This window comes from Caretta caretta, chromosome 24 (assembly GCF_965140235.1).
Source record: "Caretta caretta isolate rCarCar2 chromosome 24, rCarCar1.hap1, whole genome shotgun sequence".
Taxonomy (NCBI): Eukaryota; Metazoa; Chordata; order Testudines; family Cheloniidae; genus Caretta; species Caretta caretta.
This window is the reverse complement of record NC_134229.1, coordinates 7,345,166-7,414,283: the sequence shown is the minus strand read 5'-3', so window position 1 is coordinate 7,414,283 and position 69,118 is coordinate 7,345,166. Positions and strand designations below refer to the sequence as shown.

The 69,118-nt window shown below is 51.2% G+C and overlaps 3 protein-coding genes across 6 annotated transcripts; 2 read left to right on the top strand and 1 right to left on the bottom strand.

Annotated features, from left to right (window-relative positions):
- The first annotated feature begins 7,961 nt into the window (after positions 1-7,961).
- CA14 (carbonic anhydrase 14) lies at positions 7,962-28,893 on the top strand. Of its 3 annotated transcripts, none has more exons than XM_048828717.2 (11): positions 7,962-8,205; positions 13,099-13,119; positions 16,332-16,511; positions 17,468-17,610; positions 18,920-19,015; positions 22,308-22,374; positions 24,385-24,542; positions 24,935-25,061; positions 25,711-25,731; positions 26,253-26,337; positions 28,776-28,893. In XM_048828717.2, exons 1-11 carry the CDS (start codon positions 8,148-8,150, stop codon positions 28,837-28,839), a joined length of 1,020 nt encoding a protein of 339 aa, XP_048684674.2. In that variant the 5' UTR covers positions 7,962-8,147; the 3' UTR covers positions 28,840-28,893. The 3 variants fall into 3 exon arrangements, with proteins under 3 accessions (XP_048684674.2, XP_048684675.2, XP_048684673.2); XM_048828716.2 differs by having other exon boundaries at positions 7,964-8,205; positions 27,026-28,893; XM_048828718.2 differs by lacking the exon at positions 25,711-25,731 and having other exon boundaries at positions 27,026-28,893.
- Positions 28,894-35,804: 6,911 nt separating this feature from the next.
- On the bottom strand, positions 35,805-43,380 carry APH1A (aph-1A gamma-secretase subunit). 2 transcript variants are annotated; one of them, XM_048828719.2, is made up of 7 exons: positions 42,889-43,380; positions 40,912-41,082; positions 40,524-40,597; positions 39,895-40,017; positions 38,873-39,000; positions 38,231-38,354; positions 35,805-37,375 (listed from the first exon to the last, which is right to left on the bottom strand). In XM_048828719.2, exons 1-7 carry the CDS (start codon positions 42,999-43,001, stop codon positions 37,311-37,313), a joined length of 798 nt encoding a protein of 265 aa, XP_048684676.1. In that variant the 5' UTR covers positions 43,002-43,380; the 3' UTR covers positions 35,805-37,310. The 2 variants fall into 2 exon arrangements, with proteins under 2 accessions (XP_048684676.1, XP_048684677.1); XM_048828720.2 differs by lacking the exon at positions 42,889-43,380 and adding an exon at positions 42,023-42,781.
- A 7,274-nt stretch (positions 43,381-50,654) lies between these two features.
- LOC125625985 (immunoglobulin kappa light chain-like) lies at positions 50,655-56,240 on the top strand. The gene is made up of 5 exons (XM_075122868.1): positions 50,655-50,852; positions 51,483-51,794; positions 53,027-53,137; positions 55,027-55,073; positions 55,912-56,240. The coding sequence occupies exons 1-5, from the start codon at positions 50,741-50,743 to the stop codon at positions 56,005-56,007; spliced, it is 678 nt and encodes a 225-aa protein (XP_074978969.1). The 5' UTR covers positions 50,655-50,740; the 3' UTR covers positions 56,008-56,240.
- The last annotated feature ends 12,878 nt before the right edge of the window (positions 56,241-69,118 follow it).

The following is a 69,118-nucleotide window of genomic DNA, read 5'->3' as shown; positions in this document are numbered from 1 at the left end:
GGCAAATCACTTCTCCTCTGCCTCTCCTCCTTTGTCTATTTCAATTGTGAGCTCTCTGGAGGCAGGGGCAGTGTGGGGGCTGTGATCAGCGCACTGGGGCCCCAGCCCCAGGTGGAGCCTCTGGTAGCTTTCGTGAATAGGAACAAGTCGGAGAGGAGGCTTTTGCCTCCCGGATGTCCAGCTCACACCCAAAGTCCTGTCGATAGCAGCGGGTTGGTGATATGTCTGGAATGAGTTTAGTAGGTCTCGACCCAGTTCTTAATGACACCACCACAATTAGCTCTAATTGGCAGCCTCAGAAAAGAGGCCAATGAGACAGAGCTCTCCTCCTCACCCCTGGAGGGCATCTCTCCAGAGGCGGGTTGAGTCCCATTGGGAAGGGACAGCAGATAGGGGAGTCTTGCCTAGCTGCAGCTTCACCAGTACCCGCTGGCTGGCTAAGCTGTCAGGCACTGGGGATCTTAACCAGCGGCTTTCTCCAGCGCTAACTTCACAGGGGCGGAAACCAAATTACAAATCAGCATCTCTGAACCGGCAGGAGACTGCGGCTGGGGCTAGTGAAAGTGCTACCTCTGCAGCAGGGAGGAGGGAACGCTCAGAGCATGAGCCAGGCTGCGGGGAATCTAGGTTTACAGTCGGGCATGTTATGACGTCGATTCAGGGCGGACAGGTGAGTGAATCCCAGACGCTGAGGGAGGTGATGGCCCACTTTGTGCACGTGTGTTGTAACACCTCCTCTTTGCGTCAGCGGATCTCAAAGTGCTTTACAAAGGAGGTCAGCATCATCATCCCCATTTTACAGATGGGGAAACTGAGGCAGAGGAAGCGACTTGCCCAAGATCACCCAGCAGGCTAGTGTCAGAGCTGGGAATAGAACCCAAGTGCTCTGAGGCCCAGTCCAGTGCTCTAAACACTAGGTCCCATTACTACCTGAAGTAGCGCTAACAGGTTAGACCCATCCAGTGGGGGCTGGTAGGAAGTGGGAAGGAGGGCCCCTCCCCCAATAGGGAACATACAGCTTTCCATTATTTCCAGAGAAGGGATTTGTCACGACTCAAAACGCAAAGCAGGGTTGAGCCTGGCCAGTGCTAGCGGGAGATGGCCTATTCATGCTCTTATAATTATTGTGCTGGCCCTTCAAAGCCCTGACTGAGACTGTTTCTGCCAGGCGCCGCACAGACATGGAGTGAGAGACAGGCCCTGCCCCAAAGTGCTTCCAGCCTGAACAGACAGGACAGGCAAAGAGTGGGAGGAGGAAACTGGAACATGGAGCGGAAGTGACATGCCCAAGTCACTCAGCAGGTCAGTGGCAAAGCTGGAGTTGATTCAGAGATTCCAAGGCCAGAAGGGACCATTGGGATTATCTAGTCTAACCCCCGCATCATCCCCTCATCCCCCTGTAGAACACAGGCCAGAGAATTGCTCCAAAAGAATCCCTAGAGCAGATCTTGTAGAAAAAAATCCAGCCTTGATTTAAAATTGGCCCGTGATGGAGAATCCACCAGGACCCTTGGGAAACTGTTCCAGTGGTCAAATATCCTGATTGTTAAAAATGTATATCGCATTTCCCATCTGAATTTGTCTGGCTTCAGCTTCCGGCCATTGGCTCATGTTAGACCTTTCTCTGTTAGATTGAAAAGCCCATCATTAAATATCTGTTCCCCATGTAGATTCTTCTAGACTGTGATCAACTCGCCCCTTAACTGTCTCTTTGTTAAGCTCAATAGATCGAGCTCTTTGAATCTCTCACGTAAGGCAGGATTTCTAATGCTTTAATCATTCTCATGGCTCTTCTCTGACCCCACTCCAACTGATCAACATCCTCCTTGAACTGTGGGCACCAGAACTGGACACAGGATCCCAGCAGCGGTCGCACCAGCGCTGGATACGGAGGTAAACTAACCTCTCTGCTCCTACTCCCGATTCCCCTGTTTACACAGCCCAGGATCGCATTCGCTCTTTTCGCCACAGCGTCTCACCAGGAGCTCATGTTCAGCTGATTATCCTCCACAACCCCTAAATCCTTTTCAGAGTCCCTACTTCCCAGGACAGAGTCCCCCAGCCTCTAAGCGTGGTCTGCATTCTTTGTTCCTGGATGCACACGTTTACATGTAGCTGAATTAAAATGCACAGTGTTTCCTTACACCCAGTTTACCAAGCAATCCCGATCGCTCCGAATCAATGACCTGTCGTATTCTCTTTGTTATTCACCGCTCCCCCAATTTTGGTGTCATTTGCAAACTTTATAAGGGAGGATTTTATGTTTTCTTCTATGTCAATAATGAAAAGGTGAAGTAGCAGAGGGCCAAGAACCGGTCCCTGGGGGACCCCACTAGACACACACCCATTCAATGTCAATTTTGCATTTACAGGCAGTACCCAGGTGGCCTGTTGTATGACTAATCATGCTTTATGGCACCTCTAGCCCCTTCCAAATGGAGATCTCAGTGCACTTTGCAAGCAACTGAGCAGGGCAGTGGGTATTATCCCCCCTTCTGCAGTAGAGGCAACTGGGGATCAGCGCCTGCCCTGCAGGGAAGCTGAGCAGATCACAGTTCTGTTGATCTTGGAAGTGCAGGCCAGCACTGCCTCATCCACACGGTGCCCATGCCCGAACTTCCAGGCCCACTCTTCTACCTCCTTCACCTGTAGTTTGACCACAAGACCATACTTCCCCCCTTTATAAACCATGGAAAGGAATTTGGTCCCTGTTGTGTTTAGACTCCAAATCCCATTTCTCCCCCTACACCCCAGGACATCTATTATTGTTACTATGTCCAGTCTGCTGACCAACAGGGGGCAGTACAACCCAATTTAAATCAAATCGCGGCTGTGGCAATCAACATGGGATTAGGAAAGTTCCTTCCCGAAGACACAGTTGTGAGGAGAGCCGGGGTAACTAATTGGCTATTTTACATATCATTTAAAAATGGCTCCCCGTGATTTTGTAGCCATCGTGCCGATTATCCACCACGGCTACCCACGTGTTCTTTTCTACTCTATTATTTTTATTTTATTTTATAAAACCCTGAAGGGCAGCTGCTCCTTAGCACTGATTGAAACGTCTGATCTTCTTTTCTAGATGGAGGGTGTCTCCTATGTGTTGGAATGAAACTTGTGGAGGTGGGTCCATGTAGAGGTGAATGGAAGGGGAGACAGGTTCTTGGAAAGGAAGCATGGTCCAGTGGTTAGAGCACTAGGCTTGGCTGTGGGAGTTGGAGATGGACCTTGGGCAAGTCTCTGAGGATCCATCTACACAGCAATTGGGCGGTGTAATTCCCAGCTTGGGTAGACGGATGTGCGTCTGCTCTGCTGGACCTACCAAGACAGCAGTGTGGCTCGGGCAGCTGCTTGGGCTAGCTGCTGGAATACATCCCCAGGGAGCTGGCCAGGGTTGTACGCGGCCCATGCTGCCGTGGCAACCCTGCTATTTTTAGGCACGTATCCATCTACCTGTGCTGGGAATTATACCTCCCATGCAGGGTCTCTCTGGGGCTTTGTTGCCCGTCTGTACACTGGGGATAACAGCCCTGCCCTGCCTCCCAGCGGGGCTGTGAGGATAAATGCATTATGAGGAGCTCAGCTGGGGCCCAAATAAGTGTCTAAAAAAAGACCAATGGGGCGGGAAGTGGAGTCATGTGACGGCCAGTGGGAGGGGAAGTGGGGGTCCTGTGATGGCCAGTGGGAAGGCTCACCCCATCAGGGTGCCTTCCTGTGACTGATCACAGCAGTCCATTCAAGTTATGCCTCAGTTTCCCCTACATCCCCTCTAGGCCGAGTTGCCCACCTTCTCCACCACGGATCAGACCAACGGTCATCCCCATCCCTGGCCCTCGCAGAGTCTAATTCAAGCCCTTCCAGGCATAATTACTGCCGTTTCGACCTTCAGGAAGCCAATTCTCCAACCCTGCAGAAATAAGGCAGATTAGGATGGAGCAGTCCTCCAGGGCTCATCTCCAGGCTTCCCGACCCGAGAGTCCATAATCCCTCTTCTCTCACTCCGGTGCCCCAATTCCAAGGTCTCCATGCCTCTGGCAATTCTCCGGGATTCTTGCTGCTCTTCTCCTGCCGTTTGCAAATTAATTCTAATTCAGCAGTCTCTCGTTGGAGTCTGTTTTTGAAGTTTTTTTGTTGAAGAATTGCCACTTTTTGGTCTGTAATCGAGTGACCAGAGAGATTGAAGTGTTCTCCGACTGGTTTTTGAATGTTATAATTCTTGACATCTGATTTGTGTCCATTTATTCTTTTACATAGAGACTGTCCAGTTTGACCAATGTACATGGCAGAGGGGCATTGCTGGCACATGATGGCATGTATCACATTGGTGGATGTGCAGGTGAACGAGCCTCTGATAGTGTGGCTGATGTGATTAGGCCCTGTGATGGTGTCCCCTGAATAGATATGTGGGCACAGTTGGCAACGGGCTTTGTTGCAAGGATAGGTTCCTGGGTTAGTGGCTCTGTTGTGTGGTGTGTGGTTGCTGGTGAGTATTTGCTTCAGGTCAGGGGGCTGTCTGTAAGCAAGGACTGGCCTGTCTCCCAAGATCTGTGAGAGTGACGGGTCATCCTTCAGGATAGGTTGTAGATCCTTGATGATGCGCTGGAGAGGTTTTAGTTGAGGGCTGAAGGTGACGGCTAGTGGCGTTCTGTTATTTTCTTTGTTGGGCCTGTCCTGTAGTAGGTGACTTCTGGGTACTCTTCTGGCTCTGTCAATCTGTTTCTTCACTTCTGCAGGTGGATATTGTAGTTGTAAGAATGCTTGATAGAGATCTTGTAGGTGTTTGTCTCTGTCTGAGGAGTTGGAGCAAATGCGGTTGTATCGTAGAGCTTGGCTGTAGACAATGGATCGTGTGGTGTGGTCTGGATGAAATATGGTCCATGTTATGGAAAGGTCTGAGAGCCCTACGTCTATTGTATCCACCTGTCCACCCTCCTGAGCACCAGTCACCGCGGCGCTAAGGGGCTGGATTGCTGTGTCCTCACAGTCCTGCGCTAAATCCTCCGGAGGCCTGAATGCACCCAGCCCAGTTTTACCTGGTGAACTCTTTACTGGTCTGCTTAGCAAGGCAGCACTCCCCCTGCTGCCCCGCGAGTGTGGCCCCATGGCTCCACAGGGAGCCGCACAGGACGTCTTAAACCAAACTGGCTCCAAGAGCAATGTGCTCCAATGCACCAGCGTTACGCAGGAGCATGACGCCCTCGCTTCTGTCCTCTTGAAACAGCCTGAGAAAATATCAGCTACCCCGCTGATTCTGCAGGCTGGAGTTTCTGTGAGCTGCAGCCATGCCGAGAGCTCAGGAGGAAGGGAACAGGAGCATAAAGCCTGGCAGTAATACTATCACGAGCTGTGTCCTTTGCTTTGAGTCCAGGGACATCGTCTTGATTCCCCGGAGCGTGGGTTTTAGTTACTAAAATAGCCTCACCTTATCTGGAAGCTACAGTTACCCCTTGCTGTAATAGCAATTGGCAAAGGGGAATTCACTGAGACTCCCTGCAGTCCTAGTATTGTGAGTGGACCCATTCAGCAGATTAGTCCGCTGAGGCACAGAAAAGTGAAGCTATCATGGGGTTACCCTGGGAAGAGAACCCAGGAGTCCTGGCTCCCAGTTTCCTTCTTTGACCCCTGACAGCAGCTAGTGAGAGGTGGGTCCTGATCCAGCAGGAAACGGGAGTGAGCCCAATAAACCATTGTCGGTGAGCCACGGAACAGACACCAGACAATTTTGACTTTCTGTCACTCACGGGCTGAATTGATTTCAGTGAACAAGCTCCATCTCCCATTCCCAATCCCTCAAGCCAGCCCGCTCCTTCCTTTATCCTGACTTGCAGCGCCCCCTGCTGGTCTGTCTGGGCAGAGGCTGGGGCTAGAACCCACACTTCTGTGTGCGTGCCGTTTATTTTTTTTAGCGTTAATCCACTGGGGGGGGGGGGGGGGGGGAGAGGACCAGAGTCAGAAGTGAAAGGCTGGGCCCCTGCCTTGGCCCCCTGACCTACTGCTCAGTAACAGGCCATGTTCCAGGGCATCGGTGGCTGGGCTCCCTTCTGGTTTCCTCTCCTGTCCCCTCTTCCTCACTGCAGAGCTGAGTCTGGAAGGAGAACTCAAAATTCGCTGCCCAAAGGATTAATTAGTGCAGAGTTAAGGCAGCCCCTTGCTGCTCTGTATCCTTCTAGCATGCCGAGTTCACCTATACTCAAACCTCTGAAAACCAAGAAATTCAGAAGTAAGGTTCACCCCACCCCACATCCTTAACTCTGCCCCTCTTTGAGCAATGTCACAATCCACCCTTCCCCACCGCTATCACAGCACCCTACCCTTCCAGATGATATTGAGCCCCACAGGAGTGTGCAGTTTCCCACACAGACACTCCAAACTGCTCAGGCTGAGCACAGCATCTGAAGTGCCTCGATTAAAACAACTAGAATTTTGTCCTAGTCTAACTTTGGTCATTCCACCTGCCCACTTGAAACTCCCCTCAGGCAGCTTCTTATAGATAATCTTTGCCTCCTGAGCTGTTGCATCCTGTTGCTGTGTATAGTTAAACTATAACACTCCACCCCAGAGGAGGCTGCATCTCCATGATGGCTAAACAATCTGTCTGTTTGGTGCTTTATGTGGCCGTGCATTGAGTGGACTCACCGCTGGTGTGCCCTCTTGTGGCTGGGCATCGCATGGCAGGCTCTCCTCACCGAGCACCCCACCACCACCAGCCAGACCAGGCCGGTGGTGTTCTGCCTCTTCTTGTGACTCTGCCCTCCAGCCCGGTCTCTCTAAAGTCTCACCCCTTGCAGGGTACAAACAGTGTCCCACACAACTCCAGTTATCAACCCTGCACCTTCTGCCCCGCCTTGGCTCCTCTGAAGTCCCACCCTTCTCTCAGAGCAGTGGGTTCCCCACGTAAAACGCCAAACAAAACAAACCAACCTCCGTCCATCCAGGCTTAAGCACTGGGTCCTGCTGGGTTCTCCCCAGCTCTCTGCCCCAGTCACAGGATAACAGCTCTGGAGCCTGGGCCCTTTCCCAGGGCCTGTCTTCTCTCATCCAGCTACCCTATTGTCCCTTTCCCAGAGTGAGGGAACCCTAATGCTCCCGGAGTCCTGGCTCCTTCCTCTGTAGCTTTCACTCCCTTCCATCCTGAAGAAGGCCCAGCTGCCTGCGATAACAAATCCAGCCTTACCACACACCCTCCCGGGACAGCCAGGTGGGCTAACTGAGCTTGAAGACTCTTGTTAACCCTTTGTTTACATAGGTGGGGCTTATGCCCCATCACTGTAAGATATGAGCACATCACTGTCTTTATAAAGCCATTAGCCACCTGGGAGGCAGGGCAGGGCTGCTATTCCCATTGCACAGATGGGGAAACTGAGGCACAACACGACTCTGTGACTTGCTCCAGGTCATCCAGGGAGAATGCAGCAGACCAAGGCTTTGGACCTGGGTTTTCCAAGTCCCTAAACTAGCATCCTAATCACTGCCCTAGCTTTACTTTCTAGAGAGGAGCACATTTTTGTCTCTATGTGACCACTGATACTAGTACATTGGGTGCTGTAGAATGGACAACTGGGCCTGTTGGCTGTGTTGGCTGCAGGATGCCCTGTAAAGATCCTTGCTATCTGGGATCTTTTACACGGGAGCCACGTGTATCCCAACCCTGCCTGTGCCCTTCCTGCCTTGATAAATCTGCTGCTGAATTCTTGGGGTGTGTTGTTTTGTTTTGTTTTTAATCCAGCTGAAAGAAAATGAATTTGCAAAGTGATTTGGCTGGCCTGGGCTCTGAGCCTGGCCAGATTCCTCGTGTGAAGTCCCACAACACAAACATTGTTGGGACAAAGTATTTAAGGAGCTAAGAACATCATCCAGGGCTGGACTGGAGCTGCAGCCGGGAGCCACCTTAAAAATTGCTCGCCCCTGTCGCGCTGCCTGAATGGCAATCGTGAGTGGCATGAGGTCTGTGTTCTGAAGTCAAGTGGAAAGTGGAGAATATCCCATTGGTCACCAGACTTCAGAGCTGCCGGGGCAGCAGTCTGTGCCTTTCCCCTCCAGCTGAGGAACAGGAGGGTGGGATCCTCTCTGGGGCATATATATCCCCCCAAAAATCAACTTTTTTCCTTCCCCGCCAAATCACCTGCCACAACTCTGTGCTTTAGAAGATGCTTCTCACTTTAATCCTCCTGCAGGGTTTTTCCCACACCCTGGCTGCAAATCATGGTAAGTTGCATTGCTTATAAAGACATGGATTTCGGGCTCAACTCAGCCTTCCCACAGTTCTGGGTGCTACTGGCTGGCTCTGGGTGCTACTGCGGACGGTGTGTGTGTCGGGGTGGGGGGGGGGAGGTTGGCTGGATTTTTTTTTTTGGAACCCCCAAAGAGTGCAGCACTCTGTTCCTTTCTTGTGTCCACAATGGAGCTACTGTTCCAACTCCCATGGGCCACTCAGCCGTTTCTTTTGTCTGCTTTAGAAACCAATTCCCTACACAAATGGCACACCAAATGCTTTGTGATGCTTTCCAGCTGGTCTCAGCCTTGAGCAAACTCCGCTTACGAGTACCCCGCAGAATTTCTGCACAGAGCCTGGATTACTAGTTATTCCCTCCAGGCCTGATCCTGCATCGTCAACATCAGGGGGTGGCAAGATCGAGCCCTCAGGTGCCTGCTCCAAAGACATTACACTGGGATCAGGGGTGCTGGAGCAATTTTTATAGTGGGGGTTCTGAGAGCCATTGAACCCAACTGTAAACTCTGGATATAATGGAAACCCCTGCAAGCCAGGGGGTGCGACAATACCCCTAGTTCCAGCACCTGTGCTGGGATCTGACTGAGTTGTGTGCTAAATTGAAGTGAGTATACTTCAGAGCAGAGGTTAAAGCCTAGAAGGTGTTGAGAGAAAGTGTTCAACAAGCAGGCTAATCGTTGGCATGCCAAAGCTCTCTTTAAAGGCAGAATGTGAGGCCTCCCCCTTAATCCTAATGCATTTCACAGGGGCATTTCTTCCGAGGTTATTTACTGTGGATTTCTTCGCTTACTGTCTACTGCTCTGAATCGCCTTCAATATTTGTGCCTGACTCCCACTGATTTACATCAATCTCCACTGATTGTGCTTTAAAAATATAATCCAGACTCGGTGAGCTGTAAAATGCCACCAAAAATGTAAATATCGGCAACGTGTTTATTTATACACCCCAGGGCCTTTTAGGGAATTGCAGTCCCTTATTCCAGAAGACATAACCCCATCACGATAAGAGCATCCTGGACTCAGCACTTTCCAGGATTGGGGCCGGGGGTCGCTACCAGGTCCTAAATGTCATGGGGGATGCTGCGTGGGCTTGGGTGACTGAAGTTCTGCATGATCAATAGGATATTCATTGTAATTAATATGCATCCCAGGCTGTGACCCTTTTTGGTATCAGTGAGATTGAGTGTGTACTGTATGTGTAATTCACCTGGATTTATGGGCTTTTGGGGGCTGCTCTTTGACGCTTGAAATGGTGGAGTTGTGTGAATCCAAAATCGCTGTGATATGGTCATTTCCTGGGCTCCGCAATTCACCTTTCAATCTGCAATGTGGATTATTCATTTATTTAGCAAAGCGGGACGTAAAGAACAGTCACATCGGACCCTGTGCAGCTGTCCTGACTCAGGGAAAGCTCAGTGGGCTGCATAAAGATTTTAAGATATTATTTTAAAAAATAAGGCCGTTGGGGGTATCAATGCTGAAATCTCTTTGTATCTCAATGGATTTGGATCTTGAGGATTTTTTGCTGCTGGGTGGAGCTAACCCTGTGGTTATATCATGGAGAGTAGACGTGATATGTCAGGTAGATGAATTCTATTCTTTGATTAACAGTGATCAGTAGCTAAAACGGTGCCAGGACAGATGCAGCAAGTGGGTAGAATAGTAGACTTTATGAAAACAGGTAATAAGGACAGCTGGACAGAATAAGTTTGGGATTTTTCCATGGAAAATTTTGACTTCTCGTTGAAAAATTTCACCTGAAAATTGGCCCAAAAGGGGAGGGGGGTGGGGAGAAAAAAAAACCCAATGGGTTTTGGCCAAATATTTTCAGTTTTACAAAGAAAAATAAAATAATGTCAAGGGCAAGCAGACACAATCTGCAATCATTTTCATTTTCTCAAACTCCAATTTTCAGCCAGACCTTTAAATAAACCTGATTTTAGCATGAAAAGTAACTCGCCAAGTCCCAGAGGACGGGACTGTTCCCAGAGACTGTGTCCTGTGACTCTCTGTTTTTCATTTGCACAGTTCCTACTGGAATCTTTTCATCAAGAGCTTGATCCAAAACTTGTGGCAAGCCAACGGAAAGATTTCCATTGATTTCCATGGGCTTTGGATCAGGCCCCAAATCAGTCTCGTTAGCCCAAGCCTGGGATCAGACTAGGAATCCCTTTCCCTCATGGCCTGACTTTTCAGTCTCAAACAAGTGTTGGGAGCGTTGGGTTTGTGCAATGAAACGCTCCTGAGAGGTCTGTAGCAAAACAGTAATAAGGCAAATAAATGTCACATATCCAGCCACATAGGGCCCGATCCTGCTCTCACTAACATTACAGGCAAAACCCCTAACAGAGCAGAGATGTATCATTTGACTGCTTTAAAACTTAGGCCAGATTCTGCTCTAAATTACCCCCGTTTAAATCTGGAGTTGCTCCACCATCTTCAATAGCATTACTCTGGATTTACACCCATGTAAACAGGAGCAGAATTTAACCCATCATGAACAAAAGGAGACGCAACAAGCAAAAGTAATAGCCTTGCGAAGCATTCCCACCTCTCGTCCCAGAGCCAGGCTCTGCAAACAAGCTGTTCTAATATCTGAGCACTTCTTGAGACACACATGAACGTCAACACTGTACCGTCACGTCTGGACCTGAACGGGCTGCAACACGCTAAGTTCTGCAAACAAATGTCATCTCATCAGCTCACAAGCTAGTACCAGGCCAGCCGGCAGCCCTCTGATTTGAACCAAATGCTCCCTTACCCCTCAAGCGAGCCCACTGAAATCAGCCAGGCTGCTTGGGGAGTAAGGCAGTAGGCAACATTTGGCAAGGTGGGAGAAGAAGAGGTGATTGTACTGCTTTACGCTGCATTGGTGAGACCGATGCTGGAACGCTACGTCCAGTTCTGGGGTCCGCATTTTAGAAAGGATGTTGAGACACTGGAGCAGGGGCAGAGAAGAGCCAAACAAACAAAAATTCGAGGGCTGGAAAGAAATGGCTGACAGCGAGAGACTTCAGCAGCTCAATCTGTTGAGTGTATCAGAAAGAAAAGCAAGAGGTGACTTGATTATGGTGTATAAGTACTTTCACGGGGAGAAAACCTTAATGTAGCAGAGAAACGCAGCCCAAGAACCTATGGCTGGAAGCTGAAGTCAGACCAATTCAAATTCAAAGCAGGGAAGACTTATTTTTTACCAGAGAGGGGGATTAACCAGTAGGACAAACCGCCCGGGGAAGTGGTGGATTCTCCAGGTCTTGAGGTATTCATAGCACAACTGGGGGCCTCTCTGAAAGACGCTTGAGTCAAACACAAGCTATTGGGCTCAATACAGGGGAACTGGGAGGAGTTCTCGGGCCTGGCTTACACAGGAGGTCAGACCAGGTGATCTAACGTGCCCTTCTGCCTTCACAGTCTCTGACTCTGATCCTTATAAATTACGTGGGTACTGCTGGGTGAGGCCTCTGTCTGGGAGGTGAAGATTCACCCCAATGAGAAGACACGCGTGTGGTTTGACTGGGCGGCAAACTGGCCCAGCCATCCCTAGTTAGCATTAAGAGAGGATTAGGAATAGTATCGGCCCCATAAAGTCCACTCTTCTGTTTCCAACAGCGGCCAGTACAAGCAGCTTCCTGGAAAGGTACAGAGCCCCCAAAGGGGTCAATTACACACTACCAGGCACTGGGGGAAGTTTCTTCCGAGTCCTGGGCAGAGAGCATAGGCTACAGACGCTGAGCCTGGTTCTCCACTGCCCTGCCCCTCGTGCTGGCCTTTGCACCAGTGCAAAGTGCTCCTGAATTAGAATTAGCAGCTGGGTGCTGCTGGCACAGACAGCCCCAAGGTGCAGGGCAGGCAGAGAATGGGTCCCTTTGAATCTTTGGCCCTGGGACGGAAAAGCACAAAGGAGCCCATGCTTCTCTCTGTTCCCAAATGTCTCTTTAAAATGTGTTTGCAAAACTGGGGGGTTAATTTTAGCTCGGGTCAGGGAGGCCTCGGTGGAGCTCAAGTCTCTGCCACGGGGACCAGCTGCCGTTTTAACAGAGAGCCACTAATCTCGCCCAGCCCCTGGCTCAGCCTCGTCTTCAGTTTCTCCTTTTCTGCCCATGTCCTTTTCATTTGGGCGCAAGAGTTTTAGGGGTAGTGGTAGAAAGCAGCTCAGAGATAGGACTGAAGGCAAGTGCAAGCCCCAGGTGAGTGCATCTTACGAGAGTCCGCTCTGTGACCACGCCCCAGAGGACAGGACTCAATTATAGCCCTGGCTAGGAAAGGTTGGGGTTTTTTGCTCATGCTTTTAGCTCCAGAGGTGCCCCGTTCAATCCCCAGCGAGTTGGCCAAAAAGAGCAGCTGTCACAGCAGCAGGGCTGAACATGCTAGCCAGGATTTGACTGTTTGCTCTTCCTGCACCGGGAGCAGGGTGACCTCTTCCCTGCCTGCTGTTAGAGAAGCAGTTAAGCAAGGCTGGGAACTTCAAAGAGAAAAGGAGAACAAAACCTGGGCAACAATAGGGTCTGGTCCATCGCCCCATTGAAAGCCACTCTCTTTTGACTTCAGTGGACGTTGGCGTAACATGTTTGCTCCCAAAGCTCTTTGGGGGAATCATTTCCCCACACGGAAAGACAGCCATTTCTGGGGTGGAACTTGGCAGCTCTTTAACAGCCGCAAGAAATCTCTTTCAGAAGAGGGAGTGAAGGAGGATACCGCCTCTGATTGAGACTGCAAGAGTGGCAGGATGTAAGGGCAAGGGGTTGGATTTGTCCTGGACCCTGGGGGAAATACTCGGAGGTCTTTAAGGCTTACAGGTGGGAGGGGATATTGAGGCAAACTAAGTGTTAGTTATGCTGACTAAGTGCTTTTGTTTGCTTGCTTTGCAGGTTCCCACTGGACATATAAAGGTAAGGCTGGAAGAGGATTTTATTCTGGGCTTTCTCCCATTCAGTTCCTCTTCTCCCAGGTCCCGGTTCCCTTCTGCTAGCTCAGCGGGGCAGGATGCAATGCCTTCCTGCCAACACCGTGCCCACGCTGGCTAGCAGGTGGCAATGGACAGTGATCGAAGTTGCCCCTCCTCCTATTGGGGGTTGAGTGCACTATTTGTGCAGCATCTGGCACAGAGCTGTGGGTCTCCCCACAGACGCTGCCTGCTCGTGAGATGCCCAGACCAAGGAGGCATGGCCATTTAGGGGGCGCTGCAGAGCGGCTCTTGGCCTGTCCCTGGTCCTTTCCAGCCAAGGAGCTTCGAGTGCTTTGCAAAGCCTCAGTGATTAAACCCAGCACCCCATGCAGGGGGGACACATTACTCCCCTTTACACAGGGGGAAAGGGAATGACTTTGTGGTAGATCCAGGAGTAGAACCCAGAGCTCCCTGCTCCCATCCTCCTTCTCTAATCACTATACACCACTCTCTTCCAGAGCTCAGACTAGAACTCAGGAGTCCTGGCTCACTGTCTTGTTTTCTAACCAATAGACCCCACTCCCCTTCCACAGCTGAGAAAAGAACTCAGGAGTCCTGGCTCCTAGACTGTGCTCTAAACAAGAGGCCTCATCATTTCGCAGACCCAGGAACAGAACTCAGCAGACTGATTCCTACTGGCCTCTGTGGGTGTTACTCGTATCCTGCGGAGGGAGAACTGACCTCCTGGGTTCTGTGCCCAGTTCTGAGAGGACAACGTAGTCTAGTGGTTAGAGCAGGTGGCTGGGAGTTAGGATTCCTTGGTTTTCTTCTCACCTATGGGCAGGAGAGGGTTGGGGCAGGGAGGCCTGGGGCTTCAGGACTCCGGGGTTTTGTTCCCAGCTCTGGGAGAACAATGTTGTCTAGTGGTTAGAGACGGTGCACAGTGACTCAGAACTCCTGGGCTCTATCCCAGGCTTTAGAAGGGCGCATGGCCTGGTAGTTACAGCAGGGGAGTGATTCATTTCCTCCACAGCAGAGCAGGTCTCTAGGCGGCCTGACTGCCAGTCCCCTGCTCTAACCACTAGACAACATTGTCCAAACCCCAGTCCTTACCCAGTGCTTTAGCCCTTGCCCCCTGGCTTTGCGGGAGTGTTGGGCCTCCTGGATTCTCCCCCAGCTAGTTCCCATGCTAGAATGGCCCCATTGTGTTTCCGGGACCCTTATGTAACAATGCTAGACCCACCATCCAGATTGCCAGCTAACCGCCTGCAAGCCTAGCAAATCCAATTAGCACAGAGCCAGCACCAACTAAAAGCGCAGCCCAGCGCCAGCCAAGCATGGCTGATCCCATTGCACAGGGTCAGACGTAATCCTCACCTAAGCTCGGCCCCTGAAAGCACAGCATTGTGCCGGGACCTGGAAAGGGGAGCAGCAGGAATTCGTTTGAACCCGCGCTCGGGGGCTTGCCTGTTACCGGGGTGGCGGGTGGGCAGGGAGTGGACTTCGGCTGAGCAGGCAAGCCCATTTGCCCCAGCAGACCCAAGCCACATATGAGACGCCTGTGTGCTTTTTACGTGGCAGGCATGGATGTCGGGCGCCCTAGGCCCAGAGGCTTCTGGGAGCAACTAGCAGCAGCCAGACAGGGCACCAGGAAGGCCTGTATTTTGTGGGTATATCTGATTTGGAGGTTCTTTGTTTTCTGGGTAACTTCAGGTCCAGGGTCAGTGGAAGAACAATTGCGCAGTGGCAGGAAAAGCAAACAGCTTTATCTGTGCTTCCCCGGTTGGAAAATGTTTCCAGCAAACCAATTACCATAGCATAGATTGCATTCAGATGCAAATAACTGCGGGGCTCTGGCCTCCCTTCCCAAGCTGGGTCCCTCATACAAAAGCCTCCTCATTCGGACAGCGCTGGAGAAAACCTGATTTGCCTTGTAGTGGCCTTGGCGAGGCAGAGTCGCCTTTAAAAGCGGCATAATTAGGCTGGTTCCAGTCCTGCCAGATAGGGACACTCACAGGAAAAGTGAAACAGGCAGAGCCTAGAAAGTGACGTGCGTTATTATAACCACCTATTCACAGTTATTTTGATTTTCGGCATTTTCCTGAACAGAAAGAGAACCTCTAACCAGGGCTCTCGCGTCCAGCTCCTCAAAGGTCTTTAGGCACCTAATTCCCCTTGTAGATAGCTGAGTCCAGGTGACTTTGCCACACAGACCAGAATCTGTAAGTGCTCAGCATCCGTAAGGAGCCCAGATTTTCCTAAGCCACCAGGGTGCTTATCAGCTGTTGAGGTCTTTGAAAACCCAGCTGTGCATGTCACGGGGGAAGCTGAAAGCTCCTGGAGATCCGTCTCCAATGGAGGGTGCTGAGCGGTTCTGAAATTCTGATCCTGAGCTCCTAGGAAAATCTGGCCCATCCGGAAAAATGCAGCCATACACAGCAGATTATTGTGACTGATGCAGCCACTAGAAATGGTCTTGGTGCCAAAGCAAAGAGCTTCACGTCTAAATCCAAACTGCCTATAGAAACCCTGGCTAGAGCTTTTCTCCACTGCGGGTTTTATCTGTTTCCTGTCTGAGTGCCTGCCAAGCATTTATAGATTGATCCTCATTGCCACCCCCCTTCGGAAAGCATCATTCTCCCCAGTTTATGCTCTGTAGCAGCCAGGACTGAATCCACGTTGCCTGCGTCCCAGCGTCTAGCCACAAGGCCAGCCTCTCTCTTGACTTAGGAATGGTCCTTGCACGAGCGAAGTGAGGCATCGCTGTAAAAAGCTTGGGAGACTGCGCGATCCAGTGGTTACGGCAGGAAAATGGGAGCCAGGACTCCTGGCTTCAATTCCCAGCTTGGGGGTGGGGGCGGAGGGATCTGGTGATTAGAGTAGGGGACTGGGAGTCAGGACTGCTGGGGTGTACAACTTACTGCTGCTGCGTGACCCAAGGGGCAAGTCACGTCCCCTCGTTCTTCCCCCAGGGAACAGGGATTGTCCCTTCCAGCTGCAGCTCCTGGAGGGCTTTGAGATCCCCAGCAGGGAAGTGCTGCTGAAACACTGAGTGTTGTCACGGCCACAGCTGTGTATGGCACGTCATACCGAGGGTGGGGGGCGTAAAATTGCTCTGCTGGGGCCAGAACTGGCCCACGAACAAATCCAGCTGGTAGAGACACCTGCCCGCCCCCTCCCCAAGGGGCTTGACCCCCCTGCACTCTCTGTTTTCAGGCCCCCATGGCCAGGTGCACTGGTCAGATGACCACCTGGACTGCGGGGGGCAGGCGCAGTCCCCCATTGATATCCAGACCAAGTCCGTGAGGCACAACCCAGCCCTGCCACCTATTGAGCCCCAGGGATACCGGAGCCCTGGGGACGGGGCCTTCACCCTCCTCAACAATGGGCACACAGGTGAGGCTGCAGTCGGGGTGGGTTACCCCAGGAATGGAGGGGCATCCCTAAGTGGGCTGGGACCCTCCTATTTCTCCCTAGGAGCCTCGAGAGCACTGTCCGTGCCTTCTCTGTGCTCTTCCGCACAATCTCACCCCTCAGAGCAACAGTCTCCTCCTCTGTACCCCCGGGCCTGCCCCGCACCCTCCCCTCGCTGGCCTTTTCCACCCCCCTCCCCACTGCTGGCATGAGAGCCCCCTCCTCTGCCGCTCCCCTGCTGCAGGAGCCTCTCCGTATCCCCCTCTCGGCAGCTACTCATCCAGTTAAACCTCACTAGGAAATGCAGGCAACACCTGGTTCTGGAGAACAGCTTGAAAACCTGACCCGAGTGCTCCCAGGGACCAGAAGGCAGGAAAAGACCCTGCCCCTGATTCTTCGGGTCACATCCCCTGCTGTTGTGGGGCCGGCTTCGGGATTCTGAGGCAAGGACTTGCCCTGTTTGAACGCTGGGGGTTGGTGATGCGGGATGCCGGGGGGGCTTCTCCTTACCAAGGATATCATAGAATATCAGGGTTGGAAGGGACCTCAGGAGGTCATCTAGTCCAACCCCCTGCTCAAAGCAGGACCAATCCCCAATTTTTGGCCCAGATCCCTAAATGGCCCCCTTGAGGATTGAACTCACAGCCCTGGGTTTAGCAGGCCAATGCTCAAACCACTGAGCTATCCCTCCCCCCCTCCTGCACCTTCTGGCTCCTTGCCCAGATCCCAAAGGTCTGCACGGGTGATAGGGACGCCTTTCCCTGCACCACACCCTCTAGCGTTCCCAGTGGGAGGGAGACGGCCCAACACGGCCTCCTCTCTGCTCCCCACCTGGCTGGAGCCTCCCAGTGGGCATAGGCAGCAAGGCCCCTGGGATGCACGGGGGTTGGGAGACTCCGTGCCGTGCACTAACACCCCCTCGGCGTCTGTCCCCGCAGTGGAGGTGTCCCTGCCCCCGTCCATGTTCCTCCGGGGGCTTCCGCAGACCTATGTGGCCGTCCAGCTGCACTTCCACTGGGGCAGCCGGGGGCAGGCCGGCGGGTCGGAGCATCAGGTGAATGGGGAGACTTTCCCTGCCGAGGTGAGTGTGCTCCTGCCCCAGGGTTGGGGGGCAGAGGGCAGTTATCTCACTGCCCTGGGAACCGCCAGCACCTTATCCTCTCCCGTCTTAGGCAGACCAGCCGGGCAATTGGGGCCAAAGCTACCCTGGGTGCAGCTCCACTGAAATCTATGGAGTTTCCAGGGTGCATCCTCCCCCCTCTCCCCAGGCCACGAGACCTCCCCTAAAGCCAAAGGGTTTTAATTGGGGAGGGAGGAGGAACCAGTTACTCCCCCCATGCTGGCACCATCTGGTGGATAATCCCCGCCCCACCGGGCCTCCAGCTGGAGCTGCAGCATGTGAGACCGTACTTGGAAATGCCGCACTGGGGCTGGGGGATTAGAGGGGCCGGTAGGGGTGGGGGGATTAGGAGGAGAAGAAAGGTCCTGTTCTGCCCCCTGGGAGCCACCAGCGCTCAGCACTAAACTGCGTAACGCTTGTGGGAGAGAGTCTGACGCAACATGAGTCTGAACCCAGCCTCCAGCCTCCGATACGATTAGCCCTGGTGGGGCTGGTACAGTGCATTTGCCCCCTTTCCCCCTACGCTCCTCTCCCTGGGAGGGTTTGCATCTCAGGTGGAGTCCATGCTTGTGTGGGGACCAGGCCAGCAGGAGTCTCAGCAGTCAATGCAGCCGCCCGGGCGGGGGGCGGGGTCAGTCCTGGGCTGGGGCCCCAAGGTCACCGATTCAGATCCAGCCCCATCACCGAGAACAGTGCTGCTAGGGCCCCAATCCTGCAGCTGATCCTCACCCAAATGGGTTCTGAGTCCCAGGAAGAGAAAGGGTGAGCAATGCCTTTCGGGCTCAGGGGCTGGTTGATCGATGATGGATCCTGCTGCGGAAGGTGTGGATGCTTGGCCCCTCTCGGGATCAGGCCCGTTGGGGCTGGCAGGTTTGCAGAGAGCTGTGTGGGCTGGAGAGAAGTGGGATTGGGAGTGAAAGGGCGGCTGTGGGAAAAGGGAAGGGGGAGGCTGCCCAGCAGGCTAGGCCTGAAAAGGTGGGTTGTGAAACCAAGTAGCTATTCCCTGCTGGCCCTGACTTGCCAAAGGGCAGCCTTCCCGTGGGCAGAACATTGAGGAGCCCTGGTTGTATTCCCAGATCTGCCACTGATACCCCCCCCGCCCCGTCCCCCAGCACGACCTTAGGCAAGTCACTTCCCTTCCCTGCGCCTCTGTCCCCCGCCCTCCCCACATGAGCGGATGGTGTGTGGGTACATTCACTAATGGCTGCGAGAGGGAAGGGGGGTCCAGAGAGACTGCGCCTTTAAGAGATTGCCCGCGCTCTCCCCGCAGCTACACATTGTGCATTACAACTCGGAGAGCTACGCCAACGTCAGCGAGGCCAAGCAGCGGGTGGATGGCCTGGCCGTGCTGGGCATCCTCATCGAGGTGAGCTCCCTGCCGCTGGGGTTAACCCAGGCTCCCTGCCCTTGACCCGCCGAGGCGGGGCAGCCCTGATGAATCCTACAATGCAGCCAGCCTCGGGGGCGGGGGAGCCTCTGAGCAGACCCCTCTGCTTGCCAGGGATTGCAGTTCCCTCCTGGGTCAAGAGAAAGTGCTAAGTGGAACAAAGGAATCACCAGGCTGATTCAGACCCAAGGTCCAGCTAGCCCAGTATCCTGGCTCCCACGGCGGCCAGCACCTGCTGCTTCAGAGGAAGGTGCAAGAAATCCCCTAGTGGCCACTTATGGGATAACCCACCCCCATAAAGATCTCATCCTCTCTCTAATCGTTAGCCACTGGCTCAAGCCCTGAAGCCTGAGGTTCTCTCTCCCTTCTGAACTTGCATTAGCTATTCTAACTCTGGGTATTCTTGTTCTCCAGATAAACGTCCAATTCCTTTCTGAATCCTGCCCTCAATGCCTTCATGTGGCAATGAGTTCCACAGGCTAATCGCCTGTTGTGTGAGAGTATTTCATTGGCTCAGTTTTGGGACTGATGGTGATACCTGACGAAGGTTCAGCCTCGGCCTCATGCTGGCTCTCTGCATGCGGGTGAATTTCACCCCAGGAGAAAGCCCAGCTACCCACTTCCCAGCACGCCCCAAGGAAGCGCAGGGACTGGGAGCTCAGATATCATCAAGAGGGCCGTACAAGTACCTGGATGGATGGCCAGACAGCTAGGAGATGCGCTGATCCCCTCTATGGCATCCATAAGTCTATTGGAACCCCAGGATTTCCAAGGCCAAAGCCCCCTGATTCAGGGGGAAAGACCTTACCTTGAGAACTGCCAGCCCATCCCTAGCATATCCTTGGTCCATGTCTTCTCATTGACTCATAGACTTTAAGGTCAGAAGGGACCACTATGATCTTCTAGTCTGACCTCCTGCACAACACAGGCCACAAAATCTCACCCACCCACTCCTGTAACAAACCCCTGACCTATGTCTGAGCTACTGAGTCCTCAACTCATGGTTTAAAGACTTCAAGGTGCAGAGAATCCTCCAGCAAGTGACCCCTGCCCCACGCTGCAGAGGAAGGCGAAAAACCCCCAGGGCCTCTGCCAATCTGCCCTGGAGGAAAATTCCTTCCCGACCCCAAATATGGTGATCAGCTAAACCCTGTGCATGTAGGCAAGACTCAGCAGCCAGACACCCAGGAAAGAATTCTCTGTAGTAACTCAGATCCCACCCTATCTAGTGTCCCATCACAGGCCATTGGGCATATTTACCGCTAATAGTCAAAGATCAATTAATTGCCAAAATTAGGCTATCCCATCATACCATCTCCTCCATAAACTTATCAAGCTTAGTCTTGAAGCCAGATATGTCTTTTGCCTCCACTGCTCCCCTTGGGATGCTGTTCCAGAACTTCACTTCTCTTTATGGTTAGAAACCTTCATCTAATTTCAAGTCTAAACTTCCTGATGGTCAGTTTATCTCCGTTTGTTCTTGTGTCCACATTGGTACTGAGCTTAAATAATTCCTCTCCCTCTCTGGTATTTATCCCTCTGATATATTTATAGAGAGCAATCACATCTCCCCTCAACCTTCTTTTGGTTAGGCTAAACAAGCGAAACTCCTTGAGTCTCCTTTCATAAGACAGGTTTTCCATTCCCTGGGTCATCCTAGTAGCCCTTCTCTGTACCTGTTCCAATTTGAATTCATCCTTCTTAAACATGGGAGACCAGAACTGGACACAATATTCCAGATGAGGTCTCACCTGTGACTTGTATAATGGTACTAACACCTCCTTATCTCTACTGGAAATACCTCGCCTGATGCATCCCAAGACCACATGAGCTTTTTTCACAGCCTGCTGCTTCCTTTCTCACTTTATCCCTACATGTTCTGACCTCAATAAGGTAGCTTTCCTTGCTGATCCCTCTCATCTTTCACTCCTTGTAGGCTTTCTGCTTTTTCTTAATCACCTCTCTGAGATGCTTGCTCATCCAGCTTGGTCTACGACTCCTGCCTATGAGTCTTCCCCCCTTTCTTGGGATGCAGGCTTCTGATAGTTTCTGCAACCTTGACTTGAAGTAATTCCAGGCCTCCTCTGCCTTTTGATCCACAAGTTCTTCAGTCCAATCCACTTCCCTAACTAATTTCCTTAATTTTTTAAAGTTAGCCCTTTTGAAATCAAAAACCCTAGTCACAGATCTATTTTTGTTTATCCTTCCATTTAGTTTGAACTGAATTAGCTCATGATTGCTCGAACCAAGGTTGTCCCCTTCAACCATTTCTTCTATGAGGTCCTCACTACTCACCAAAACCAAATCTAAAATGTCATCCCCTCTTGTCGGTTCAGCAACTCCTTGGTGAAGGAATCCATCAGCTATCACATCCAGGAAAATCTGAGCCCTATTATTATTACTAGCACATGTCCTCCAGTCTGTATCTCGGAAGTTAAAGTCGCCGATGATCACACAGTTCCCATTAGTATTTACTTCATTAAAAACATTAAAGAGGGCTCTGTCCATATCCACATCGGATCCCAGCGGCCTATAGCTCACCCCAAGCACTATCCCAGGGGAAGCTCTAGTAGCTTTCTTCCCCAATATGATTTTTGCCCAAACAGACTCTGTCTTATCCATTCCATCACTTCTTCTTTCTTTACTGTCTACCTGATCATTGATATACAGTGCTAGTCCACCACCTTCGCCTTTATTTCTGTCTTTCCAAAACAGCACATACCCTTCAATACCCATACTCCAGTCACGACTACTATTCCACCATGTTTCTGTTATCCCAGCCAGCTCCATCTCTGACGGGCCAGTTGTTGCCTGAATGAGGGTAAAGCTTGGGCAGGGGACAGCTGAGCTTTCTCAGGGGCCGGTCCCCTGGAGACTATGGACCATCACCAACTTCCCCAGCCCCTGCTCCAAGTGCAAGGTGCGCTCCTCCAACTTGACGTAATGTAGGCACCCAGCAGCCAGCGTTGGTCATTTTAAAAAGCAGCCTTACCAAAACAAACCATTCCACCGCACATACACTTCTTCCCCTGGACCGAGCGTGCGAGAGAAAGAACCCCATGGGACAGATGTGAGTCTTGCAGCTCAGTGCAGGACTGGAAGGTGCTCGGTGACTGCCGTGACGAGGGGGTTCTAAGACCCCAAATAGAACAGAACGGGGCAGGCCCTCACTCAACCAGCCATATAACTGGGCCATCCAGCCTTGGTGTCTAGTGTGAGCTTCCCTCCAAGGGCTCAGCATTAACCTCTTGTTCTCCATATTCTCCTTTAGGTCGGCAACGTGGCCAACCCTGCCTATGACAACATCCTCGATCGGCTGAAGAACATCCAGCATGCAGGTGAGGCCATCTGTTCCCACGCGGGGTGTGGGGCCTGACTGTGGTAAGTGGAGAGGAATTGTTTGGAGCAGGGGGTGATGTCAGGGTAGATGTCAGGACACATTTCCTAGCAGTGAGAGTCATTAGATCCTGGCACAGACTCCTAGATTTTATGACCAGAAGAGCCCATTAGGCAATCCAGGCTGATTTCCTGTATCACACAGGCCAGAGAATCTCCCGTTATCCCGGATATTGGGCTAAACACACTTCTGGTCTGCTCCAAAGGGGCATTTAGGCTTGAGCTGCAGACATCAAGAGATGGAGAATTCCCGCTTCCCTGGGCAATTTGTTCCAATGGTTAACCACCTGCACTAATAAAGACTTGTGCCTTATTTCGGCTTTGAATTTGTCCGGTGTCAGTTTCCAGCCAAGGAAGCCTTTTTCTGCTAGATTAAAGAGACCTCTGGTGCCCGGTATTTTCTCCCCACGAAGATACCTGTAAGTCATAATAATTCACCTCTCCAGCTTGTTTTTGACAAGTGGATAGCCTCCCCTGGGACAGGGCATGAGATCCGTGGCTAGGTTCAGATGAGAGCTGGGTGCCCAACTCTTCTAGGTACCTTTGATAACGCCAGCCCAAGTCTTTCAGCTAGACCGGACAGAGCCACAGAGCCTAGACTGTGTCGAAGGGTAACTAACTTCCAGCATGCCCCCTCGCAGGTGGGAAGGGCATAGCAGAGTCGTTTCCTCTGGTGTCCCCGGCTGACAGCACCCCAGCCCTGCAGTGGCCACCATCTCCTGACTCGGCCCTCTGGCCAGGTCATACATGGTCCCAGCCTTTCCAGGGTGAACTGAGTCCCATTCAGATAGTCCAGCTGCTGTGTGTTGGGTCTTCAGACTTAACAGTCCTTTGCCTACACAGTCCTTTGCACCCCTTCCTGCCAGGGCCTCCATGCCTCCTCCCTTGGAAACCCACGCCCTCCCTCTCCACCCGGTTCCAGCCCAGGGACCCTGTAATAAACAGCTATGGTGCGCCTGCTCAGACTCTTGGCTTCTTCCCTGGCCTACATCCTAGCCCAGCCTGCCTCTTGGCCTTTCCGCCAGCCCCTCTCTGGGCACGCCCCTCCGCAGACCCCAAAAGGAAAATGCATCAGTCACGGGAAACAAAGCGCACTGGCAGTCCCATGCCAGGCCTACCTGCCCATGGTGCAAGTAGCTCCAGGTCTTCTTTCAAGGGGCTAAAGCAAGAGGCGCTGCTCCAGTCCGCCATTCCTGGGCTGGGCTTTTCCTCTTCCACCCCCCTCCCTCCAGGCTTGACACCTCGCCCAGGTGTAACAGGTGAGGCTGACTGAGCTCACAGCCACTCATTAACCCTTTCCCAGCCAGCATGGAGGTCTGTATATCCCCGCCGCCATCGGGAACAATCCAGCAAGCCTACGCAGAATGTTCTCCGCACTGAAACGTGGCTGCTGCTTTAACCAGCCGCCTGGCTCTAAGGGTAATACCCTGAGCCTAGGAGTGGGTCTAGACCCAGCGCTGGGCTACTGCTGCCGAGAAGGAGCTGCGGCTGAAAGCAGCACCTGCAATTGGGTGGGATTTAACGCCCTTCCTTATTTGCTCTTCACACTGGGTGGGCTTCTGATCACGGGAGGCAGGGTGAGCAGCGGGATCAGCATCAAAAACCACACGATGTTCTAGGCACCCACTCAGGCAGCAGACCTAACCCTTTGGGACGTCGGTGTCCAGGAGAAGAGATCCCACCCTCCCTGTGCCTCGTGTGGCCATTGGCACCTGTGCCAAGTGCAGGCAGGGGGTGGGAAGGGCAGAGAATGAAACTTCAAATTTTGGCCTCCCCCAACCGGCTGAAACGTGCGTGAGAGCAACTGGAAACAGGTGCCAATCACCCAGGGCCCATTTGTGTCCAGACCCAAGGGGCTCCCTGCCTCACCTCGGCTCCTCTGCAAAAGGTCGGACTGGCTTGGCAGAAGCAAATTTGTGTCCCTAACACTGTCCCCTCCGGCCCCCCTGCAGGGCAGAAAATCTCCATCCCGCCCTTCGACATTCATGAGCTGCTTCCCGGGCAGCTGGGCCACTATTTCCGCTATAACGGCTCCTTGACCACGCCGCCCTGTTCCCAGAATGTGCTCTGGACCGTCTTCCACCAGCGGGCGCGGATTTCTGCCTCCCAGGTACTCGCTGTTGTTTGGGCAGGATGCCCAGGAGGCTAAGCATTCAGATTGCCCCAGTGCCATGAGTCACATACAACTGGGGGGGGGGGGCGGCAGGGGGCAGGAGGGACACTCCAGGGTCTAGGGCTAAAGGGGTTGGGATTTTCTCTTCATTGAGCTGTGGAGAGTGTGAAAGGTGGTCCCAGGGCTCTTCATCTCCTCACCATGCTGTGTATAAGGGGCAATCCAGGACTTGGGGGGACATCTCACCATGCTATGTGGGGGAATACCCCAGGCCTTGGGGTCATCTCCTTCCCATGCGTGTGGGGAGCCAACCCAGGACTTGGGGGTCTCTTCCTCATGCTGTGTTTGTGTGGGGGCAGGCATCTCCTCACCGCTCCATTCTCTTCCAGCTGGAGAGGCTGCAGGGGGGGCTATACTCCACCGAAGTTGCAAACTCTTTGCCTGTGCCTCTGGTGGACAATTACCGAGCCCCTCAGCTGCTGAACCAGAGGGTGGTGTTCTCCTCCTTCCCCGTGGGTGAGTGCATCGGGCCCCGACTGCACGGGTGGGGTGGCTGCAGGGCCTGGTGAGGGGAGAACGAGGCCCCCCTTAGATTCCAGCTGGTCTGGGGGATCTGACTCCTGTTTCTCTCCACAGGATGTCACCCTCTCATTAACACTTCGGCTGCCACCCACCCCCACAGACCCCAGCCCAATTGCAGCAATCAGTTTATGGAGCGATGCCCCAAGCTATATCCAGGTAGAATCCAGCCCCAAACACCCGGGGCTCTAACCCCACAACCCAATAGCTGGTGGTAGCATCAGGGCTTCTATCTTCCTGGCTGGAGTCGTTCAACTAGACTATGCCACACTGGAGAACACGCTAATGAACTGGCCGTGTGGCACTGCTGCCCTCTGCTGGAGGGAATTAGAACTGCTCACCTGTGTGTCATGAGCCCTGTACTGCTCACAGTGAATGGGGACTCTCCCATATAGTGGGGCTAGGCTTTTGGATCATGAGGGTCTGAGTTCTAGCCCCATTGTCACCATGCTCCGGCAGCAAAACAACAACTGGAAGGTGCCAGGAGGCCACCTGTTTGGCACAATCTATCACAGGGCCTGAGCCTGGCCTGGGCCCACATGGGGCGTTAGAGATCATCAACATTTACCTGTCTCTTCTCTTGCAGGTCCCTCAGCCTACTCTGCAGGTATGGCCCTCTCTGTTATGCCTAGTGTGGCTGGGAGGGGCCCATGGGGTCATGTTCATGGCAGACGCACAGAGACTTTGAATAACATGCAAGAACCCCAAAACAGGGAGAGAGAAAACAGGCTGCTCCTTAGGCACGATGCCCCCCCTCGCCCCGCCCCACCCACACTTTAAGCTGGCTCTGTCCAGACTGACTCTGATTGCTACTGCCAGCAGGAGCAGGAATGCCCCCCTCCCCATACACACCCCCAAACTCCTCTTTCTTAAAGGGATAGCATGCAATTCCAACACAGTCCTCAGCAGAGCACATCTGGCACTCATCTGCAACGGGGAACAGTGACTCTCAGGTTGGCAAAAGCCTGGGGACCTAGGAAAGAGCAGCGAGGAGCCACTGGAGTATGCTGTCACCAGGAATGACTGGGCCCACCCTCCCGGGTCACCCCATCCCACAATCGCACTCTCACCTTAGAGCTCCCCCTCCTTGAGCTCAGCCCTTACCTTCCATTTTCCTTCCTTGGGCAGGTGAAATCGTTGCCATCGTCTTTGGGACCCTCTTCGGCTGCCTCAGCATCTTTCTCACCATCCACTTTGTGGTGAAGAGAATACGGTGAGTGGAGGGGGGGTGGACGCCAGGGGCCTGAGCCCAGTTATAGCCCTGTACCTGACTGTGCTGTCTCAGCCCCCCTGCCCCACATGGTGGGGTGGGGGTCAGGCTGTGGGGAGAGGAGGGGGCTGGAGCTGCCAAAGGGCAGAGACCCTTAAAACACCTGTAGCTTCCAGATCCCAGCCAGGCTCCAGCAGCCTCTGTCAGCAGAGCAGGGCAGTGCCGGGCAAAGACCCCAGACCAGAGCCCCAGCTGGTGTAAATGGGTGTCACTCCATCGAAGCCAACAGGGACAGGTCCCCAGCTGGTGCAAATCAGCTGTAGCTCCCCTGGAGCCAATGAAATGATGCTGATTTACACCAGTGGGATGTATGGCACCCCATGTTCCCAGGCTGTGCAGACACCCCACAACTCAGATCCCCTGAATTGGGGTCGTTCCCCCGGCCCAGCGCCCCAGTTGTTAACCAGAGCTGATCGCAGCGAGGGCGCGGCCTAGGTGACCAGCTGCAAGAACAGGGTAGCTGCGGGAGGAGCAGGCAAACAGTCCCCGGGAAATTGGGGGCACTATGGGGGGAGTAGGTGCACAGCCCCTGTAAGATTTGGGGTTGCTGTAGGGGTGGAACGGGCACACAGCCCCTGTAGGATTTGGGGGTTACCTTACCATTTCTGCTGGTGTCTCCATCCTGAGCCAGAATGAAGAGGATCCGGGAGCAAAAGGACGTCGTGTTCAAATCCTCTTCCAGACGTGCAGTGTCAGGCAACAGCCACCGCCCCTGAATCCCGTGCCTTGCCCCTACTCCCCTGCCTCAGCCCCCGTGGGGCAGTGACTCGGACAGCTCAGGGGCCGGCGAGCCTGGAGACGTGCCAGGCAGTCTAGCTGTAGGAGTAATGCCCATGCAGCCCCAGTAGGTTCCCCTTAGGGGGTTACCTCCCCCTAGCCTGGGGAGGGCACACGGAGCCACCTCCCCCCAGGCCCTGGGGCCAATCCCGCCTGAGGCTGGGAGTGACTCACAGCTGTTCCCATCGGCTAGCTGCTGGGTGGCATCTGTGAGACAAGTCAGTGGGTCTCAGCCCAGTCCCCAGTCAAACACATGCCCCCGTCACAGAAACCCACCAGCAGGGCCGGTACTAACCGGACCCCTTGCCAGTAGCCCAGGGGTCTTGCATACTAACCCTCCCCGTAGTGTACCTCTGCGTCAAGGCCAAGGCCCATGAGCAGGGCAGTGGGGGCCAGGGGAGGGGAAGTTTGCTGTGCTGCTTGCCTGGGCTGTTCCTGCTCTGAGGTTAAACTGGGTGTCAACTGTACACCTCTTGCCTGCAGTGAAACCCCCAGCGTAGTTTGGCAAATCAGCAGAAGAGTGTGAGGACATGGTGCATGACACACTGCCACTCTCCCTGAGGCTGCCGTGTTGCCATGCAGAGCGGGTGTGGTGCATGGCACAAGGACACTGTCTTCCCTGACACTGCAGCTCACGGATCTAAGCTCCCCAGGCCGAGGGGACCCTCCCCTCTGGTCGCTGTCTTCCACGAAGGCCTGGTTGCCTTTCCGCAGTGTTGAGGCAAGCTAGACAGCTTCACGCTGCAAGAGCGAATCCAGCAGCCCTGGCCCTGAGCCACTCCCATCCACGTCCCTGCCTTCGGGCTGTCAATGCACAGGGGAGAGGTAGCATCTCTGGGGCTTTGCAGGCTGCTAGGGAACGCAGCAGTTCGGGGAAGGCAGGGTTGTTCTCCAGATGCTGGTCTGGACACAATGGTTCTAACTGGAAATAAAATGCCTTCTCAGGCCTACCACTGAAGAGCCCCAATTCGCTTTGCTCTGCTGGGATTCAGAGCCAGCTCTTCAGTGAGACGAGCATAGCTCCGCTGCGCCCAGTTCTCCACCGCTGCACACCGCAGTGTGAACTCAGGCCCCGATCCTCAAATTGAGGGTCCTAAATTCTACTGAGTTCAAAGGCCGTTAGGAGCCTAACTCCCTTTAAGGACCTCGGCCAGGAAAACAAGGTCACACAGGGCCAGTGGGAGAACCAGGAATTAAACCCAGGTCTCCTAGGCTATCTCCCTAACCACTGGACCATCCTTCCTGGAGGCAGCTGTCCCTAAACAGCCATTTGGAAGGTGCCCGCATTCCTAGGAGTTGGATGCAAGCATCTCTGAGCATCAGGGCTTGTCTACCCATGAAAGTTAATCTGGAACGAGGGTGGGTGTGAATTGAAAGCAGATTAACTATTCCCGGTTAACTCCATGTGGGGATGCCTTTAAACCAGAATAAGAGTGCCTTATTCTGAATTGGCTTAATCCAAAATGGATTCTGTTCTGGAATTACTCCCCCCATAGACAAGCCCTGGCAGAGACCTGAACTGGAATATTTTGCCAGATTTTATTTTATCTTTTTACAAAGAAATTTGGCAGCAATGTTTGCAGCCCCTGTTGTTCTTCATGCAGGCCCAGAATTAACCTGTTTCCCCTCCGGCAGGGAAGAGATTCATCAAAGGCAAATGGATCCTGAACAAAATGCTCCGGTATGAAAACGCTTGTTAAAAAATAAAAGCAAGTGACCGTGTTCCTTGAAATTCCAGCACCATCTTCTCCGAGAAAAGGATCTGGAACAGTGTGCGCAGTTCTGGTCTCCCACGTTTAAGAAAGATGAATTCAAACTGGAATGGGTGGTGAGAAGGGCGAATAGGATGATCCGAGGAATGGAAAACTTACCTTAGGAGAGGAGTAGCTGCAGCTGGTTAGAACAGAATTCAGGGAAATAGAGCCAGGACTCCTGGGTTCTAGCTATCAGATTGCTGGTTAGACGAGAGTGTCAGGACTCCTGGGTTCTATTCATGGCTCCTCCATGGTCTTGCTTTGTGAACCTAGCCAAGTCGCTCCAGCTGTTGCTATCAGAGCTTCCCCCTCTCTAAGAAAAGGGTTAAAACTAACCCACATCCCAGTTTTCATCCTTTAAAGCTGCAAGGTGCTTAGAGATCCTCGGGGAGGGAGGAGGAATTACTCCCTTTTCAGCATACGGAGAAGTCTCTCCTCTCCCTGCCCCGGCCTCCCAGCCGCTCCACAGCCAGGCCTGCCTATTTACCTATTGTCCCTGCCTATTTACCCAGGGCCTTTGGCCAGGGGGTCCCTGCAGCCCCCCCTCCCCACTCCCCAGCCCCCTCTGAGCCATTCTTTGCTGTGCAGCTGGGATTAGCATCCAGAGCCGGGTTGGGGCGGTTGGAGCCTCAAGCCAGCCTGAACCAGGGGCTGATCTAATCCCCTGAAGAGAAAAGCTCCCGGGGAACCAGGATTTGGTATCCAAACATGAGGCTGAGGGGAGGGGGTGGAGGGATAAAGCAGTGAACCCTGCACGAGCCCCTCTGGCAGCTCCAGAAACAACCCCCCCCATCCCAGGGTGGGCACCACAGAACTCCTGGGCTGCTTCATAACCAAGGCCCCCAGCCTCTGGCCTCTCCAAAGTGCTGTGCCAACCGTAGCCTGGGGTACCAGCTGCTAGCACCGGGGCTGGTACCAAGCGCACGTGGGGCAGAGCAAACAGGGTCCCTGGGAGAAACTTACCAGCCCGTGCTAGGCAGGGGGGCGGCCTAGAGGATCTAACGGCCCCTTAAGCTGTAAGGCACGCGATGCCAAATAGGAAAGGGATGATTCCCTCTCGGGGTACAGCCAGGCTGCTCCAGCTGCATGGGGGCTCCTGCTGGCCCCACTCTTCCCTTTGGCAATCAAGAGAGGATTTTTTTAGCTGCCCCAACAGGTCAAGACGCTCACACAGAGGAGACTTGGGGGACCTAGTCACAGCACCGCCTACCCCATCAGCTTCTGGCTAGCTGCTGCCTCAGTTTCCCTCCCCACCCAGGAGCTTTCATGAATTGAGGAACAGCTCTTAGGGCCTGGGGTCATTAACGAGCACACTCCCCTCAAGCCTTCTTAGCTGGCCCAAACCTAGGGCTCTGTCCTGCCTCCTGCTGCTCTCCACACTCCAGCCTTCCCAGCTGTCTTCCACCCCACCTTGCCTGGGAGCTAGGGAGAGGTGTTCTGTGTCCAGCAGCTCACGTGCTTTTCCACCTGCTCTCGAGCAATTCCCAGGGCTTCCTACCTGCAATTTCCCTTCTTTCCCCCTTGACGCCTCCCCATGGCCTGAGCTAACCCCATGACCCAACTGGCAGGGTGCTCATTTTGTGCACATAGGGAGAAGGGGGGCTGCAGGAGGGTGGATCCCTTAAAGGGCCAGTCCCACAGTGGCAGAACCCCCTCCCCCCCATCCCACACACGCGTCCTGGGGAACATCACTCAGCAGCCTTTCGTCCCAGCCTGGCATCACTAGATCAAACTGCAACAGCTTGGCGCCTGCCACTGACCAGAGCGACAGAGCGGGGCTTGCTTGGCCCAGCGGGGGCAGAGGGGGAGTTGGAAGATTGCTGCGTGGTCGCACAGCCTACACGGGAATTACAAAAAAAAAGGCACGTTGCAATCAACAAAGCAACGGAAACACCAGCCAGGTGGCAACCCTAGGTGATGGGCTCTCACCAGGCCCCCACAGGCCCAATTTGCCAACCTCCTCCACTTCCTGGCGAATCCATTTCAGAGGCCAGCGCACCTCCTGGTGGCCGGCAAGATTGAAATCAAAAGCCCATCCCTGCACCAGCCTGGAGCTTAACACTGGCCTGGGTTTTGGGTTGTGCATTGTCCTAGCACAGACATAGTTCAACTTCGCCATGCCAGCCTCTCTGCTGCTGCTCTGTGGATAACTGGGGATGGCAGAGGTGGGCACCAGCGCCCCAGCTGATTTTGAACCAAATAGGTTGCCAGGATTGAGAGAGATGGTGGGAGAAACAGGAGCCTGGACTCTTCTCAAGGTAGGAGCAACCCGGAAACCAGGACTCCTGGGTTCTCTTCCCTCCTCTGTCACTGACTCACCGTGGGGCTTTAAGGCAAGCCTCTTTGCTTCTCTGTTCCTCAGTTTCCCCATCTCATAGAATATCAGGGTTGGAAGGGACCTCAGGAGGTCATCTAGTCCAACCCCCTGCTCAAAGCAGGACCGATCCCCGACTAAATCATCCCAGCCAGGGCTTTGTCAAGCCAGGCCTTAACTTCTAGGGAAGGAGATTCCACCACCTCCCTAGGTAACACATTCCAGTGTTTCACCACCCTCCTAGTGAAAAAGTTTTTCCTAATATCCAACCTAAATCTCCCCCACTGCAACTTGAGACCATTACTCCTTGTCCTGTCCTCTTCTACCACTGAGAACAGTCTAGAGCCATCCTCTTTGGAACCCCCTTTCAGGTAGTTGAAAGCACCTATCAAATCCCCCCTCATTCTTCTCTTCTGAAGACTAAACATCCCCAGTTCCCTCAGCCTCTCCTTATAAGTCATGTGTTCCAGTCCCCTAATCATTTTTGTTGCCCTCCGCTGGACTCTTTCCAATTTTTCCACATCCTTCTTGTAGTGTGGGGCCCAAAACTGGACACAGTACTCCAGGTGAGGCCTCACCAATGTCGAATAGAGGGGAACGATCACATCCCTCGATCTGCTGGCAATGCCCCTACTTATACATCCCAAAATGCCATTGGCCTTCTTGGCAACAAGGGCACACTGTTGACTCATATCCAGCTTCTCGTCCACTGTAACCCCTAGGTCCTTCTCTGCAGAACTGCTGCCTAGCCATTCGGTCCCTAGTCTGTAGCAGTGCATGGGATTCTTCTGTCCTAAGTACAGGACTCTGCACTTGTCCTTGTTGAACGTCATCAGATTTCTTTTGGCCCAATCCTCCAATTTGTCTAGGTCCCTCTGTATCCTATCCCTACCCTCCAGCTCTTCCCAGTTTAGTGTCATCTGCAAACTTGCTGAGGGTGCAATCCATGCCATCCTCCAGATCATTTATGAAGATATTGAAAAAAAACGGCCCCAGGACCGACCCCTGGGGCACTCCACTTGATACCAGCTGCCAACTAGACATGGAGCCATTGATCACTACCCGTTGAGCCCGACAATCTAGCCAGCTTTCTATCCACCTTATAGTCCATTCATCCAGCCCATACTTCTTTAACTTGCTGGCAAGAATACTGTGGGAGACCATGTCAAAAGCTTTGCTAAAGTCAAGGAACAACATGTCCACTGCTTTCCCTTCATCCACAGAGCCAGTTATCTTGTCATAGAAGGCAATTAGATTAGTCAGGCATGACTTGCCCTTGGTGAATCCATGCTGACTGTTCCTGATCACTTTCCTCTCCTCTAAGTGCTCCAGAATTGATTCCTTGAGGACCTGCTCCATGATTTTTCCAGGGACTGAGGTGAGGCTGACTGGCCTGTAATTCCCAGGATCCTCCTCCTTCCCTTTTTAAAAGATGGGCACTACATTAGCCTTTTTCCAGTCATCTGGGACCTCCCCCGATCGCCATGAGTTTTCAAAGATAATGGCCAATGGCTCTGCAATCACATCTGCCAACTCCTTTAGCACTCTCGGATGCAATGCATCCGGCCCCATGGACTTGTGCTCGTCCAGCTTTTCTAAATAGTCCCAAACCACTTCTTTCTCCACAGAGGGCTGGTCACCTCCTCCCCCATGCTGTGCTGCCCAGTGCAGTAGTCTGGGAGCTGACCTTGTTCGTGAAAACAGAGGCAAAAAAAGCATTGAGTACATTAGCTTTTTCCACATCCTCTGTCACTAGGTTGCCTCCCTCATTCAATAAGGGGCCCACACTTTCCTTGACTTTCTTCTTGTTGCTAACATACCTGAAGAAACCCTTCTTGTTACTCTTAACATCTCTTGCTAGCTGCAACTCCAGGTGTGATTTGGCCTTCCTGATTTCACTCCTGCATGCCCGAGCAATATTTTTATACTCATCCCTGGTCATTTGTCCAATCTTCCACTTCTTGTAAGCTTCTTTTTTGTATTTAAGAGCAGCAAGGATTTCACTGTTAAGCCAAGCTGGCCGTCTGCCATATTTACTATTCTTTCTACACATCAGGATGGTTTGTCCCTGTAACCTCAATAAGGATTCTTTAAAATACAGCCAGCTCTCCTGGACTCCTTTCCCCCTCATGTTATTCTCCCAGGGGATCTTGCCCATCAGTTCCCTGAAGGAGTCAAAGTCTGCTTTTCTGAAGTCCAGGGTCTGTATTCTGCTGCTCTCCTTTCTTCCTGTTAAAGAGAAGGATTGCTCTTCCCACACAGGCTGGGGAGATAGAGATTCACATGAAAGGTGCCTTAGAAATCCAGAGTATTATGAAGGAGGCTGGGGAGACAGCAGCCCTAAAGCTAAAACAAAATAGAGCTGTGGCTTTTGTTCACACTGGGACCTTCAGGTGCAGCCTGGACTCACCCCACAGCCCTGGGGAGGGAGGTTTTTGGGTACAGCTGAGCTGTCAGGGTGCCGACCTACAGAGCTCACCCTAGAACCCACAGTTCCTATTTCTCAGAGGGGTCGCTCGCTGAGCTGCTAGGACCCAGCTAAGCCAGTGAAACAGGGTTAGACATAGAGCAGGCTGGAGACGTGTTAACAAAGCATATTGCAGGGGGACATGCCAGGATGGGCAGGGATGGTGTCCCTAGCCTCTGTTTGCCAGAAGCTAGGAATGAGCGACAGGGGATGGATCACTTGATGATCCCCTGTTCTGTTCATTCCCTCTGGGGCACCTGGCATTGGCCACTGTCGGAAGACGGGACACTGGGCTAGATGGCTCCTTGGTCTGACCCAGTTAGGGCTATTCTTATGAGACAATTCTATCAAAACCGGAACCCTTTGCAAAATCCGGCCATTCTGCCAGAATTTAGTTTCAGAAAAAGCAAGTAGGACCAATGGTGGTGACGTGGCCCAGGGTGACATTTTGGGAACAAAACGTTTAATTTTGTTTTGAGAAACAACTTGTCATTTTTTTTAAATGTTGCTTTATATTCTCTAACCCAACACAAAATAAAGTTGTCGAAATCAAGAGGTTTTGATCACCGAAGTTTGCAAAGTTTCCCTGCCTGGAGAATTCTGAATTTTTCCATTTTTGCTCCGTGGCAAAAAGCCAGATTTAGAAATCTCAAAATCCTTTGTGAAACAGAACTTGCACCTGCCCCGCAGCTCCAGCTGGAGCTGACTGCTTTGCATCTCTCTGGGCTTGTCTACATGATGCATTAACCCACCCCAGCTGGGGTGTCAATTCTAAGGTACACCAGCATTTTGCACCCTAAACCGGGCCGTTTGGGCCGGGCTGCCCCGCACTAAAAGTTCCCTAGTGCACGTTAAGGTAGGAAAAGTTTGAAAAGGGACTATGTGAACGTGTTCTAGGGAATGTTTGGTGCATGCCAGCAGGGTCCATGCGGGCCAATGAGCGTGGGACAAGCTGGTGTGCACCAAATTTACACCACAGCTGGTTCATGGACACCATGCAGACAAGCCCTCTCATTCATTGCCTTACTGTTTCTTTAGCACCCTCAGTCCCCGCATCTGAACACACTGTTGCATTAACCCCCACCTGACCCTGCCAGCGTGAGGAGTCTCTATTTTGGAGACGGGGAAACCGAGGCACGGAAACGTCACCCATTAATTCTTCGTGCTAACAGCTGCCGCCAACACACACTTATGCCAAAACCCAGGCACCATGGCAGAAACATTGCCGCCTAGACAAACCACAGCCTGTTACTAAGGAGAGGCAGCTGCCTCCTGCACCGTAGGACTGGCATGGACTTGCCAGAGCCCTGTGCTCCCCCTGCTGGTGGCTGGGCACTACCAACCGGTGCTTCTAGGCTATTTGATGGGTAAGTTCTGCACCACAGGAAGCTGGGAAAGCACGAACAGAGAATAAAGAGCAAGTATGTGCCACAGAAAGCCAGTTAAAGAGAGTTCTTCTACTGCCCCTATTGCCAACTGGGCTGCTAACTTAGCAGCACCTAAATTTGGCATAATATTTTCTGCCCAGGGGTGGTACAAGGGTTAATGAGTTTAGCACTTAAGACTTGGCTGGAAGATGGGAGAGAAGGAACTTGGTAAGAATCACAAGTAGCCTGGTTCGGAGACACTGCACTGAGGAAGTGGCCAGGCTGATGGAAGAGATTTCCCAATCTGAGCTGAAAGTGCGTTTTTGCAATGCTCCTAGGCTTGGCCTGTGCTCTCAGCGTGTGCAGCGTGGCCCGGGGGGTAGGGCACTCGTCAGGGATGCAGGAGAGTTGGGTTCTATTCCCAACTCCGCCACCGACCTGCTGCATGATCTTGGGCAAGTCACTTCAACTCTGTGCCTGTTTCCCCTCCTCCCCCAGTCTATTTAGATTGGCAGCTCTTCAGGGCAGGGCTTATCTCACTGAGTAGCTGTGCAGGGCCCTGATCCCAACTGCTATGATAGTGGGTAGCCCTTAGTGGAGATTCCCTAGGCATGGATACAATTCGCCCCCTCCCCAAAAGTAAGTGGATTTACCGCAGACATGGCCAGAAGAAAACACCAGGTCTCACTCCTGCCCCATTACAAAAGAAGGCTTTATCAGTCATCACACCATCTCTATTAAAAGGATTTTACTCTGAATCAAAAAAATATTTTAAAAATCCCAATTTTACAGACTTTTAGTGAATCTTCTCCCAAACTCAGGGGGAAAAAAACCTAACTCAACTTCTTGTAGCAGCTGCTCTCCACCCTCAAGGAGTCTCCGGGGTGGGGTTAGCGGGGCAATCATTTTAGCCCCTGAACAAAGCAGCACCATTCGGCCCTCTTCCACAGCACTGGAAGCATCTGGTTCTCTGGAGACGAGCTGCCGCGTGGCATTGCCAAGAGCTGGGCAGTGCCTGCTACAGCAGATTAGCCCTTGCAGACCCAGTGATACTGCAACCCCTTCTGCAGCAGATCCTTCCCCTCCATTCTGCATGACTTGCACGCTGCATGACCTCCCAGTAGGGGGTGCCTGGGAGCGACACGGATGCATGCCTACCTTTGCCCCAGATGCTTCCCACATGCGTAGCTAGGACAGCAGCTCTCTCGTGGAGGCAGCCCCATTAACGCTCAGCCCCCTTGCCAGGCTATGTTGCAATGGGGCAGGTCCTTCAGGCTGAGACACACGCGTGCCTTGCTGGGGAAGAGCCCCGGATGGAATGCTGTAGAGTTTCTAGACCATCACCCAGGGAAATTGGGCTCACTAACCCTACAGGAGGCGCCCTCACCCAGCTGCCACTGGATGGAAGTTAGCAGGGTTGGTTGCACCTCGGGGGGGTGTGATGGGGGGAGCACCCCATCCTTTTAGAGTTCCATTCCAACTGAGCCCTCCCCAAAGCAGGCCAACCTTTGCCAGCGGGCGAGTTCCCAGCTGAGCCGGTCACACTGGCGTCGTGGCAAGCGCAGAAACGCCACAGCTGTTCTCACTACCACAAACCCTGGGGCAGGGCTGAGAGTTCAGAGGGCCCTTCGTGGCCCCAGGGCAGGAGGCGGGCAGCCAGATGGGCTCGCTGCTCTGCCAACCGAGGCGCTAACCCAGACCCTACAGTATCAGAGATACAGATAAACAGATGCCAATAAAGGACCATTTCAAAAGCGAGTCGTCAGTGCTTCCAGACAGGACTTTCCAGCACCCTCTGCTGCAGCCCAGTCAGACAGAGGAGCCGCGGGACAATTCGCCTCCGAAGCGGGCGACGTTTGTACAGGGAAGGGGGGGAGCAGAGTTTGCAAGACCTGCCATGAGCCCGATTCTGGGCAGGTTCGAGTCCAAGAGGCCCGGTCAGAGCTTCAGTCCTTTGCAGCTGACAGGAGGGAAAGAAACTCCGGCAGTGCCCCAGGCCCCTGAATCCACAGCACAGAGACCGCCAGGGCCCCCCGGGCTTCGCAATCCCAGCCACACCTCCACCAGCGCAGCTGCCCAGCCCCACGAACAGGGTGATCTGCTCTGAGTCCCATGCCCCAGCTCCTGCCATGGGGAGGGCGAGTCCCAGGCTGCTCCCAGCCGCAGAGAACAGGGCACTTGGGGTATTGGTCTTCCCTGGATGTCTCTGGCAGGCAGGTGCTGGCCTGAGGAGGGGCTCAGTCCTCGACGGGGACCTGCAGTGCAGAGTACACCATCACTCGGTTCTCTTCCTCCTGTTTACCTGCAAGGGAAGGGCAAAAGTCAGTAACTCAGGCAGTCCCCAGCAGCGGGGGGCCTGGCTGAGCCAGACAGCAATGGAGAACACATGAAGCCGCTTGGGTGGCTTAAAGGTTTCATACCCTTCTACTTCTGGCTCACAGGTTCGAATCCAGCTTCTGCAGGAGGCTGGAGATCAGCCACAGTCTGTGCCCTAGCAGGGGAGGCTGCATGCCACCGGCACTACGTGGCCCACACCAGTCTCCTCGCTGGGGGTCTCAGCAGCGAGAGCAAGGACTGAGCTGGCCAATGGAGAGGGAATGTCTCTCAGGGCCAGGGCCGAGGCTGCATGTTCTCTACCAGCTCGTGGGACTGGAGGATGACTTGGACCTACCAGGGTTGTTTCCCCACCACCGTGTTTAGACGGTTAGCGATAGAGCGGCGTCTGGGCAACCCCAGCCTCAGCACCTGGCTGGGAGTCTCTGTTGCCATACACCACCCAGCTACCACAAGAGAGAGCCAGCCCTCCCCCACCAGAAGTCAAGGGTGGAGCAGTCTGGGATCTGGTGGAAATTCCCGACTAATCCCATTCCACTCGCTTCCCCCTCCCGCTGCAGGCCAGGCAGGATCAGGGTCTCCGAGGCCTTATCATCTCACATCATTTCGAGCCAATTGTCTTGGAGCGGGTCATTAGGTGGGCGTTGTGTGTACCCGGCCAACTGGGAGCTGCTGCTGTCCATATGCCACTGCCCCCCAAAGCACCTTAGGCCAAGGGAGTCTCCTGAGCAGGTTAGTGTCACTATCCAGCACTTTCAGCGACTGCGGTACTGCCAAACGCCCCCCACCCTCCCATGAGGGGGCCGGCTGGCTAGATCCTTACAGGAGAGGCAGGCGAGGACGTTGTGCAAGGAGCCTCCGGCCGTGAAGAAGGCCCAGACGCCCATGGAGATGGTGATGATGTAAATGGGGACGAGGCTGGCCTGGTACCAGGGATTCAGGAACGTCTAGGAGCGAAGGAGGGAGAGTGAGGTCAGAAGGGCCGCTGCCTTCCGTCTGCATGCAGAGCCCTGGCACCCAGTCCCAGCGACTGCCCCCGGTCCAGGCTCTCTAAGTCTTTGGGGCAGACAGGCAGCATTCCCTCCTCTGTCTGAGCAGAGCAATGCTGATCCCTCCTGCAACTTCTGCCCAGCGGTTTCACCATGAGGAGCTTAGTGGATAATACAGAGCCCCTTGCAAGGGGCCTTTGGGATCCTTAAGTCCTTTATTAACACTGCTTACGCTCCCACCCCTCACAAGCTGTCAGGATCAGCCACCGCAGGGGAAGGGCAGAACAGGGAGTGACTAGCCCTGAATGAGCTTGTGTGACATTTCAGCAGACTGAAGCCTGGACTATCCCATTTCCCACGACCCCAGGCTCCCATCCTCTCCCCTGCAAAGGCCAGGGTAGGGCCAGCCAGCCCCACACTGCTGGCTGTCGGATCCGATCGCCTCTCTATCGAGCAACAACTTCAGCCCCACTCACCAACCCAGATGTGATGAGGTGACTGGCCACCACCAGCGCCAGGGACCAATACCGCCGCCTCTCGCAGGCGTCAAAGAAGATCACCCCCCAGAACGTGTGTAGGAAGACGACGGCCATGGTCAGGAATGCTGGCAGGAGAGGGGGGGGGCGGGGGGTCAGACCAGTGAGGTGTCAGCACCCCAAACCTTCACAACAGCAACATGTTACCACCCTCTCCCCACTTCTATAGCATCTTTCTGCCTGGAGGATCCCGAAGGGTTTTGCAGACAGGTATGTGCATAGCTACTGAAATGCAGCCACCTCTGGAGTGGAGCCCAGGAGTCACCCCACACAAAAAGCTTTTATAGGAGGAGGTGGGAATAGTTTCGCCAGTGGAATCTGAAGTTGGGAAAGGGGATAAATTTCAGACTAACATCCCAGTCTTTATGAGGATCATTAGCGACCCTAAACAAAGAGGACCTAGGTGTCATATCTCATTTGGAAGACGGATTCACAGCTGTAGCCACAAGCGGTTCCTCCAGGCTATGTAACGATAACCCTTTTCTAGCCCCTTTCATCCAGGGCTCTCAAGACACATGCTAGTCATCAAGATTCAGAGCCCCACCAGCAGGTAGTCACATTTTTAGTGAGGGCCCAAGGTCACACAAAGATCAGTAGCAGAGCCGGGACTAAAACCCCAATGAAGTTAAAAGGAGGTTTACTGTTTACTTCAATGGGGCCAGGATTAACAATAGCTCTCTACACTCCCAGTTTCCTGCTCTAACCAGTAGACGGCACTGCCTCCCAAGATGGATGCTGCTGTGGTGATATATTTAGCTCTTGGCTGACAGGGAGGGATGGGGCAGCCTTGCATCATGCCCCAACAGTCTCCTCTGGTTCTGGTTGTATCTGATCATCTACAGCTGGAGGGAAAGCTGGTTCCTCCGGCTGTGTTTGACCTGGGCTCTGAGCCCAACCCAATGAATGGCATCAGGGCAGGAGCGATCCCTTCATTCCCAAGCACACAGGGGCTCCTGCCTTACCTGACGTGATGAAGTAATAAGGCGAATCCCCATGGATCCCTACGATGCCTGGCCCTATGGAGTCCGCCAGGATGTTAATGACCGAGAAGACCCCACTGATGATCCCGAAGGACAGCCCCGACACTAGGAGGAGGAAGAGTATATCGTTCAACAGCGCTGAAGTTACCAACGGCTATGCAAAGCACCAGAACTAGCTTTGGACTCATTTGACAAGCGCCGGGGAGTTCCCCAGCATCTTCCAGGTTACCCCTGCTTTCCCAGGAGGTGAGGAGACAGACTTACCATCCGGAGATGCCTGGAGAATTCAGTGCATCGCAGGGCTGTGTCCAATACGTTCTGGGGCAGGGAGGGGATGGGACCGGCAAGGGGAGGAAGATGTATCTTAAGTACGCGCCAGGCTACTGGTAAGTGGCAGAAGTTAACAGATGGAAGCATGACTGCCAGCCAGCGATTGCAGCACAGAGTCAGCAGCTCCTGGCTGCTCTGTTCCAATTCTTGTATCACCCCAACACAATGATATCTGGGCACCCTAGGCCTGCTGCAGGGCACGCCTGAAACGGTGCGTGGAGGGGTCAGTCATTTACGTGGGGGGAGGGGAAGCACAGGCCCTTGCCCAGCAGCTGACTCACCATAGGCCATCTGCTTGAGGGAGATGGGAGACTGCCCATCCTCACTGAGCGTCGCCAAGCCTTCGTCGGCTTTCCTGGGGGTCAGAGAAAGAAGAGAATGGCTGATGGGTTTGAAGCAGGAGATGAACTGGAAGGGGGGCTGGCGGCATACAGGGGGAGGTGGTATTTATCAAGCAAGTGGCAGAGAAAAAGAGCAGCTAATGGATCATATCTACAAGGAAGACACCGGGGCAACACTTGGGAGAGGGTTCGACAATCAGGTGCCACCCACGGTTTCTAATAATACTGCCTAACTCTTTTCATCAGCAGATCTCACAGCACCTTACCCAGGAGGGCAGCCCCATTTCACACAGGGGGAAACAGTCTGCTCCTAGAGGGGTTCGCTTACTTGAGTAGCTTGAAGTAGGCAAATCGAAACGCCTCCTGCAGCAGCACCGAAACCGCGGCCCCAAAAACGAGGAGGCCATACTGCAGCCTGGAGTCCTCTCGATCGCTGAGCTGCACTGAAATGAACCAGATCAAAGAGGCCAGCAGCAGGGAAACTAGCCAGAAAAACGCCCTGTCAAAGAGAGAGAAATGGGAAACAAGCTAAGATGTGTGTTGTCAAGGCAGCAGTTTCCCTGTGGGTCATGCGCTCAGTAAGGGAAGTTTTATCATCTCATACCACACTTGATCATGCTTGTGTGAGACATGCTTCTCCTAGGCAGGGGGCAAAAAGGAGGTGTGGGGCCTAGGTTCTACTCTTAGAGTTGACACTGACTCACTCAGCAACTCCGGGCAAAGCACTTCCTCTCTGTAAAATGGGGAAGATTCAAGAACATGGGTCTCCTTCCAAGACCCATCCCTGCGGTGAGAAACGGACCACTACAACCATCGGTCTGGGCTGGCCAACTCCCTTCCATAAGCAGCAAACACCTCACACTGCTGCTGACTCATGGGCATCACCAGGTCTTGTTACTGATTGACTGGTAGCTGCAATCCTGCAACAGTCAACACAGAAGAGCAAATACTGGGGGGGTCTTAAGAGTTTTTTGCAAATAATAAATGTCCATTTGTCACATGGAGCCTGTAACCCCCGCCCACTTGGTGGGGTGCTCTATCACCCCCTAGTGGTGGCAGGGCCATTTATGAGCCTGCTCCAATGTGGGGCTTTTAGTGCAGGCAGTAGAGCCTCATGCTTTTCTACCCAGAGGTCCAGCGTTCAATCCCGGCTGCCAGAGACTCACCGAGGGACATTGTATTACAGGGTCAGCCCGCAGCCAGGAGACACATGTAACCGGCTCTTTAAGAGCACAACATACAACACTGCACAGCAGTTAAAGCAGCCAAGCGATCCGAACCCCCACCCCAAAGAGGTCCTGCACAATAATACAGTGCAAACACTGAGCCCTGAGTGGACTTTAGAGTCGCAAAAGTTTGAGCAAAGGTGGTTTAAATCCTGACTACACTTGCTCGGTAGCTCAGGAGCTGCTGTTTGGCACCAGTTGGAGATGTCTCACCCAGCCTGTACGGTTGGTACACAGATTACATGGCTAAGGTGCAGATAAGGTTGCAGCCATGTGGCCATTACGTCCCTTCTGGAACACGAGAGCTGAAGTCCAGGAACTCAATTGCTGGGAAACCAGGAGACGTGGGGGGCAACTTAATCCTCCCAAGAATGTTCAGAGTTAAGTCCAAAAGACAGAAAACAAAAGGTGAAAAGCCAGGAAACGCAGGGTTAGTTTTCCACTTTCCAAATGGTGCTAGAAAGTTAAAGCCTCACTCTGCCTGGAATGGGGGAGACTCAGCCTAGACCAGGTCTGTCACCCAGAGACAATACAAAGACGACCCCCCCCAAGTGCCTGCAGGCTAACCCAGAGATGGGGGCAACCTTCATCTCCCCCCCAGACCTCCCCCATGTGATCACCCCTACAAGTTCTCCAAGTTCTCCTGTTCCCCAGGACAATCAACCTGATGGGGCCCCTAGCAACCCCCTATCCCAATGGGTCACCACCCCCAGCTGCCAATAGAATCACCCAAGGGGTCCCCCCCCAGCTCATGGGGATGCAGCTCCCCCACAGGGGTATCTAGCACCTCCACACACACTCCCTGAGTGGGACCTCAGACAAGTCCAGTCCCTGAGAGAATGCCTAGTATGGACCCACCCCACCACCAGGTGGATCATGTTGGGGGGAGAGGGGGGGTGTCCCTGCACCTCCTCACCAAGGGTCCCCCACAAGTCACCCAGCCCTAGCATGACTTCCACGAGGGAGCCCCCTCAGCCCCCAGCTCCACCCCCAGACGCTACACGAGAAGTCCCCATTACCAACCCCCCGACCCGGACGATCCCCGCCCGGGGGTAGCCTGTCCCCAGCCCCAGACTCACCCTGCCACCAGGATGATGATCCGGAGCGGGTCCCCGGCCACAGTGAGCAGGAAGAGGGAGAAGGCTGGGCCGAAGGCCACGAACGTGCAGCCGAAGAACACGGTGGCCCCCATGGCGGTGGCGGGGTGGGGGGGTCAGGCTCTGGGGCCCAGGACTGGGGGGGATCAAGATCTGGGGCCAAGGGCTGGGTAGGCTCAGAGCGAGGCGGAGGGGTCAGGCTTTGGGGCTGGGGGGGGTCAGGCCTGGGGGGGCACAGGCCTGAGAGGGGGTCAGGCGCTGGGACCCAGGAGTTGGGGGATGGGCTGGAGGCGGGGGTCAGGACTGGGGGGCACGGGCCAGAGGGGGGGCAGGCACTGGGGTCCAGGACAGGGGCTGGAGGGGGGGGTCAGAACTGGGGGGCACGGGCCGGAGGGGGGGGCTGGGGCCCAGGACTGGGGGTCAGGGCTGGGGGGCACGGGCCGGAGAGGGGGTCAGGCGCTGGGACCCAGGAGTTGGGGGATGGGCTGGAGGGGGGGGGGTCAGGACTGGGGGGCACGGGCCGGAGAGGGGGGCTGGGGCCCAGGAGTCGGGGGATGGGCTGGAGGGGGGGCGTCAGGACTGGGGGGCACGGGCCGGAGGGGGGGGCTGGGGCCCAGGACTGGGGGGCACGGGCCGGAGAGGGGGGGCAGGCGCTGGGGCCCGGGAGAGTTGTGGAGGCCGCCCCACAACTACCCCTGCCGAGGAGCCGCCAGCGTCCGCACCTGCGACCCCTCCCGCTACGGAAGCCGAGCAGGGGGACGACAAAGCCCGGCAGTGGGCCCCGCCTCCAGCGGATTGACGTGGCCTGGCTGGCCAATGGGCAGGGCGCATGCCCCCGGCTAGGTTGTCGCCGGCACCGCTCAACCGCCCCGCCCCACGGCATGGCGGGAGTTGTAGTTTCTGGGCGTGGCCACGGCCCGGAGCAAGGGGCCGCGTGGGCGGGCGGATGCTCAGCGTGGAGGTGGGAGGAGGAGCACGGCCGGAATGCTGCCTGCTCCGGGCCGGTCTGGGGTTTGCTGATGTCTTAGTGACAAATGCACAGAAAACTGAAGTTGCAAAGTTTGGCTCTGGGGCTGAACTCCCCCCAAGTCCAGGGTTTTGAGGGGGAGTCACCCCCCCTCCCCCAAATCCACACACCCTTAAACAGCATCCACCGGATCGAGGCACAGCGTGGAGACAAGTGGCCGCGAGACAAAATCCTTCTAATGAGCTTGTCGGGGCTTTTGTTGTTGTTGTTGGTCTGTTTGTACAGCGCCTAGCACAATGGAATCCTGACCCCAGATTGGGGCCCCTAGATGCTGCCACCTCGCAAATAATAACTAATAATGTGTGATTATTTATTTAATTTCTTACAGAGGGTAGTGGGTGCTTTTCTTAAAGCCCCAGCTCCTAGAGTCAAGTTACTATGTGAGAATTTCAGCTTTCATTTTTTTACGGAAATAAATTTCTCACCCTCATGTCGGAAATGTGAAAATATGAACCCTAAAGGCTAAGATACCAAAAAGCAAATGAGAAGAACCCCACAGTGGTTCTTTTTAAAAATCTCATGATTTTTAAGCCAATGCATGATTTTGAGAGGCCTGACATGATTTTTGAATGCTTGGGGTTGGCAATCGTATTTTTAATGGGGTCTGAATGGCTCCCCGGATTTTTTGTTAGCAGTCGTCTGGGGTTAAATTTCCATTCAGCCACAGGTTTCAGAGTAAAAAGAAAAGGAGTACTTGTGGCACCTTAAAGACTAACCAATTTATTTGAGCATGAGCTTTCGTGAGCTACAGCTCACTTCATCGGATGCATGCATTCATTCATTCATTCATTCAGCCACAAGGTGTCACTGTGGTAGAACCACATTTCATTGCAGCGCCCAGAATTGGCAATCCAATTAACCCTCTGAATAAAAAATAACTAATCCACCCATGATCGCAGCTTGCGACTGAAACAAACAAACATTTCACAGGCACTGGGCTCCAGCCTTGCTTCAACAGCCAGATGAGCTAGCAACCTTCCTGCTGAATTTAAAAACAACACATTTGAAGTGAGCTGTAGCTCACGAAAGCTTATGCTCAAATAAATTGGTTAGTCTCTAAGGTGCCACAAGTCCTCCTTTTCTTTTTGCAAATACAGACTAACACGGCTGTTACTCTGAAACCTGACATCTGTAAAAGAGTGTTACTGCATACAAAGGCAGGGGGCAAAGAGTGAAACAAACAAACAAACAATCTAATAGAAGATGAAAAGGAATAAACTTTAAAAATAAAAGCCCAGGAGAAGTAAAGGGAAGTATTAGTCCTTTCTGGTTTTAATCCCCTTAGAACCTGATTTTCAGAGCACCCACGTCTCCAAAAGAAGTAAAGCTTCAGAGGGGTCGCCGTGTTAGTCTGGATCTGTAAAAGCGGCAAAGAGTCCTCTGGCACCTTACAGACTAACAGATGTATTGGAGCACGAGCTTTCATGGGTGAATACCCACTTCGTCGGATGCCGCTTTTCCAAAAGAAGTGAATGTGAGCTGAAAAGCATTTCTAAAAATCAGCCTTTGTTAATATTCACGGCCTGGTTTATTCATTCATCATTATATGTTCCTAGGCCCAGCTCCTCAAAAGGTATTTGGGTGTCTAACACCATTGAGTTCAATGGAATACCTTTGCCCCAGTGTCTGTAGGATCAAATTCCTGTACTTGTATAACCCAGATCCCATTCATTTCAGAGGGAGTTTCATGCACAGAGCTGAGGCTGTCTATGGCCATAATGTGCCCTGACTCTATACTGGGATGGATCAATGGGGCTGCAGGAGACCTTTGCATTGGAGTTTCCGGCTCTCTCTGAGCTGAAAGTGTGCCCAGTACATTGCAGCTTTTAGAATTAAGTTCAAGGTGCATTTACTCTCTGCTGCTTTCCATTTTTAATATAAAAAGTGATTTAGTGTCTCTGAGAAGAGAGAATTTGACAGTCCTGGAGATTGGAGTCTTCTGATTGGCAGTCCGGACAACAGCATGGCAAACTTCCCCGCTCCCCCTCAGTCTCAACCCTGAGCTGCAGGGCCCATAGCTGGGGGGAGATGGGAGTTCTGTTTCCATGCCTTGGTTTCATTGCCCAGACTACAAACAAGTAAATGCCAAGTGGACAAGTGCAGGCTCTGAGCGGTTTTAGTTTGAGTCCTACAACATTAGGCCATCAAAATGACAACTGGATTTGAACCTGTGACTTCGGTCTGGTCTCCATTTAAAAGTTACACTGGTATAAATATGTTAGCGGTGTGATTTCTTACCAGAATAGTTATGGCAGTACAGCCCACAATGCGGATGCAGTTATACTGGTATAAAGACGCCTTATATCAGGATAGCTAATTTCCCTTTCCATATGGAAAGGAGCTGTCATATGATCAGCAGTTTTATATTGGTATAAAAACGTCGAGACAAGGGGTGTTGTACTGATTTAACTATACTGGTTTAGTGAAAGCAAGACAGCGTTGGTCTGTAGACAAAGTTAGAGCTGGGCGGGAACTGTTTTTCCCATGTCGTGAGAGTTTTCGAGATTTTTGACATTTCTTTCCCACCTGGAATTGGGATGAAAACTTGAAATCCCCCCCAAAAAAATTGCAAACCAATATCTGAAATTTTTTTCGTATTGGGTCAATAGAAATGTTTCATTTCAATTTTGTCCTTTTTTCCCCACTTTGACCTTTTTTCTCATATAAATGAACTGAAATTTCAAAACACAAAGTCACTTCGAACTGAAAAATGAAACTCTTTGTTTAGAGAAAAGGAGTACTTGTGGCACCTTAGAGACTAAAATGGGACATTCAGACCATTTCAAAACTGTTCTTTCCTCCCACGTTTCTAACTGGGAGATTCATTGAAACCCAAACTTTTCCCGTGAACAGCTTCGGTCTGGACAAATCAGCATTTTCTATAGAAAAATCGTTTCGTCAGAAAACCCCCAGCCAGCTCTAGACAAGGCCTTTGAAGGGAAAGGCTTGGGAGCCTGTCCACTGCCCCTGAGACCGTACACTCCCCGTTGGCTCTCATTCGCAGTCGAGAGATCATTTTGCAAAGCCCTCTGAGACCATGCTGATGGATGCTGTACAAACGCATCCTGTCGTATAGGTGACATCAGCCCATCTCTGCAGCGCTCACTCTTACTCTTGCATTTCCTTTAAGGTCCACCGTCAGCACAGACCCAGCCTGTGGTATTTCAAAAACTCCCCCAATTTTGGGCATCCTATTCTGAGTTCTCACTGAAGGCGAGACCAGGAAGGAAATGATACAGAACTGGCTGCATCTTTTTTTCCATTCAGGGTGCGGAGACATTAGCTCTTTGAATTCGCACCTTGACCGTCTTGCTGGGTCTCTGACTCACCCTTTTGTCCAAGACCACAGACTCTGTGATGTGGCTCGCTTGGTGCATTTTTATTTAAATGAGGCCAGTGAAAAGCACCACTGTACCGTCAGGGCTTTTCATAGCCTGCATCGTCAAATCCTTCCAAAATCCAATTCAAGACAATACACATTCTTTCCATTCCCGCTGCTGATACCCACACGGAAATCATGCAGCCTGTGGAACTGGGGGCATAAAACGCCAGATGATGCAGACGAACCAGATAAGGACGGCTGCGCTTCCTTGGTCCCTCTGTTCCTTCAGAAAGCATCACATGGAGCAGCAGCATTGTCTAGTAGGCCAGGCACTGTATGAGGACTCTAGAGACCTGGGAGCTATTCCCAGCTCTGCCACTGTCCTGCTGGGTGTCCTTGGACAAATCGCTTAGTTGTGCCATGCCTCAGTTTCCCCATCTGTACAATGGGGATAATACCACTGCCCTGCCTCACAAAGGGGTTGTAAAGATCCATATACGAAGAACTGTGCCTGGCGGGATGAGAATCTCAGCTGGAGCCCCTGTGTGTTACTACAATGGCCACTGCTGTGTTTCTTTGTTTATTACAGCCTGGCAAAATTCCACTCCACTTTTCACCAGAAGCCAGTCATTATTTTTTGATGGGTGAGTAATATGTCATTCCTTTTTTCATCTAAATCATAGCCAAAGCAACCCAAGCAATTCTGGGCCTGAGCTAGGCAATTTTGCAAAGCCGGTTCATTTTCAGCTATTCGCTTGGAGGACTAGGCTCAGAACTAGAGCGGGAAGCCGAACGCATTTCCCAGTTTGCTGGTAAATATGAAAAAAAAAAAAATTGTTTCAAGCCAAACCCAACTCAAAATGTTACAAAATTTTCTGCGAATCAAAAAGTTAAAAAAAAGAATCATCGTGGGTGGAAGGAAATGTTTTGTTTCTGACCACTTTTATACATTTTTGATTTGTTTTTTAAAAAAATAAAATTCATGCAAATGTTGGGGGGGAGGGAGGGGAGTCGTTTTTGAACCAAAAAAGCAAAACATTTAGAGTTTTTCTGAATGTCTTTGTTTGTTTTCAATCAAAACCATTTGCCAAAATGGACACAAATTTGCCAAACGTTCGGTGTCACCGAATCAGCATTGTTCACCAACCAAAAGTTTTGGATGAAACATTTCGCCCAGCCTGACTCACGACACCCCCCTTCTTGGGCCTCGCTCCCCAGCATGTGCAATCATTTGCCCCCAGGCGACGTGGGTGCAGAACGCTACCATTCCAGTCAAATAAAGCAGGGCATCCATTTTGCATTGGCATAAGTGATGGCACTAGGAGCAGGTCAAGCAGCGCGGTGATGGTGCCTCAGCGCCCCTGTGTGGTTTCCATGAGTCTGAAGGAACCAGGATCCTCTGACTAAACTGGGAGGAGTGGTAGATACGCTGGAGGGGAGGGATAGGATACAGAGGGACCTAGACAAATTGGAGGATTGGGCCAAAAGAAATCTGATGAGGTTCAATAAGGATAAGTGCAGGGTCCTGCACTTAGGATGGAAGAATCCAATGCGCTGCTACAGAGTAGGGACCTAATGGCTCGGCAGCAGTTCTGCGGAAAAGGACCTAGGGGTGACAGTGGACGAGAAGCTGGATATGAGTCAGCAGTGTGCCCTTGTTGCCAAGAAAGCCAATGGCATTTTGGGATGTATAAGTAGGGGCATAGCGAGCAGATCGAGGGACGTGATCGTTCCCCTCTATTCGACATTGGTGAGGCCTCATCTGGAGTACTGTGTCCAGTTTTGGGCCCCACACTTCAAGAAGGATGTGGATAAATTGGAGAGAGTCCAGCGAAGGGCAACAAAAATGATTAGGGGTCTGGAACACATGACTTATGAGGAGAGGCTGAGGGAGCTGGGATTGTTTAGTCTGCAGAAGAGAAGAATGAGGGGGGATTTGATAGCTGCTTTCAACTACCTGAAAGGGGGTTCCAAAGAGGATGGCTCTAGACTGTTCTCAATGGTAGCAGATGACAGAACGAGGAGTAATGGTCTCAAGTTGCAGTGGGGGAGGTTTAGATTGGCTATTAGGAAAAACTTTTTCACTAGGAGGGTGGTGAAACACTGGAATGCGTTACCTAGGGAGGTGGTAGAATCTCCTTCCTTAGAGGTTTTTAAGGTCAGGCTTGACAAAGCCCTGGCTGGGATGATTTAACTGGGAATTGGTCCTGCTTCGAGCAGGGGGTTGGACTAGATGACCTTCTGGGGTCCCTTCCAACCCTGATATTCTATGATTCTATGACCTTACTTCAGCATAACACAAGCAATACTGTCATGCTGGACACACAAGCTAAGGCCCCGATCCTGCCCTGAAAACCACCTGGTCGGACTTCTGCACCCAGGTGGACTCCCATGGGGTTCCTTGCAAGCACAGGGATTTACCCGTGCAGGTTCAGGGCCTAAAACGAGCAGACAGCAGCATGGGGCAGTCACGGCTTCTGCTCATTTAACACCAGTGAGAACTAGACAAGGTGGGCGGCAGTTTCAATGGGATAGTCCGTCTCTTTGGGTCTGCAGCCTCCACCTCCTACCTCCTCCCAGAGCTGGTTACAGTTCTAGGCACTCTGAAGTTATAGATCTGATGTGTGGTGTGTGTGTGTCTGTCTGTCTGTCTGGGAGAATAAACATGCTGCAGTGTTAGAAAGACATCGTGTGTTAGGTCCCAGTTGCTGCTGATCGTTATTAATAACCAGGAGGGCAATGTGGGGGTAGCAGAAATAATCCGGCATCTTCAAATAATGGGGTGATCTACTCTTGGAAATACCAGACATGCCCCATCCAGTGTGATTTCTGTGCAAATACCTGCCAATGGTACCTATCACCACCACAGCCCACCCCCCCGGGAGGCGTTCACTGCCCATGTTATTGGACTCTTTCACAGTATAGACGACAGCAGCCCTTGAGCTGGGGTTGCAGGATGGTAATTATTTACTCCTACAGACATGCTGTTTGTCAGATACCTACTCTTGTCTTCCATGGGTAAAATCCTTCAGCATTTCTTAGAGCATTTACCTTTAGAATTGAGAAAACAGAACATCTATTGTGGGCTCAGAGAACTTAGGAGATCCACATGCTTTGATATAGTCTTAGCATGAGTTCTAGCAAGGCACCGTTACAGAGCATGAACTTTATGAAGATTAATTCATTTGAATTCTAAATATCCAGTTTATTTTGTAGCCGAGGACAAATGGAAGTTAATCGCTATGCCCTGTTTTATCTCTGCAGTTTTGGGAGCACAGTTATCTCTGTACCCGACTCAGCGATTCCTGTTTGTCGAAATTAGTGCTACGGCAAAGATCCCCTGTTCTTCCAAAGAAAAACTGGAAGGAGGTGGCATTTCGGTTTATTGGTACAGGAGAAGAGAAGGTGAGGGGCCCACCTGCATCAAGAAATGCTTAAACGATCAAAATGTAAGTAAGTTTGCTTGCAAACCCGAGACACGCGGCATGACACTGGAAATCTACAATGTTCAGCAGAAGGAGTCTGGTGACTATTACTGTGCAGTTAAATCCAGCAGCTATCTGATTTTTGGCAATGGATCCACACTGATTGTTGGAGGTAAGGAAAGATAATGGTGTAACTCGAGGGGAAAAGTGATTAACAATGCAGAGATGTTAAAAAAAAAACATCCCAGGAAAATGGAACAATATAGTACAATTTTCAAAGCTGAAATGGTTGAAAAGGGGAAACTAAGCTAAAAAATGACAACTAAATGGAGCTGGTAAGAGCCGATTTTGCAGTTTTGGGGGATTCAATTAAAAATGTTCCTTTAATGGTCAAATATGACAGGGTTTATTTTAAAGAGCTCCTGAATAATAATAAACAACCCACCTAGTACATACTTAGTGCTTTCCACCAGTAGATCTCAAAGCATTTTAGTTTTAGTCTCATCACTATTTATAGCTGCCAGACTGGGGATGTTTTTGACTTAACACCCATGAATGCAGTTAGTCAAATTTATCCTTTTGTTTTTGCAGAATTTTTTACTTTGAGTCAATCCCCATATCATGAGATTAACATTCCTAAAAGCCGGTCAGTTACACCAGTGTAATTGTATTGACTTCAGTGGAAGTGTACAATTGTAACAAAGTAAAATTGGTGCCCTTAATTAGATAATAAACAGCCGGCAGGTCTGTAGTGAGTCAGACACAGGATGGAACAATAAATTCTCTGCTCAATTCTGCTCAGACAGCTACACCACCAGCAGCTGGGTTTTGCTTCTTGCTCCATCTCTCCCTGGTCTCATCTCCACTGGGATGGCTGATCTGGCTTGCATTGTCCACGGAGTTTCCAACCCAGTCCAAATTTCCTGGAATATTTCTGGGGATCGGCAGGACCAGGCACTAATGCGATCACAGAAAGCAAAGGATGGATCCTTAATGTTCATAAGTCACCTTAGCATCCCGAAGGACACCTGGACCAGTGCAAAAATTCTCACCTGTGAAGTAAAATTCAACTCTTCTGGCAACAGTGTTAAGAAAAGTGCCAGGTATATTGAACGTGAGTGGTTTTATATTTGCTTCTGGAGTTAGAGGGGAGTAAGATCTAAGCTATAGCCATGGGAAACGCCTTCAGTCCAAGCTGCTTTGAAATGATAAATTAAAATAATAAATAATTGGTCATCATGGAAAGCTGGACTGTATTAACCTTTTAGTTAATTAGGTGTAGAGAGACTTGCAATGAACTTTGAGAAGGGAAAGTGCAAGAAAATGCCACTCTTCTTTCTGAGGCTATGTCTACACTAGGAGTGCTTTGCTGGTGTCGAAATACCAGTATGCTATACTGGCAAAGTGCTTCCGGTGTGGATGCAGCTACCCCTGGGAAGGTGTGCTTTGTACTGGTATAACAAAGCCACTCCCAAGAGGGAAACAGGCGGCACTGGTAAAAGCCTACAGTAGGGGCATCTGTCAGTGAGGGATCACACCTCTTCACACCTTGACGGGAATAGTTATGTCGGCAGAAGTCTGTCGTGGCCTGAACCAACGTGCACAAAAAGCCCATGTGTGAAGTATGTTCCACGGTGAAATAGTACCAAATATCCCTGGGAGAGGTGCTGTCACGGGGCACAGAAGGGAGAGGAGTGGCAGAAGCTGCAGCCTTCTGGTAACAGGCTAAATCACTGACCCAAGGGAATATTATTCATTGGACTAATGAAAACGGAGAGTGAAATGGATTGAAGGCTCCTGCTGGTTTGTTCTGCAGAGCTAAAAACTCAAGGTGAAACGTTACACAGTAGAGCTGGTGGGGAATTTTTCAATTAACCTTCTTGTGCCAAGAAGTGTGAATTTGTCAAAACTAAAACAGTTCAGGAGACAGGGTCAGTTTGGACAAACCTCTCATCTTGACAAACTTTTGGAGGAAAGCTTCAAAATCGTGGAAATGTCCCTTTCTATGTTGCTGAACAGGAAAGTTTCCATTTTTCAAGTGAAATCTTTTCATGGAGATGTTTTAGTAAATTCAGACTAAAAATAGGTTAAGAAGAAAAGGTCAAAATTGAAACAAAATATTTTCATTGACCCAAAACCGGTGTTTGTTCCTATGTTTGTTTTGGAGTTTTGGGTCACAGGCATCTGAGATACCGATTTTTTCTCCCGATTTGGGACGGGAACTTTTTTCAATATCGGGAGAATATTCATCGGACTAGCAAACTGTGTCCTGCCCAGCTCCTTACATGCTGTGCAATCATGACCTCCTCTACTCAAGTGAGCCAGTTGTGTCTGCTTCCTCCCCAGGCTTTGACAATGGATGCTTTCAGTACGCCGTACCCCTGGCAGTAGGGGGAACCCTGGTGCTGTTGATGGTGTCTCTGAGCCTTGGTTGGATTTGCTGCCCTTCCACTCAAGGTAATGAACACAGCTCATCCCAGAAACTCCTGCAGAGCGAAATCCTATTCCCATGCGTCACCCCAGGGCATTATTAGCTCCTGGGATGACTGAACACACTGTATATTAGACAAACACCTGTCAGGGATGGTTGATAATACTTAGTCCTGCCACCAGTGCAGGGGACTGGACTAGATGACCTCTTGAGGTCCCCTCCAGGCCTACGGTTCTCTGATTCTGTTTGTCACACTGCCTGATCTCGGTAGCTTTGTTTTCCAAGGATCTGATTTTCCATTGCCCTGCAGCATGCCTGATTCTTCTCTCACCCACCTGCTGTGAATCCGGTCAACCCCATTAAAGTCATTGAAATTACTTGGGTGCCAAACTGGTGTAAAGGGGTGGGGATTTGGGCTCCTGGGCTGGTTCATGTAACCCTGGGCAAGGTGTGTTTAAAACGCTACCAGATCAGAGCAGTCCTGATCGACTCCGATTGGTGCTGCTAACTGGACGAGGCGCAGGGCAGCCCGAATCAGGCCCTACCGCTGGAACTTGTTTCCTGCCTCGGGAGAAAGGTTTGATTTTGGTGACGAAGGGAGGCGATGGACCCATGGAGCTGCTGTGGGTGGAAGGGAACATTTTCAAAAGTGACTGAGGGCCAGATTTTCAAAGGTCTTTAGGCACCTAGAGACACAGAGAGGTGCCTCGTGGGATTTGCAAAGGCACCCGGGCACCTAAATCCCATTGACACCAATGGGAGTTTGGCACCTCACCTGCTGCGGTGCTTTCAGAAATCCCTACCTGCATAAACACACCTTTGAAAATCTAGCCCTTATGAGCATTGACTTTCAATGAGACTTAGTCCAGGTCTCGACTTGGAAGGTTTTACTGCTGCAGTCGCATCCCGATGGCAAAGCGTCCCTAGTGTGGACACAGCTGATACCAGCAGAGCTGAGTTTTTACCAGTACCGATTATTCCAGTTCCCCCAGGCGAGAAAAGCTACACCGGGAAAAGTACAGTTTTGCTGGCACAACTGAGTCTACACTGGGGCGTCTGCCAGCACAGCTGCGTCAGTCGGGGCTTACGCCTCTTTGTACCCTGCCCGACAGCGAGGCTGGCAGAAGTCTGTAGTGTAGACCTGGCCCAAGTCCCAGTGACTTTCAGTGAGACTAGCTCTCCCAAGGGCAACATTTTCAAAAGCACCTAAAGGACGTAGGTCCCAATGGGAGTTGGGCACCTAAATCTTTTTGAGGATCTGGTCCTTGGTTCCTTAGGTCGGGGTGGCCAACCTCTGGCTCCGGAGCCCGATGCAGCTCTTCAGAAGTTAATATGCGGCTCCTTGTCTAGGCACCGACTCCGGGGCTGGAGCTACAGGTGCCAACTTTCCAATGTGCCGGGGGGGTGCTCACTGCTCAACCCCTGGCTCTGTCACAGGCCCTGCCCCCACTCCACCCCTTTCCGTCCCCTCCCCTGAGCCTGCCATGCCCGCACTCCTCCCCCTGCCCCAGAGCCTCCTGCACGCCACGAAACAGCTGATCGGGAGGTGCGGGGAGGGAGCAGGAGGTGCTGATCAGCAGGGCTGCTAGTGGGAGGGAGACGCTGGGAGCGGGGCTGGGGGGAGCTGAGGTATTACTGTGGTTCTTTGGCAATGTACATTGGTAAATTCTGGCTCCTTCTCAGGCTTGGGTTGGCCACCCCTGCCTTAGGTGCTTTTATTCAAGTTATTCCTGGTCCATATTTTGTCAAGTTTATCGGTGCTAAATCTCTTAATACAACCGTCCATCTGTTTGCCCTGTGCTGGGCACAACGGAGCAATGCCCACACACTGCGCGGGGGCCCCGTTAGTCTGTATGCCTCCTTTTGGGGAAATGCCAATGGAACAGGACCTTACAAATGTCTCTGTCTGTGTCAGGATTCCAGGCCCGTCGCTCAGCACCGCCAACCCTGGAGGAGCACCAGGTACGGCGCTTTACCAACTTTCTTAGTCACTGTCCGTATGAGACATTTTAAATGTTCCTATTCACTTAGGGGTCTAGATGGATTGATCCATAAAGTGGGTTTAAAGGCAAAAGTAGCAGAATGGGGGCAGGGGAGGGAACTGGCCTCTATCTTAATGCTGTGTGTGATGTTGGGCAAGTCCCCAAATGGCTCTGTGCCTCAGTTTCCCCATCTGCAAAATAGAGAGAAGCAGGGGAATTCTGGGAGGTTTCATTCATCGTTTCCACCTGTAAGATCTTCAGAGCAGAGTCTGTCTCATTATATGAGCAGGTCATTAGCCCTTAACAGAGAGAGGAAAGATGGTCCAATGGTTAGGGTACTAACCTGGGACTTGGGAGACCTGGTGTCAATTCCACTACAGATTCCCTGTGTGACATTGGGCAAGTCACTTAGCCTCACTATGGCTCAGTTCCTCTCTGTAAAATGGGGAAAATAACCCTGCCCCACAAGGGGTCGGGAATAAAGACATTAAAAATTGAGGTGCTCAGATTCTAGAATAATGGGGGGCAGATAAGGACCATAAAGAGAGAGAAATAATATTTCAAAGCTCTTTGATATTTGCAAAGGAAAGGCCCTGTAAGAGCAAAGTTTGCCACTAACCAACCAAGTTCTTAAAGTCAGATTCCAGGGATCATTTCCAATTTGACAAAACACCATCGATAGGGAAGGCAGAGGAGGAAGAAGAATTTTTAATCAGGCCTGGGGAGGCTAAGCTCACTTGGACGGTCAGTCCTGTCACAGTTGCTACCAATCCATTTTACATGGAGGGGGGCTAATGTTACTTCCTGTCACCATGCAGGATGGGATCGTATACTGTCAGCTGGATTTTGATTCAAGGCAGCATGGCCGGAGCATGATGGAGCGACCGGCGAGAGGGAAGAGTGAAAAATCCTGACCTACCTGGTTCGGGGGATCTGAACTGGCAACCTGACTGCTGATCCAAATGGGATGAGCTGGATTCTTCCTGGGTCCCAGGGCTCATCTAGGCTCAATCTCTGCGGTGATCGAGCAAAATGGGTAGAAAAACCAAATTAGTTAAATTAGTGTGAGCCCTGCATAGGGACCCAGCTTTACAGCTAATGAAAAGGCATTGGGGTTAGTTATATTGTTCCTGTACAAGCAACGCCAATAAACACCATTTGTAACTGTGTACACACTAAAAAGAAAAGGAGGACTTGTGGCACCTTAGAGACTAACAAATTTATTTGAGCATAAGCTTTCGTGAGCTACAGCTCACTGCATCGGATGCATTCAGCCTACACAGAGCTCTTCAGGTACACACTGGGGCTTGCATAGATTTAACACAATCGTTTCCCTCCGAGTTAGTTAAACTGGTTCAGAAATGGGATGGTTAGATACCCAGCTGGTATAAGTTGTTATAGCACCATTGCTCTCAGTTCACACCAGCTGGGGATCCAGCCCTGCCTGTAAACTAGCCTCTTCTTCTTTCATTCTTTCATTCACTGCTGGGAACACAGCCAACCGGCCTTTACCCTCCTGCTGTACCACTGGTAATTCCCATGGGTTTGCCATATGGTGGTATGTCATAGAATCATAGAATATCAGGGTTGGAAGGGACCTCAGGAGGTCATCTAGTCCAACCCCCTGCTCAAAGCAGGACCAATCCCCAATTAAATCATCCCAGCCAGGGCTTTGTCAAGCCTGACCTTAAAAACTTCTAAGGAAGGAGATTCTACCACCTCCCTAGGTAACGCATTCCAGTGTTTCACCACCCTCCTAGTGAAAAAGTTTTTCCTTATATCCAACCTAAACCTCCCCCACTGCAACTTGAGACCATTACTCCTTGTTCTGTCCTCTTCTACCACTGAGAATAGTCTAGAACCATCCTCTCTGGAACCACCTCTCAGGTAGTTGAAAGCAGCTATCAAATCCCCCCTCATTCTTCTCTTCTGCAGACTAAACAATCCCAGTTCCCTCAGCCTCTCCTCATAAATCATGTGTTCCAGACCCCTAATCATTTTTGTTGCTCTTCGCTGGACTCTTTCCAATTTATCCACATCCTTCTTGTAGTGTGGGGCCCAAAACTGGACACCGTACTCCAGATGAGGCCTCCCCAATGCCGAATGTCATACACAGCACATGCCTGCAAAGCCACAGAAGTACTCGTGTAGGATCGCTGTGTACTGTGGATCATTGTGACCTTGCATTTTATCCACGGTTGCTTCAAAAGCATGGCTGGGATTTGGCCACACAACTTCCCTTCACGTCAATTGAGATAATCTCATCGTAATTAAGGCTCAGATTTGGTCGCAGATATTTTTAGTAAATTCACGGAAGCCTGTGACCTGTCTGTGATTTTTACTAATAAAATATCCCTCACAAAATGGGGAGGGAGGAGGGTCCAGCACCTGCGGCAGCTGGGGGTTCTGGAACCCCTGCCGCCCACTGCATCTGAGCCACTGCAGGGTCCACCCGCCGCCAGCAGGAGTCAGGAGCTCTGGGGTCCCCCTGCTGCCCACTGGCTAGGAACGGCTGCGGGCCCACTGCCAGCAGTGTCTGAGAGCTGCAGGGCTGCCTGCTGACAGCTCCAGCCCCAGGGCAGAAAATGTCACTCACAGAGGTCTCTGGAAGTCATGGATTCCATGACCTCTGTGACAGAATAGTAGCCTTAAGCATAATTCCTGGGATTAGATTAATTTTAAATCTGTGCTGCAAAGTCTCAGCCTTGTTGTAAAGGATCCAAGACATGGGAAGCCAAAACAAACATGCCCTCTTTAAGAAGGTCTCAGGGAAGGAGAAAGCCTTAATAAACTTCACAAGGCCCCGGTTCACAACTTCTAAATATAAGAGTCAGCAAACAAAATCTCTGGGCCCATCCAGGCTAATCTCCAGGAGCTAAGAGAAGCTGCAGCCTGCATAACTTCTAGTCCCCTCCTTCCTGCTCAATTTCCTCTTCCTGTTTAAATAGCCCAGCCCTAGGGCAAGGTACGGGGATCCTTGATTGTACCCAGCCTGACTTCAGCAGTCCTCTCCAGACAGTTCCTTCAATGGGTAGTGAACCCTGCCGTGCCTGTCTTCACTGCAAAGTTCACTTGTGTTAGAACGTGATTGTTAACTCAACCCCCATCCACACACAAAGAACCCTTTCTCATGTGTGGAGGTGCTAGTGACATGCGCTGGCTGGCCCAGCTGGGAGTACAGGCTAATGCCCTACTGAGCACAACTTTGTCATCTGCTAACATGACCATTCTGTAGCGTGGATACAGGCTAGGGCTGTGACTCAACTCCTGAGGGCTCCTCGTCCTCCAGTGTCTTCCCACAATTCCCCTTTGGCTGCCTGTCCTTGCCATCTACCTGTTCCCTGACTGGAAGTCACCTATCAGTTCATATGGGCCCCACTTACACTGCGGGAACACTGAACTCCTATTGAACGCTAATCCATTTTATGGGTTGTCGCGGGAAGTGGGAATATTTAAACCCAGCCTGGACTCACCTCTGGAGTAGAGGAGAAAATAATACAGCCCAGGCTTCTCAACTCAGACAGCTGGAGGGCAGGTCTCTTGCACCAATTGACCAGCTTTCCCTGGTAAGGTTGCCCTGCCCCTTGTGCAATCCGTTACCCCAGTGCAAAGTGAGCGCGATCAAAGCGTTTTCACGCCCTCTGATGGCACAAGCTGCAGGATGATGGTGAAACAGGCCCCAGGAGAAGAAGCTGTTGGGGGAGAGAAACATTCTGGAAAGTCTTGACACGAAATGAAACACCAGATTGAACAAAAATGCTATTCCCGGCACTTAGTCTTTCTTCTTATTCTTTATATCTTTGTCTGTGTTACTTCACTGGCATTTAGAACTGGCCTCTCTAGCTAACTGCATGCCCAGTAAGCAGAAGTGCTGCTAAAATGGTCCCATGTCAGCACCTGGTGTTGCGTTCGCTATCATGATGCTACACTGGTCCAATTAAAGGACATCCTAATTTAGGGGAATGTACTGGACAATACAATACTTTATGTAGAAATGGGTCCGAATATAAGTGTACTCTTCCGCCCTCTAGTGGTGATTGGGCCACATATACAGGTTGACAGCCCTACTCCACCTTTAGGTAATAAAACTATCTGTTAGCTCCTATGGTAGATGCTCATGCTTTTAGCGCCAGAGGTCCCGAGGTTTGATTCTTGCTGCCGACAACCCACTCGGGTGGGGGCAGCATCACACAAGCCAGGATCTAAATCAGAACTTCCTCAATAAACTGCTCACAAAGATTCAGCTCTAAGGTTTTAGTTCAGGCCCAACACTAAATTCAAGTTAATTTTTAACTCCATTTTCTCTTGACAGGTTTATGGGAACATTTTCTTGAGACTAGAAGTTGGGGCTGTTGGTCCCGGCTGATCCAGCCAGAAAGAGCAGGGTCGGATGGTGTCTTTGGGAAAACTGTTGACTTAGGATTTGGTCTTTGTGTCGGCTGGGGAATTGTATGTTTCACATTATGTAAAATAAAAGGTGCAAATATGATTTGTGCTCTTCAGGGGGCTACAGCGTTTGTGAAAATAGATGGCGGAACCCCCTCCCCGCCCCAAGATTTAAATTCTCAGATGAGTGATCAAAAGACTAAACCACGCTGCAGAGCTCTCTCTGCAAAGCATGAGAAAGCAGTAGTGGTCAGAAAGGTCAACGCAGCCGGAAGTTTGTTGTTTACTGAGACTTTGGCTGTAACGTATTTGTGGTTTGTTTAACCCACAGGCTCACAGCTTCTGAGTGTAGATTTTCCAACTAGCAAAATACCTTTGGTTTGCTGCAGTTTTTCACTAAATGTACTTGGTCAAGAATAAAGACTGGAACGGATCCTTAGCTGGTGAAAATCAGCCAGAGCTCCTTTGGAGTCAACGGGCCAGAGCCCCAGCTGGTATAAATCAGCATTGCTCCACTGAAATCAACGGGGCTAGATCCCCAGTTGGTGAAAATCGGTGCTGCTCCACTGTAGTCAAGGGACCAAATTCCCAGCTGGTGCAAATTGCCATCGTTCCATTGGAGTCGAGGGGCCAGATCCCCAGCTGGTGTAAATCAGCATTGCTCCATTGAAGTTGATGGGCCACATTCCCATCTGGTATAAATTGGTGAAGCTCCACTGAAGCCGATGGGCTAGATCCCCAGCTGGCATAAATCAGCGTAGCTTTATGGAAGTCGATGGAGCAATGAGAATTTACTCCAGCTGGGGGCCTGGCCCCTTAGCTCCATTTTCCTTTCAATTAGTTGGCAGATCACCCGGCCCTTGTCCCGCATCAGTCTGGGCATCCCACACGCAGGCAACATCCATAGCTGGAGCGCCTCTACACACTGAATTCTGCTCCGGGGTCTGCCTGTCTCCTGCTCAGCACGGATGCAGCCCCTGCCTGCTCCCCGGGGGGAGGGGAGCGGCTGTCCGACAGGACTTACTGTATCATGGTCATGCAGAATGACGATGCAGCAGGTACCTTGCGGGTCTGGACTCTGGAAACAGGAGTAGCTGTTCTGACGCGGTCAGTGCCGATGGGGGGGTCTGCAGCTGGGCTCTGCAGTGCAGTGGGCTCGGACGCCTGGCACCGGGCGGCCAGCGTTTCCACACTCACAACTCAGAACGTTGCATCAGCAGCAGCAGAGCCTCTGCCCGGTTTTCACGTCTAGCCCCGCTACTGAGCGGACCTCCTGCATCGGAGAGTGGCGCAGGCTGCTCACACAGGGCAGGAATTGTCCTGGATAGCTCAGCTGCTGTTTCTCTAATCAGTCGGCCCCTTCAGGAAGTCACCCCGTGACCTTGCTGCTCATAGTCACAGCCTGGTCCATTTTACCTGCAGCCTTCCTCACCTCCAACACTGGTAACCCCCTGTAACTCTCCCTACGCAGGGCCGAGCCAAATGACAAGCTTAACAGTAAGCCCAGCCATATGGCACTTGGAGGAGCCTCTCTCTCCTCACGCACGTTGAATCACTGATGTGGACAGGACAAGCCACTTCTTTACCAGATATCGCTTTTCACAACAGACATTCTGATTGATGACGGAGGGTCAGATCCTGGCATAACTCCACACGTTGACAGCCGCTGGAGATCTGGCTCAGTGCGTGGTCAATCCACACGTGAAAAGCGTAGCTTATGCCTGTCACCATAGCTGGTCATTTGGTTATAAGTGGAGAAAATATTCTCATTGCACGGTTATGACTGTGCTGAGTGCTCCACAATGGGCTTAAGGAACCAAGTTAGAACATGGATTCATAGATCATGAGGCCAGGAGGGACCACTGAGATCATCTGGCCATAAGACCTCCCTGAATTAATTCCTGCTTGCTCTAAAACACGGGTAAGTGTGGGTGGATGGGGGTTTGCCCCTCCCCATGCGAGAAATCCATGCTGGGCCACTGTTAAACTCGTAGGGGTTGATCGTCATTTACATCAAGGGTTTTGCATCACTCAGACCGTGTAAAGGGGCCTTAAAATGCAGGTTAATTATATATATGCTCATTTCAGGCTCCTTTACACCACCAGAGCGGCAGAGAGGGACTTAGGGGCAACAAGGAGGCCTATTGCATAGGCTGGCGGTATGGCTGGGGTGTTAGTGTATCTCATTTATATTTTTAGATAGGAGTTATACATATTTTGTTTTTCAAAGCTGTAAGCACGTTAACTGAGCTCATGGCCTGTGTCTGTGCGGTTTCCTACCTCACCCCACTGTAAGAGCAACAGCGCATTTCCCATGAAATGAAACTGGCTCTTTGAACAAAGCAGAACTCGTCGAAAGGCTGGTGCTGCACACTCTGTGTCACAGACGTCCCGGCCTACGTGACCTTTCAGCGCTGGCTCTCGCAGCCCAGCCTGGCCCCGCAGGACCCCCCCGGGCTGTACAGCCTCTGTACACACACCCAACCTGCCACTGGCTTAAAGCCGCAAGGGTTTCTATAGCTGCTGCTGCCGGTGATAATGATAACATCTCTGTGATCCTGTATTCTGCTTCTGATATTAAACCCGCAGTTCCTTTAGGGTCATTCTTTGGCTGGTTGTGCTTCAGATCACACCTGACAGCAGGCGGGGTCTATATTTCATATGATTATTCTCCATTACATTTGGGTCCCTTTACATTACACAGTTCAGGCAGTGAATTAGTCATGCCCCCTTACGGGCCCCTTGACCCTACCAGGGCAGCGCTTAATTTCTAATGAAAGAGGTGCTGGGGATCAAGCAATTAGGTGCCGGGACTCAAGTAATTTTTTTACATTCATAACTGATGCAGCAAGCTCAGAGATGCCGGGGCGATGCACTGCCAGGCCTAGAGGAAACGGGGCTCAGCCTTGGCACAAATTAAGCCCTGGTAAAGGGGCTTAGTGCAAATGAGAATCAGGACCCCCAGACTCATTGGAAGAGGCTCACGTTGTAATGCAGATAAGACCATAGAAATCCTAAAGCTATGCAAGCATAATGGCCCAGATCCTCAAAGGTATGTAGGCACCTAACACCCATTGATTTCAATGGAAGTTAGGAGCTTAAATACCTTTGAGTATGTGGGTCAGTGTCTCCCCAGCATGGCCCCTGCCTACAGAAAGGACCTGTCATAACTTCCAATTGTACAGTGCTTTCAGGATTCCAAAGCCCTCTGGACTTGGGCTGTGGTCCTGCAAGCTGGTGAGCATCCTCCCCTACTTTTGACCTCAGCACATCACAGCGGGGGCCTCAACAGCCTATAGGACAAGGCCTTTTAACGGTCTATAGGAATTCTGTCGGCCCCCCAGCAACCCTGCACTGCAGCTCAGGACAGGAAGTGAAGATGCATCGTGTACCCGGTTGCAACAACCACCTGAGTAGGCTGACGTGTACCCACTCGGGAAGCTGGCCAAGCTCTTCTCCGCTTGCTGAAAGCGTACTGGGGACCATCTGCCCCTGTTCCAGACCCCAGTGTGAAGTCCCATCGGACAGAGGGCCTCCTCCTGCTGCCTCGTGGGCGAAATGAGCTCAGGTTGAGGCCCTTCTTCATTCATCTTTTTATTGGCCCTTGTGGGGTGCAGCAAGTTGAGTCCAGGTATTAAATGAAATGTCCAGGGCCGGATTCTGCTGCCTGGGACACGGTGGTGAAGCTGGCACAACTCCAGGGACTGCCGCACGTCTACGCGGGCACAAGTGAGAGCAGAACCTGGCCTGAGGGATTTGCAAAGTCTCCCCCTCAGACACAATAAGCTGAGCTGCAGCATCTCACCCGCTGAAAAAGGCAACGGACGCTTCAGTGACGAGACTGATGTACCGTTTTAGTAAGGAGCATTAGGAGAGCTTGAAAAGAGCTGGCTGGGATCCCAACAGTGCAGCCTCAATGGCTAGGGAGAGCCCCTTTTGTTGATTACCTGTTCTTATTAGATGGCATGGCCTGCGGGCTTCTAAGGATCTGGCCCTTCAAGAAAAGCAGGAATCAGTACAATAGCAGCACCACTCCTCAGACAGAGAGCCTGACCTACCAGCTCTTTCTAGATCCCTCTTTGCCATTAATAATCTCAGCTGACATGCATGGTGCATCGCCTGTCACTGCAAAACGGCAGCAGGTCCTCTTGCCCACGGATGTGATTCTGCAGGCTTTATGTTCAGATTGGGTGTCTCTCTAAAAGCTACACCACAGCGCAACCAGAAGTTACGGGCTTGAGGTTCTCTGGTCTATGACTCAGGAAGTCAGACAAGATGGTCACGATGGTTCCTTCTGACCTTCACATTTATCAGACTGTGAATCTGAGGAAGTCCCTCTGCAGGGATTTGTTCCTAAATATGAGCCCTGGTTGAAAACTTTCCATCTAAACTATTTTTCCCCCCCAAGGGAAAATTGGGTTTTCGACAAAACCCAAATCTTTGATTTTTTTTGGTCTGAAGATTGAAAAGCCGGAAATAAAATCACGGTTTGGTTTGTAGCTGAAGATGTGTTATGGGTGAAAAAAATCCTTCAACAAAAAGTTAACATTTGCTGCTGAAAATTTTAGGAAAAATTAAACTTTTTTGCTTTTATCAAAATTTTCCATGAGGGAGAAAAAGCCATTTTCCAACCAGTTCTTCAAAATATGCAAATCAACCGAAAAGTCACCTATATAATGATGCTCTTAGCTTAAACAATGAGATTTCCCACCTCTCGGGGATAATTCTTTGGGGGATTTTCTGACATTTATATTCTAAACAGAGAAGAGGAGAGAAAAAAGGATACAGCCAGAAAGAGCTTTATTATAGGTTGGCTAACCCCACTGAGATCAGCAGAGAACAGTGAGTTCCTATGTGTGGATTCCCCTGCATTAGACAGTTTAAGGTTTTACATGTTTCCCTCTGGCTGATGGCTGCATCGTGCGCCCGTCGCGATTCCGTGAATCGAAATCCAGATGAGCGTATAAGATTCCACCCTGTTTGGCGACATTTAATAAAATTAGCCACCTCCTTGTAAAATGAAATGATACAAGCAGAGACAGACTGGAACAGGCAAGTGAGTTTAGCATCCATTGACCTTACTAAAAATTCCCTCCTGTCTCTTATTCTCCCACTTTTCCTATAAATGGTGTGTGTTATGAAAATGGACAGTGCCATGTGACTTTAAGAACTCAGTGATAACATTTGGCTCTGCTCAGGCCTGATGTGCAGGTCACGGAAATAATGAAAACTCTCCGGTTCATTTCAGTTAGCTTTGGATCAGGTCTCAAGCACTTTTCATTGTTGAGAATCTTAATGTTCTTTTCCAGTACTATCAATTATTATTATTTGTTTGTTAAGTGCCAGCACTATGCCCTGCTCTGTATAAGACACAAAGGCTCAGATCTTCAAAGTATGTATATGCCCAACTATGGGAGGGAGGCACCTAAATACCTTTGACAATCTGGGCCAAAGCGAAGACGAACTGCTCTGAAAGAGTGTACAGTCTGAAACACTAATAAATTAAATGTCCTAGTATCCATGTGAATTAGGTCTTGTTATCTCTTTTTGTATACTTGGGGAAACCGAGGCATGGAGCAGTTAAGTGATTTGCCGAATGGCCAAGTCTGTTAGAAGCTGGGCTGGAAACAACACTTGTAGGCCTCTAATGCGCTAAGGCGATTTACCCATTAGAAATACCTGAGACAAACACAATTAGACTGAGATCATTTGTAACGTGACGTACCTGGTTCTCCTGCGAAGCTGGAGGTGCTGAGCTCCTGGGCTGGAATCCTGGAACAGACAGACAGAGACAACGGTAAAAGTTCCTCTTCCGCAGTCACTCCCCCAAGCTGTAAGGTTCACTGACTAATGATGCATCCGAGCTGTGGGTGCCCAGTGCACCACCATGCATGGCACATGGAGAGGGGCTCATTTGAAAGGCTAGTGCTCTTTGTGAACTATACACAAGCAGCCTGGGCCATGGGCATTGCTCCCTTTGTCATGGAGAACAAAGCCGTTCTTCCAACACAGGAAAGTCACATTCTGAGCTCAGACTTGGTGCTCATGAGATTTACCGTGTGTCTGTGTAGCACATGGGGTAACACTTGTAATCCCCAGGAGGAGGGATGGAGTGGGATCGCTCTCTGCAGGAGAATGTTGGGGATGGGCAGTGCTTATTACCTAGCCTGGAAGGGCAGAGGGTCCAGATGAGACTCAGAGACACCATCAACAGCATCAGGGCGCTCAGCACCGCCAGGGACACAATGGAAGGTAGGCAACTACTGGCGTGGGCTGTGGAGGTGGCTAAAAGAAAGACACAAAAGGCTTCCTTCAGCAGTCCTGCCTACACCCTTCCAAGAGGCAGTGTGGCCTAATGGATAGAGGACAGGGACTCAGGAAACCTGGGGTCTGCTCCCAGCTCTGCCATTGGCCTGCTGGGTGAGCGTGGACACATCACAGCTACTCTCTGTGCCTCAGTTTCCCAATCTATAAAATGAGGCTAGTGATACTGACCTCCTTTGTAAAGTGCTTTGAGATCGACTGGTGCACTAGGTCAGAATTAGACATGTTCTGTGATCCTGTTCCCCATTTCACCACCTGTTTTACTCTCTAAAGAGTGAGGCTACAGGAGCCTTCAGCACCTTTCACCCTCTCCGTTGTTCTCTTTTTGTTAGGCCAATGATTTTTCCTGTAATCAGAATCTTCTCTGCACCTCCTGCCGTCTATAAAATCCTCCCTGTATGTCTCTCCATCATTTTGCATATCTCACTGGAAAACATCTCTCTTCTCAAATGCTTCTGAATTCCCCTTTACTCCTGGGATTTATTATTATTTAACTCTTTACAGTGCTTTATATGGACAGTCTGGGAGAAAGCTGCCCTAGAAATCAGAGTTATGTTGTCTTGTAGTCCCTGTAACACCTCAATTTACTTTTCCCCAAATTCTCTGGAGAAATTCTAATGAAGCCATAGAATATTCCAAATTTCTGTAATGGAAAATCACATAGAAGCAGCTCTCATCTTGGTCACATGCATATTTTACATCTGAGTTTCCATTACCTTTAAATATCGTATCACTCACCTGCAGGATACCTGGTACTTTTCTTCACACTGTTGCCGGAAGAGTTGAATTTGACTTCACAGGTGAAATTCTTCCCACTGGTCCAGGTGTCCATGGGGACGCTGATGTGATTTATGAGGGTTAAAGATCCATCCTTTGCTTTCAATGAGCGTGTCAGCCCCTGTTCCTGCAGCTCCCCAGAAACACTCCAGGAAACATGGACCGGGCTGGACACTCCATGGATCACACAAGCCAGATTCGCTGTCCCAGTGACTTGACTGTCACGTGGAAATGGGACCAGAAGCATCACCCAGCTGGTGTTGGTAAAACTGTCTGAGCAGAAGGAGGTGGCGAATTCAGTGTGATGATCAAATGAGCTGCAGTCTGATTAAAGATGTTAATCTTTCACTAAGAGACAAGGTGGGTGAGGTAAAATCTTGTATGGGACCAACTTTCTGTTGGTGAGAGAGACAAGCATTCGAGCTTCCACAGAGCTCTTCTTCAGATCAGGGAAATATATTCAGAGTGTCATTTCCCAGACATGAAGAAGAGCTCTGTGGAAGCTCGAAAGCTCGTCTCTCTCAGCAACAGAAGTTGGTCCCAGAAAAGATATTACCTCACCCACCTTGTCTCTCTAATATCCTGGGTCCAAGACAGCTACAACACCACGGCATGCTATCATTCCCTATGACATTAATTCGAAGCAACAAATCTATTTTGAAGAAGAAAATGGGAAATCACCACGCGAGCACTAATTAGGATATAGAGCAATACGTAGCTGCACTACCTAGTAGGAAACATTTTGTGCAATTTTATGAATTTAATTGACTTTTTTTTTTTTTACTGAAAATATTGTTTCATGCCATCATGGCTCTTAGGTTAGAAATATTCCCAACCTGGGTGCCTTGAACAGTCAGAGAGAAACGTCAGTAGTTTATTTTCAGCACTTTCAAGTTTTAACATTTTTGGTTAAAACTTATTCGTTCTGCACCCAGAACATTTAATGTTTAGCTGATCTGTTTGGCTTGAAGTATGCTTTCTCTTTAGTCATTCAGCAATAACTATGGTATCTTGTCACATTTTAATGGGAACATGAAGTAGGCTTTATCTATCAGTTGTTAGTCTCCTTAAACAAGCTATGTTTCAGAGGAACAGCCGTGTTAGTCTGTATTTGCAAAAAGAAAAGGAGTACTTGTGGCACCTTAGAGACTAACCAATTTATTTGAGCATGAGCTTTCGTGAGCTACAGCTCACTTCATCAGATGTATACCGTGGAAACTGCAGCAGACTTTATATACACACAGAGAATATGAAACAATACCTCCTCCCACCCCACTGTCCTGCTGGTAATAGCTTATCTAAAGTGATCAACAGGTGGGCCATTTCCAGCACAAATCCAGGTTTTTTCACCCTCCACCCCCCCACACAAATTCACTCTCCTGCTGGTGCTAGCCCATCCAAAGTGACAACTCTTTACATAATCAAGTCGGGCTATTTCCTGCATAGATCCAGGTTTTCTCACATCCCCCCCACCCCCATACACACACAAACTCACTCTCCTGCTGGTAATAGCTCATCTAAACTGACCACTCTCCAAGTTTAAATCCAAGTTAAACCAGAACATCTGGGGGGGGGGGGTAGGAAAAAACAAGAGGAAACAGGCTACCTTGCATAATGACTTTATAATGTCACTTTAGATAAGCTATTACCAGCAGGACAGTGGGGTGGGAGGAGGTATTGTTTCATATTCTCTGTGTGTATATAAAGTCTGCTGCAGTTTCCACGGTATACATCTGATGAAGTGAGCTGTAGCTCACGAAAGCTCATGCTCAAATAAATTGGTTAGTCTCTAAGGTGCCACAAGTACTCCTTTTCTTTTTGTTAAACAAGCTATGGTTCCTTACCTCCAACAATCAGTGTGGTTCCATTCCCGAAAAGCAGGTAGCTGGTAATTCTAACTGCACAGTAGTAAATGCCAGTCTCAGTCTTTTGGACGTTGCTGATTTCCAGTGTCGAGCTGTGTGTCTCGTGTTTGCAAGCAAATTTACTTACATTTTGATCATCCAAACAGCTCTTAATGCAGGTGGGTGTCTCGCCTTCTCTTCTCAAATACCATAATATGCTACTTCCTCCTTCCAAGTTTTCTGTGGAAGAACAGTGGATCTTTGCGGTGTCACTAACTTCAACAGACTGGATCCGCTGAGTCTGGTACAGAAATAACTGTACTCCTAGCACTGGAGAAATAAAATATCATCATAGTCAGTGTCCGCCAGGTCTCCAACTGCCACAGATGGAATGGATAGCTCAGCACTAGAATTTACTTAATCTGATTATATTTATGCTCTGCAGCCTAAAGGCTAAAAAAGCTGCTCTAACATTTGTACAAATGAATGGAAATGCAATTAAAATCCAGCAAAAGTTTCCAAACATATCATAGATATTCAACACTGATGTCTCACTGAAGAGGCTGTTTTCTCAATTCCAAAATTTAATGCAGAAGTTTTACCTAAGGAAGATAAAATGAGGTATTTCGTCAAGATCATTTTAATAAAAGAGTCGGACAAAATCCTGACTCACTAGCCCCAAGGCTGATGCCCA

Excerpts from the sequence above, each read along its gene's own strand:
- CA14 (XM_048828716.2), top strand. The coding sequence starts at position 8,148 with ATGCTTCTCACTTTAATCCTCCTGCAGGGTTTTTCCCACACCCTGGCT. Across the intron at positions 17,611-18,919 it reads GGGAGACTTTCCCTGCCGAG|CTACACATTGTGCATTACAA; the intron begins GTGAGTGTGCTC and ends CTCTCCCCGCAG. Across the intron at positions 25,732-26,252 it reads TCCCTCAGCCTACTCTGCAG|GTGAAATCGTTGCCATCGTC; the intron begins GTATGGCCCTCT and ends TTCCTTGGGCAG.
- APH1A (XM_048828719.2), bottom strand. The coding sequence starts at position 43,001 with ATGGGGGCCACCGTGTTCTTCGGCTGCACGTTCGTGGCCTTCGGCCCA. Across the intron at positions 40,598-40,911 it reads GCCTACTTCAAGCTACTCAA|GAAAGCCGACGAAGGCTTGG; the intron begins GTAAGCGAACCC and ends TCTGACCCCCAG. Across the intron at positions 37,376-38,230 it reads CGTCCTCGCCTGCCTCTCCT|GTAAACAGGAGGAAGAGAAC; the intron begins GTAAGGATCTAG and ends CTTCCCTTGCAG.
- LOC125625985 (XM_075122868.1), top strand. The coding sequence starts at position 50,741 with ATGACACTGGAAATCTACAATGTTCAGCAGAAGGAGTCTGGTGACTAT. Across the intron at positions 50,853-51,482 it reads ATCCACACTGATTGTTGGAG|ACAGCTACACCACCAGCAGC; the intron begins GTAAGGAAAGAT and ends AATTCTGCTCAG. Across the intron at positions 53,138-55,026 it reads TTGCTGCCCTTCCACTCAAG|GATTCCAGGCCCGTCGCTCA; the intron begins GTAATGAACACA and ends TGTCTGTGTCAG.